The following is a 72,089-nucleotide window of genomic DNA, read 5'->3' as shown; positions in this document are numbered from 1 at the left end:
TTTTCAAAAAATTAAGAAAAACCCTTGAATGAGTAGGTGTTCTAAAACTTTTGACCGGTAGTGTATACTATACCATAGAGAGAGTCTACTATACTGTATATATACTATACTATAGAGAGATGTTACTATACTGTATATATACTATACTATAGAGAGTGAGTCTACTATATTGTATATATACTATACTATAGAGAGAGAGAGAGTATACTATACTGTATATATACTATACTATAGAGATAGTCTACTATACTGTATATATACTATACTATAGAGAGAGAGTCTACTATACTGTATATATACTATAGAGAGAGAGTCTACTATACTGTATATATACTATACTATAGAGAGAGATACTATACTGTATATATACTATACTATAGAGAGATAGTCTACTATACTGTACATATACTATACTATATAGAGAGAGTCTACTATACTGTATATGTACTAAACTATAGAGAGAGAGATACTATACTGTATATATACTATACTATAGAGAGAGAGTCTACTATACTGTATATGTACTAAACTATATAGAGAGAGTATACTATACTGTATATATACTATACTATAGAGAGAGAGTCTATTATACTGTATATATACTACACTATAGAGAGAGTCTACTATACTGTATATATACTATACTATAGAGAGAGAGTCTACTATACTGTATATATACTATACTATAGAGAGAGTCTACTATACTGTATATATACTATACTATAGAGAGAGTATACTATATTGTATATATACTATAATATAGTGAGAGTATACTATACTGTATATATACTATACCATAGAGAGAGTATACTATATTGTATATATACTATACTATAGTGAGAGTCTACTATACTGTATATATACTATACTATAGAGAGATATTCTACTATACTGTATATATACTATACTATATAGAGAGTCTACTATACTGTATATATACTATACTATAGAGAGAGTATACTATATTGTATATATACTATACTATAGTGAGAGTCTACTATACTGTATATATACTATACTATAGAGAGAGTCTATTATACTGTATATATACTATACTATAGAGAGATAGTCTACTATACTGTATATATACTATACTATAGAGAGAGAGTCTACTATACTGTATATATACTATACTATAGAGAGAGTATACTATACTGTATATATACTATACTATAGAGAGAGAGTCTATTATACTGTATATATACTACACTATAGAGAGAGTCTACTATACTGTATATATACTATACTATAGAGAGAGAGTCTACTATACTGTATATATACTATACTATAGAGAGAGTCTACTATACTGTATATATACTATACTATAGAGAGAGTATACTATATTGTATATATACTATAATATAGTGAGAGTATACTATACTGTATATATACTATACCATAGAGAGAGTATACTATATTGTATACATACTATACTATAGTGAGAGTCTACTATACTGTATATATACTATACTATAGAGAGATATTCTACTATACTGTATATATACTATACTATATAGAGAGTATACTATACTGTATATATACTATACTATAGAGAGAGTATACTATATTGTATATATACTATACTATAGTGAGAGTCTACTATACTGTATATATACTATACTATAGAGAGAGTCTATTATACTGTATATATACTATACTATAGAGAGAGAGTCTACTATACTGTATATATACTATACTATAGAGAGATATTCTACTATACTGTATATATACTATACTATAGAGATAGTCTACTATACTGTATATATACTATACTATAGAGAGAGAGTCTACTATACTGTATATATACTACACTATAGAGAGAGTCTACTATACTGTATACAGTGGGGGAAAAAAGTATTTGGTCAGCCACCAATTGTGCAAGTTCTCCCACTTAAAAAGATGAGAGATGCCTGTAATTTTCATCATAGGTACACGTCAACTATGACAGACAAATTGAGGGGAAAAAATCCAGAAAATCACATCGTAGGATTTTTAATGAATTTATTTGCTAATTATGGTGGAAAATAAGTATTTGGTCACCTACAAACAAGCAAGATTTCTGGCTCTCACAGACCTGTAACTTCTTCTTTAAGAGGCTCCTCTGTCCTCCACTCGTTACCTGTATTAATGGCACCTGTTTGAACTTGTTATCAGTATAAAAGACACCTGTCCACAACCTCAAACAGTCACACTCCAAACTCCACTATGGCCAAGACCAAAGAGCTGTCAAAGAACACCAGAAACAAAATTGTAGACCAGCACCAGGCTGGGAAGACTGAATCTGCAATAGGTAAGCAGCTTGGTTTGAAGAAATCAACTGTAGGAGCAATTATTAGGAAATGGAAGACATACAAGACCACTGATAATCTCCCTCGATCTGGGGTTCCACGCAAGATCTCACCCCGTGGGGTCAAAATGATCACAAGAACGGTGAGCAAAAATCCCAGAACCACACGGGGGGACCTAGTGAATGACCTGCAGAGAGCTGGGACCAAAGTAACAAAGCCTACCATCAGTAACACACTACGCCGCCAGGGACTCAAATCCTGCAGTGCGAGACGTGTCCCCCTGCTTAAGCCAGTACATGTCCAGGTCCGTCTGAAGTTTGCTAGAGTGCATTTGGATGATCCAGAAGAGGATTGGGAGAATTTCATATGGCCAGATGAAACCAAAATGGAACTTTTTGGTAAAAACTCAACTCGTCATGTTTGGAGGACAAAGAATGCTGAGTTGCATCCAAAGAACACCATACCTACTGTGAAGCATGGGGGTGAAAACATCATGCTTTGGGGCTGTTTTTCTGCAAAGGGACCAGGACGACTGATCCGTGTAAAGGAAATAATGAATGGGGCCATGTATCGTGAGATTTTGAGTGAAAACCTCCTTCCATCAGCAAGGGCATTGAAGATGAAACGTGGCTGGGTCTTTCAGCATGACAATGATCCCAAACACACCGCCCGGGCAACGAAGGAGTGGCTTCGTAAGAAGCATTTCAAGGTGCTGGAGTGGAGTAGCCAGTCTCCAGATCTCAACCCCATAGAAAATCTTTGGAGGGAGTTGAAAGTCCATGTTGCCCAGCGACAGCCCCAAAACATCACTGCTTTAGAGGAGATCTGCATGGAGGAATGGGCCAAAATACCAGCAACAGTGTGTGAAAACCTTGTGAAGACTTACAGAAAACATTTGACCTGTGTCATTGCCAACAAAGGGTATATAACAAAGTATTGAGAAACTTTTGTTATTGACCAAATACTTATTTTCCACCAAAATTTGCAAATAAATTCATTAAAAATCCTACAATGTGATTTTCTGGATTTTCTTTTCTTATTTTGTCTGTCATAGTTGACGTGTACCTATGATGAAAATTACAGGCTTCTCTCATCTTTTTAAGTGGGAGAACTTGCACAATTGGTGGCTGACTAAATACTATTTTCCCCACTGTATATACTATACTATAGAGAGAGTATACTATATTGTATATATACTATACTATAGTGAGAGTCTACTATACTGTATATATACTATACTATAGAGAGAGTCTACTATACTGTATATATACTATACTATAGAGAGAGAGAGTCTACTATACTGTATATATACTATACTATAGAGATAGAGTCTACAATACTGTATATATACTATACTATAGAGAGAGAGAGAGAGTCTACTATACTGTATATATACTATACTATAGAGATAGAGTCTACTATACTGTATATATACTATACTATAGAGAGATAGAATCTACTATACTGTATATATACTACACTATAGAGATATAGTCTACTATACTGTATATATATACTATACTATAGAGAGAGTATACTGTATATATACTATACTATAGAGAGAGTATACTATACTATAATGTATATATACTATACTATAGAGAGAGAGAGTCTACTATACTGTATATATACTATACTATAGAGAGAGAGTCTACTATACTGTATATATACTATACTATAGAGAGAGTCTACTATACTGTATATATACTATACTATAGAGAGTGAGTCTACTATACTGTATATATACTATACTATATAGAGAGAGTCTACTATACTGTATATATACTATACTATAGATAGAGTGTACTATACTGTATATATACTATACTATATAGAGAGAGAGTATACTATACTGTATATATACTATACTATAGATAGAGTCTACTTTACTGTATATATATTATACTAGAGAGAGAGAGTCTACTATACTGTATATGTACTAAACTATAGAGAGAGTCTACTATACTATATATATACTATACTATAGAGAGAGAGTCTACTATACCGTATATATACTATACTATAGAGAGAGTCTACTATACTGTATATATACTATACTATAGAGAGAGTCTACTATACTGTATATGTACTATACTATAGAGAGATAGTATACTATACTGTATATATACTATACTATAGAGAGAGTCTACTATACTGTATATATACTATACTAGAGATATAGTCTACTATACTGTATATATACTATACTATATATAGAGAGAGTCTACTATACTGTATATATACTATACTATAGAAAGAGAGAGTCTACTATACTGTATATATACTATACTATAGAGAGAGAGTATACTATACTGTATATATACTATACTATAGATAGAGTCTACTATACTGTATATATACTATACTATATAGAGAGAGAGTATACTATACTGTATATATACTATACTATAGATAGAGTCTACTATACTGTATATATACTATACTATAGAGAGAGAGTCTACTATACTGTATATATACTATACTATAGAGAGAGAGTATACTATACTGTATATATACTCTACTATATATAGAGTCTACTATACTTTATATATACTATACTATAGAGAGAGTTGACTATACTGTATATATACTATACTATATAGAGAGCGTCTACTGTACTGTATATATACTATACTATAGAGAGAGATTATACTATACTGTATATATACTATACTATAGAGAGAGAGTATGCTATACTGTATATATACTATACTATAGAGTGAGTCTACTATACTGTATATATATATATTATACTATAGAGAGAGAGTCTACTATACAGTATATATATACTATAGAGAGAGAGTCTACTATACTGTATATATACTATACTATAGAGAGAGAGTATACTATACTGTATATATACTAAAATATAGAGTGAGTCTACTATACTGTGTATATATATTATACTATAGAGAGAGAGTCTACTATACTGTATACATACTATATAGAGAGAGTCTACTATACTGTATATACTATACTATAGAGAGTGAGTCTACTATACTGTATATATACTATACTATAGAGAGAGAGTATACTATACTGTATATATACTATACTATAGAGTGAGTCTACTATACTGTATATATATATATTATACTATATAGAGAGAGTCTACTATACTGTATATATACTATAGAGAGAGAGTCTACTATACTGTATATATACTATAGAGATAGTCTACTATACTGTATATATACTATACTATAGAGAGAGAGTATACTATACTGTATATATACTATACTATAGAGTGAGTCTACTATACTGTATATATATATTATACTATAGAGAGATAGTCTACTATACTGTATATATACTATACTATAGAGAGAGTCTACAATACTATATATATACTATACTATAGATAGAGAGTCTACTATACTGTATATATACTATAGAGAGAGTGTCTACTATACTGTATATATACTATACTATAGAGAGAGTATACTATACTATATATATACTATACTGTAGAGAGAGAGTCTACTATACTGTATATATACTATACTATAGAGAGAGTATACTATACTGTATATATACTATACTATAGAGAGAGAGTCTACTATACTGTATATATACTATACTATAGAGAGAGTATACTATACTGTATATATACTATACTATAGAGAGAGAGTATAATATACTGTAGGATATAACCCCACCCCCTTTGCCAGAGCCCAGCCCCCACACCACTAGAGGGAAATCAACAGACCACCAACTTCCTACCCTGAGACAAGGCTGAGTATAGCCTGTACTCTAACTACTGTTATTAATAATCCCTGTAAACAGACCACCAACTTCCTACCCTGAGACAAGGCTGAGTATAGCCTGTACTCTAACTACTGTTATTAATAATCCCTGTAAACAGACCACCAACTTCCTACCCTGAGACAAGGCTGAGTATAGCCTGTACTCTAACTACTGTTATTAATAATCCCTGTAAACAGACCACCAACTTCCTACCCTGAGACAAGGCTGAGTATAGCCTGTACTCTAACTACTGTTATTAATAATCCCTGTAAACAGACCACCAACTTACTACCCTGAGACAAGGCTGAGTATAGCCTGTACTCTAACTACTGTTATTAATAATCCCTGTAAACAGACCACCAACTTCCTACCCTGAGACAAGGCTGAGTATAGCCTGTACTCTAACTACTGTTATTAATAATCCCTGTAAACAGACCACCAACTTACTACCCTGAGACAAGGCTGAGTATAGCCTGTACTCTAACTACTGTTATTAATAATCCCTGTAAACAGACCACCAACTTACTACCCTGAGACAAGGCTGAGTATAGCCTGTACTCTAACTACTGTTATTAATAATCCCTGTAAACAGACCACCAACTTCCTACCCTGAGACAAGGCTGAGTATAGACTGTACTCTAACTACTGTTATTAATAATCCCTGTAAACAGACCACCAATTTACTACCCTGAGACAAGGCTGAGTATAGCCTGTACTCTAACTACTGTTATTAATAATCCCTGTAAACAGACCACCAACTTACTACCCTGAGACAAGGCTGAGTATAGCCTGTACTCTAACTACTGTTATTAATAATCCCTGTAAACAGACCACCAACTTCCTACCCTGAGACAAGGCTGAGTATAGACTGTACTCTAACTACTGTTATTAATAATCCCTGTAAACAGACCACCAATTTACTACCCTGAGACAAGGCTGAGTATAGCCTGTACTCTAACTACTGTTATTAATAATCCCTGTAAACAGACCACCAACTTACTACCCTGAGACAAGACTGAGTATAGCCTGTACTCTAACTACTGTTATTAATAATCCCTGTAAACAGACCACCAATTTACTACCCTGAGACAAGGCTGAGTATAGCCTCTACTCTAACTACTGTTATTAATAATCCCTGTAAACAGACCACCAACTTACTACCCTGAGACAAGGCTGAGTATAGCCTGTACTCTAACTACTGTTATTAATAATCCCTGTAAACAGACCACCAACTTACTACCCTGAGACAAGGCTGAGTATAGCCTGTACTCTAACTACTGTTATTTGACAAGACTGGACAACACCTCATCATCTAGTGTTCTGTTTGTCCCATTAATCACCCTGTGAACGCATCTCTAAGGGTCCAGGTCAAAAGTAACACACTATAAAGGGTATAGGGTGTCATTTGGAACACAACCACAGTAATAATAACAAAACTGTTTCTGATCGAACTTTAAAAAGAATCCCTGTAAACAGACCACCAACTTACTACCCTGAGACAAGGCTGAGAATAGCCCACAAAGATCTCCTCCACCACACAAGCCAGAGGGGGCGCCAAACAGGACCAGATAAAACAAATTATCTTTCAATGTTAAAAAATCCAACTTTATTGTATTCACTAGAAGAATAAGAAATATAGTTTAAAAATGTAAGAATTAAAAAAAGAGCCAGAATCTCAATTGGTGGGAATGAAATGGAACACGTCACATCCACTAGATTCATCTGAGTTCTAATTGATGAAAAGTTATCCTGGAAATATCGTATTCAATTTATCTGTAGCAAAGTGATGAAATCGGAAAGACTAGTGGTTTGGTTCTTCAGGCTTGCTTCCTAACTCTATACTATAGCTTAATTTACCCATATCTCATGTACTGTAATATTGTCTGGGCCAGTACATATGCCTCCTACCTACACTAATTACTCATCATACAAAAGAAATGTGCACCACTGGCCACCTCCTCTAATTACCAGGCTCCATCTGCACCTTTGTTTAAGAAACTCAATATCTTGTCTATTTACGACATTAATGTACAGAAATTACGCACTTTCATCTACAAATACTCTCACCTACCAGACAGTTTACCTAAACCCTTCAATGGATTCTTCCAGGTTCATTCTGAAATCCATCTATATAACTGTGATAACCTTCACCCTCCCCACTGCCACATCTCACATAGTCAATTCTCTATCAGATACAGAGGTACCATACTCTGGAATTCTTATCTTCACATCGTCAAAACATCATCAACCCTCAATAACTTCAAGAGAAGACTAGGGGTCGGCCTGATGAACCAAACTACCCAGTAATCCCCTCCATGAAGACTGGGGGTCAGCCTGATGACCCAAACTACCCAATAATCCCCTCCATGAAGACTGGGGTCAGCCTGATGAACCAAACTACCCAATAATCCCCTCCATGAAGACTGGGGGTCAGCCTGATGAACCAAACTACCCAATAATCCCCTCCATGAAGACTGGGGGTCGGCCTGATGAACCAAACTACCCAGTAATCCCCTCCATGAAGACTGGGGGTCAGCCTGATGAACCAAACTACCCAATAATCCCCTCCATGAAGGCTGGGGGTCAGCCTGATGAACCAAACTACCCAATAATCCCCTCCATGAAGACTGGGGGTCAGCCTGATGAACCAAATTACCCAATAATCCCCTCCATGAAGACTGGGGGTCAGCCTGATGAACCAAACTACCCAATAATCCCCTCCATGAAGACTGGGGGTCAGCCTGATGAACCAAACTACCCAATAATCCCCTCCATGAAGACTGGGGGTCAGCCTGATGAACCAAACTACCCAATAATCCCCTCCATGAAGACTGGGGGTCAGCCTGATGAACCAAACTACCCAATAATCCCCTCCATGAAGACTGGGGGTCAGCCTGATGAACCAAACTACCCAATAATCCCCTCCATGAAGACTGGGGGTCAGCCTGATGAACCAAACTACCCAATAATCCCCTCCATGAAGACTGGGGGTCAGCATGATGAACCAAACTACCCAATAATCCTCCATGTAGCCTGATTCTCTCTCACACACATACATAATCAAACATGTTTTTTCTTCCAGCCTCACCTGAACACCGTTTTTACCTGTTTATTTTCATATAAGCCCTTTTGAGCTTCCATCCTCACCTGAACACCGTTTTTACCTGTTTATTTTCATATCAGCCCTTTTGAGCTTCCAGCCTCACCTGAACACCGTTTTTACCTGTTTATTTATCTGCAGTGTTTTGTCTTTCACTTCTTTTCTTTGGTGTGAATAAATAAAACCTAAAACCTAATTGAGAAATGTTTTCACTTACATTTACATTTTAGTCATTTAGCAGACGCTCTTATCCAAAGCGACTTACAGGAGCAATTAGGGTTAAGTGCCTTGCTCAAGGGCACATTAACGTCATTTAGCAGACGCTCTTAGCCAGAGCGACTCACAAATTGGTGCGTTCACCCTATAGCCAGTGGGATAACCACTTTACAATTGGGGGGGGGGGGGGGGGGGGGGGGGGGTAGAAGGATTCCTTTATCCTATCCCAGGTATTCCTTAAAGAGGTGGGGTTTCAAATGTCTCCGGAAGGTGGTGAGTGACTCCGCTGTCCTGGCGTCGTGAGGGAGCTTGTTCCACCATTGGGGTGCCAGAGCAGCGAACAGTTTTGACTGGGCTGAGCGGGAACTATGCTTCCGCAGAGGAAGGGGAGCCAGCAGGCCAGAGGTGGATGAACACAATGCCCTCGTTTGGGTGTAGGGACTGATCAGAGCCTGAAGGTACAGAGGTGCCGTTCCCCTCACTGCTCCATAGGCAAGCACCATGGTCTTGTAGCGGATGCGAGCTTCAACTGGAAGCCAGTGGAGTGTGCGGAGGAGGGGGGTGACGTGAGAGAACTTGGGAAGGTTGAACACCAGACGGGCTGCGGCATTCTGGATGAGTTGTAGGGGTTTAATGGCACAGGCAGGGAGGCCAGCCAACAGCGAGTTGCAGTAGTCCAGACGGGAGATGACAAGTGCCTGGATTAGGACCTGTGCCGCTTCCTGTGTAAGGCAGGGTCGTACTCTCCGAATGTTGTAGAGCATGAACCTGCAGGAGCGGGTCACCGCCTTGATGTTGGCGGAGAACGACAGGGTGTTGTCCAGGGTCACGCCTAGGCTCTTCGCACTCTGGGAGGAGGACACAGCGGAGTTGTCAACCGTGATGGCGAGATCATGGAACGGGCAGTCCTTCCCCGGGAGGAAGAGCAGCTCCGTCTTGCCAGGGTTCAGCTTGAGGTGGTGATCCGTCATCCATACTGATATGTCTGCCAGACATGCAGAGATGCGATTCGCCACCTGGTTATCAGAAGGGGGAAAGGAGAAGATTAGTTGTGTATCGTCAGCGTAGCAATGATAGGAGAGACCATGTGAGGATATGACAGAGCCAAGTGACTTGGTGTATAGGGAGAAAAGGAGAGGGCCTAGAACTGAGCCTTGGGGGACACCAGTGGTGAGAGCACGTGGTGCGGAGACAACTTCTCGCAACGCCACTTGGTAGGAGCGACCGGTCAGGTAGGACGCAATCCAGGAGTGAGCCGCGCCGGAGATGCCCAGCTCGGAGAGGGTGGAGAGGAGGATCTGATGGTTCACAGTATCAAAGGCAGCAGACAGGTCTAGAAGGACAAGAGCAGAGGAGAGAGAGTTAGCTTTAGCAGTGCGGAGAGTCTCCGTGACACAGAGAAGAGCAGTCTCAGTTGAATGACCAGTCCTGAAACCTGATTGGTTTGGATCAAGAAGGTCATTCTGAGAGAGATAGCAAGAGAGTTGGCTAAAGACGGCACGCTCAATAGTTTTGGAAAGAAAAGAAAGAAGGGATACTGGTCTGTAGTTGTTGACATCAGTGGGGTCGAGTGTTGGTTTTTTGAGAAGGGGAGCAACTCTCGCTCTCTTGAAGACGGAAGGGACATGGCCAGCGGTCAAGGATGAGTTGATCAGCGAGGTGAGGTAGGGGAGAAGGTCACCGGAGATGGTCTGGAGAAGGGAGGAGGGGATGGGGTCAAGCGGGCAGGTTGTTGGGCGGCCTGCAGTCACAAGTCGCAGGATTTTATCTGGAGAGAGAGGGGAGAAAGAAGTCAAAGCATAGGGTAGGGCAGTGTGAGCAGGACCAGCAGTGTCATTAGACTTAACAAACGAGGATCGGATGTCGTCAACCTTCTTTTCAAAGTGGTTGATGAAGTCATCCACAGAGAGAGAGGAGGGGGGGGGGGGGGGGGGGGGAGGATTCAGGAGGGAGGAAAATGTGGCAAAGAGCTTCCTAGGGTTAGAGGCAGATGCTTGGAATTTAGAGTGGTAGAAGGTGGCCTTAGCAGCAGAAACAGATGAAGAAAATGTAGAGAGGAGGGAGTGAAAAGATGCCAGGTCGGCAGGGAGTTTAGTTTTCTTCCATTTCCGCTCCGCTGCCCGGAGCTCTGTTCTGTGAGCTCGCAGTGAGTCATCAAGCCACGGAGCTGGAGGGGAGGACCGAGCCGGCCGGGAGGATAGGGGACACAGAGAGTCAAAGGATGCAGAAAGGGAGGAGAGGAGGGTTGAGGAGGCAGAATCAGGAGATTGGAGGGAGAAGGATTGAGCAGAGGGAAGAGATGATAGGATGGAAGAGGAGAGAGTAGTGGGAGAGAGAGAGCGAAGGTTGCGGCGGCGCATTACCATCTGTGTAGGGGCAGAGTGAGTAGTGTGGGAGGAGAGCGAGAGAGAAAAGGAAACAAAGTAGTGGTCGGAGACATGGAGGGGAGTTGCAGTGAGATTAGTAGAGGAGCAGCATCTAGTGAAGATGAGGTCAAGCGTATTGCCTGCCTTGTGAGTAGGGGGGGACGGTGAGAGGGTGAGGTCAAAAGAGGAGAGGAGTGGAAAGAAGGAGGCAGAGAGAAATGAGTCAAATGTGGACAAAGGGAGGTTGAAATCCCCCAAAACTGTGAGGGGTGAGCCATCCTCAGGAAAGGAGCTTATCAAGGCGTCAATGACTTGTTATGTTTAAACCGTGATTTAAACTGAGACTCAGTGATATGACATGTAAGGCTGTGTGTCTGCCTGTATTCATATATGTACCTGATTTCCATTCAGTCTGCTTTGTCCAGCCAAGTGGGACTTTGTGGGATACATTGACTGTAATGGAGTTGAAGTTGTGTTCCCAGCAGTCCACAGGATGGCGCCAGAGCAGCATAACTGGACAGGTGTGAACTGAGTAATATCCCAGGGCAATACACTATATATCAAATCAAATCAAATCAAATGTTTATTGGCCACATGCGCCGAATACAACAGGTGCAGACATTACAGTGAAATGCTTAATTACAGCCCTTAACCAACAGTGCATTTATTTTTTTATAAAAAAAGTAAAATAAAACGTCAACAAAAAAGTGTTGAGAAAAAAAGAGCAGAAGTAAAATAAAATAACAGTAGGGAGGCTATATATACAGGGGGGTACCGGTGCAGAGTCAATGTGCGGGGGCACCGGCTAGTTGAGGTAGTTGAAGTAATATGTACATGTGGGTAGAATTAAAGTGACTATGCATAAATAATTAACATAATATACACAAGTATGTGGACACTCTTCAAATGAGTGGATTCTGCTATTTCAGCCACACCCGTTACTGACAGGTGTATACAATCGAGCACACATAGTTACACAGTGCTTTCGGAAAGTATTCAGACCCCTTGACATTTTCCACATTTTCAGCCTTATTCTAAAATTGATTAAACTGTTTTTTTCCCTCATCAATCTACACACAACATCCCATAATGACAAAGTTATGGGTTTTTAGAACTCCTGTGTTGTCTTGGTTGTGTGCTTAGGCTCATTGTCCTGTTGGAAGGTGAACCTTCACCCCAGTCTGAGGTCCAGAGCGCTCTGGAGCAGGTTTTCATCAAGGATCTCTCTGTACTTTGCTCTGTTCATCTTTCCCTCGATTCTGACTAGTCTCCCAGTCCCTGCCACTGAAAAACATCCCCACAGCATGCTGCCACCACCATGCTTCACCGTTGGGATGGTGCCAGGTTACCTCCAGACGTGACGCTTGGCATTCAGGCCAAAGAGATCAATCTTGGTTTCATCAGACCAGAGAATCTTGTTTCTCATGGTCTGAGAGTCTTTAGGTGCCTTTTGGCAAACTCCAAGCGGGCTGTCATGTGCCTTTTACTGAGGAGTGGCTTCCGTCTGGCCACTCTACCATAAAGACCTGATTGGTGGAGTGCTGCAGAGATGTCCTTCTGGAAGGTTCTCCCATATCCACAGAGGAACTCTGTAGCTCTGTCAGAGTGACCATCGGGTTCTTGGTCACCTCCCTGACCAAGGCCCTTCTCCCCCGATTGCTCAGTTTGGCCGGGCGGCCAGCTCTAGGAAGAATCTTGGTGGTTCCAAACTTATTCCATTTAAGAATGATGGAGGCCACTGTGTTCTTGGGGACCTTCAATGCTGCAGACATTTTTTGGTACCCTTCCCCTCGGCACAATCCTTTCTCTGAGCTCTACGGACAATTCCTTCGACCTCATGGCTTGTTTTTTTCTCTGACATGCACTGTCAACTGTGGGACCTTATATAGACAGGTGTGTGCCTTTCCAAATATTGTCCAATCAATTGAATTTACCACAGGTGGACTCCAATCAAGTTGTAGAAACATCTCAGGGATGATCAACGGAAACATGATGCACATGAGCTCAATTTCGAATCTCATAGCAAAGGGTCTGAAAACTTCTGTATATAAGGTATTTCTATATATTTGCAAACATGTCTAAAAACCTGTTTTCACTTTGTCATTATGGGGTATTGTATGTAAATTGATGAGGAAAAATAACTACTTTAATCTATTTTAGAATAAGGCTGTAACTTAACAAAATGTGGAAAAAGTCAAGGGGTCTGAATACTTTTTGAATGCACTGTAGATATGGTGTGGACTGTATACTCCATACAATCTAAATCTGATACCTCACTGTCTGTATTTGGACTGATACTGCTTTTTAAACTGCTCTGGTCAGTCTACTCAAATATTCGGACTATACATTTTTCTCTCTACAAGCAATACTTTGATAATTTGTCATTTCTAATAATGAAACATCCATTTATGAATAGATAGAGCAGGCTTCAGGACACTGATTTAACTGAAAATGTTGAAAAATATACTGCCACTATCTTCACCACCAAAGAATAGCTGTGTGGATTTAATATGATTTGACTCTTTGCAGGCTGTCAGGCTGTCTAGTCACAGAGGAAGGCTGTGCTTCTCTGGTCTCAGCTCTGAGGTCAAACCCCTCACACCTGAGAGAGCTGGACCTGAGCTACAATCACCCAGGAGACTCAGGAGTCAGACTGCTCTCTGCTGGACTGGAGGATCCACACTGCAGACTGGAGAAACTCAAGTATGTAGAGGGTTTATGTCAATGTTCATATCAGACATGTTGGAGTTATCAGGCTAGTTAAGACAAACATTCTTACCACCACTTGGACTAAGTTATGCGATGTCCGTCTCCAGTCCTTTTCTGCCGTCCATGACGATGTTAACTCCAGTGGTGGAAAAAGTACCCAATTGTCATACTTGAGTAAAAGTAAAGATACCTTAATAGAAAATGACTCAACTAAAAGTGAAAGTCACCCAGTAAAATAATACTTGAGTAAAAGTCTAAAAGTATTTGGTTTTAAATATACTTAAGTATTAAAAGTAAAAGTACAAGTATAAATCATTTCAAATTCCTTACATAAAGCAAACCAGACAATTGTCTTGTTTTTAAAATGTACGTTCAGCCAGAGGCACACTCCAACACTCAGACAATTCACAAACAAAGCATTTGTGTTTAGTGAGTCCCCCAGATCAGAGGCAGTAGGGATGTTCTCTTGATAAGGGTGTGAATTGGACCATTTTCTGTCCTGCTAAGCATTCAAAATGTAACAAGTACTTTTGGGTGTCAGGGAAAATGTATTGAGTAAAAAGTACATTATTTTCTTTAGGAATGTAGTGAAGTAAAAGTAAAAGTAGTCAAAAATATAAATAGTAAAGTACAGATACCCCAAAAAATGACTTAAGTAGTACTTTAAAGTATTTTTACTTAAGTACTTTACACCACTGGTTAACTCTCTTTCTTAGCTAGCTCGACTATGCACTTGCCTCTGCTAGCAATACAATGTGCTAACATTAGCCTAGACTGGACCACAGAAAATAACAGTTTTAAACAGTTGTAAAAACCAACTTCTTCCAGACAGAATAGTTCCTGTAGATTCAGACTTACTCATCGCCAATCTTTTGTTATGTCTCGTGGGTTTCATAACCACGTCTGTATAAAAATTCAATAATGATGAGACAGGAGACAGGAATCAGTTCAACCATTTATCTGGAACGTGATCATCTCAACACATACAAACCCCCATGATGCTCTGCGGCACAACCCCAATATACAACAAATACAAAAGTAAATGGACACAAAACAAAACTCATAGAGGAATTTAAATGTTCAGTTGTAGAAAGGAGGGCCATGGGATAGGGTCAGAAAGGTCAGTATGTTTGATAACTGGTTACAGAGGTGACATAACAAGCATAAGGTCCATTATAACACAGTGAAGTAGAGGTGGGAGCTAAAAGCAGACATGGACAGTGAGACGGTGTGAGGAGGTCAGGGGTGAAACACTAGATCAGGACAGGTAGAAATGGCAGGGCTGGAAATAGACACAGAGACACATTCTGATCATGGCTCAGACCTGACCTGAGACACCCAAACAGAAGATGCCATAGCAAAGTCCTGTCCAGTAGGCTATATGGGATTTCCTTTCATCAACATCCTACACATAGAAATGTGTCCAGTGTGTGTGTGTGCGTGTGTGTGTCCACTGTTTGTGTGTGTGTCCATTGTGTGTGTGTGTGTGTTTGTGTGTGTGTGTGTGTATCCAGTGTGTGTTCAGTGTGTGTGTCCAGTGTGTGTGTGTGTGTGTGTTCAGCATGTGTGTGTGTGTCCAGTGTGTGTGTGTCTAGTGTGTGTGTGTGTGTGTGTTCAGTGTGTTTGTGTGTGTGTCCAGTGTGTGTGTTCAGTGTGTGTGTGTGTGTGTGTGTTCAGTGTGTGTGTGTGTGTGTGTCTCGTGTGTGTGTGTGTGTGTGTGTGTGTCCAGTGTGTTTGTGTGTGTCCAGTGTGTGTGTGTTCAGTGTGTGTGTGTGTGTTGAGTGTGTGTGTGTATCCAGTGTGTGTTTGTGTGTGTGTGTTTGTGTGTGTTTGTCCTGCGTGTGTGTGTGTGTGTGTGTGTGTGTCCAGTGTGTGTGTGTGTGTCCAGTGTGAGTGTGTCCAGTGTTTGTGTGTCCAGTGTGTGTGTTTGTGTGTGTGTGTGTGTGTGTGTGTGTTTGTGTGTGTCCAGTGTGTGTGTGTGTGTGTGTGTGTGTGTTTGTGTGTGTTTGTGTGTGTCCAGTGTGTGTGTGTCCAGTGTGAGTGTGTCCAGTGTGTGTGTTCAGTGTGTGTGTGTGTACAGTGTGTGTGTGTGTCTAGTGTGTGTGTGTGTGTGTGTCCAGTGTGTGTGTTTGTCCAGTGTGTGTGTTAGTGTGTGTGTGTGTGTGTGTTTGTGTGTGTCCAGTGTGTGTGTGTGTGTGTGTGGTTGTGTGTGTCCAGTGTGTGTGTCCAGTGTGTGTGTGTGTCCAGTGTGTGTGTTCAGTGTGTTTGTGTGTGTGTACAGTGTGTGTGTGTGTGTCTAGTGTGTGTGTGTGTGTGTTTAGTTTGCGTGTGTGTGTGTTCCCAGTGTGATTGTGTGTGTGTTATGTTTGACACAGGGACACGGAGGACAAACCAAAAAAGTCATGAACCCTAAACCCTAGATAGAGGGGCTCAGTGAATGTGGAGTGGAATGTGTTCAGGTGGGTCAGTGTGTCAGAGGAGACTCTGTAGAAGGACAGAGTGCCGGCTGGCCAGTCCAGATACACTCCTACTCTGTGGGAGCTGGAGGAGGGGACGTCTATGGTAGTGTGATAATTATTGTGACAGGCTCTGTAACTGTTGTCAGAGCAGCGCAGACTCCAGGACTTGTCATTGTATCCAAGACAACAGTCATTACCCCTTCCTCTCCTGCTGATTCCTTTATATGCCACTCCTATAACAGCCTCTCTCCCACTCCACTCTACCTCCCAGTAACAGCGCCCAGTCAGACCCTCTCTACACAGCACCTGTCCCCAGACCTCAAATCTCTCTGGGTGATCAGGATACGGCTGCTCCTCTCTCATACCTGTCACCTTTCTGTTCTCCTCAGACAGAGAGAGGAGTCTGTTTACTGTGTTTAGGTCCAGTGTGAGATCACAGACATCTGATGGATGAAACCAGACACAATATTACAAATCATCATCATCCTGAACACACACACACAAACACACACACATCCTGAACATACACGCACACACACACACATCCTGAACACACACACACTGGACACACACACAAACACCCTGAACACACACACACACATCCTGAACATACACACACACACACACATCTGTATGCATGCAAGCATGAAAACATACACATTTCTAACGTAACAGGAACACACCACACACATACACATCCTGAACAAGCATGAAAACACACACACACACACACACACACACACACACACACACAGACACACACATGGTCAAAGCAACTCTTTGTAAACTTTGGTGTCCCTGATTTGTGCTTCTGTAGAACTACAGCTGATATTTAATATGACCAAGTAAGTAATGATGGTGGTCTTTGACTTTGACTTCACTTGAATTAAGACTTATTCTTAGTCATATTCTTCACAGCAGTCAACACTCACATTTTCTAAGTCCAGGTTTCATTGTGTTCTCTCCACCATGTTCCACACTGTAGCGGTAAGCAGAAGAACAGACAGTCATTGAGGGATACACCTGAACTCACTCTCACACACACAGACACACACACACACACACACACACACACACACACACACACACACACACACACACACAAACACACACACACACACACACACACACACACACACACACACACACACACACACACAAACAGTCAGCACATAACTTTGTCCAACTGTGTGTGTGTCCAGTGTGTGTCCACTGTGTGTGTGTGTGTGTGTGTGTGTCCAGCGTGAGTGTGTCTGTGTGTCATTGAGTGATACACATGCACACACACACACACACACACACACACTGGACACAAACAATGGACACACACACACACACACACTGGACACACACACAGTTGGACAAAGTTATGTGCTGACTGTTTGTGTGTGTGTGTGTGTGTGTGTGTGTGTGTGTGTTTGTGTGTTTGTGTGTGTGTGGGTGTGTGTGTGTGTGTGTGTGTCTAGTGTATGTGTCCAATGTGTGTTTGTGTGTGTGTGTGTGTGTGTGTGTGTGTGTGTGTGTGTGTCCAGCCTGTGTGTGTGTGTGTCCAGTGTGTTTGTGTGTGTGTGTCCGGTGTGTGTGTGTGTGTCCAGTGTGAGTGTGTGTGTGTCCAGTGTGTGTGTGTGTGTCCAGTGTGTGTATGTGTGTCCAGTGTATGCGTGTGTGGGTTCAGTGTGTGTGTGTGTCCAGTGTATGTGTGTTTTGTGTGTGTCCAGTGTGTGTGTGTGTCTCCAGTGTGTGTGTGTGTGTGTATGTGGGTCCAGTTTGTATGTGTGTGTGGGTCCAGTGTGTGTGTGTGTGTGTGTGTGTGTGTGTGTGTGTTTGTGTGTGTGTGTGTGTGTGTGTGTGAGTTCAGTACACACACAGAACACACACACACAAATACACACACACACACACACACACACTGGACACACACACACACTGGACCCACACACACACATGCCAAAACACACCAACACACACACACACACTCACACACACACACACACACTGGACCCACACACACACACACACACAGGACACACACACACACAGGACACACACACACACACACACACACACACACACACACACACAAACACACACACGGTCAGCATATAACTTAGTCCAAGTGGTGGTCAGAATGTTTGTCTTAACTAGCCTGATAACTCCAACATGTCTGAGATGTACATTGACATAAACCCTCTACATACTTGAGTTTCTCCAGTCTGCAGTGTGGATCCTCCAGTCCAGCAGAGAGCAGTCTGACTCCTGAGTCTCCTGGGTGATTGTAGCTCAGGTCCAGCTCTCTCAGGTGTGAGGGGTTTGACTTCAGAGCTGAGACCAGAGAAGCACAGCCTTCCTCTGTGACTAGACAGCCTGACAGCCTGCAAAGAGTCAAATCATATTCAAATCACACTGCTATTCTTTGGTGGTGAAAATAGCGGCAGTATATTTTTTCAAAATGTTCAGATATATCAGTGTCCTGAAACCTGCCGTATCTATTCATATATTAATGTATCATTATTAGAAATGACAAATTATCAAAGTACTGCTTGTAGATAGAAAAATGCATATTACAAATATTTGAGTAGACTGACCAGAGCAGTTTAAAAAGCAGTATCAGTCAAAAGACAGACAGTGAGGTATCAGATTTAGATTGTATTGAGTATACAGTCCACACCATATCTATTTTGACAGAGAAGCTATCATTTTCAATGTGGCTCTGTACTCCAGCATTTTGGATTTGAGATCAAATGTTTCATATGAGATTACGGTATTTAATTTCATCATTTATTTGAGGATATTTTAATACATATCTGTTTCAACATTTAGAAATGAAAGCACTTTATGTATCTAGTCCCCCACTTTTGAAGAAGTCATAAGTATTTTGATAAATTCACTCATAGTGTATTAAAGTAGTCAAAAGTTGAGTATTTCGTCTGATATTCCTTGAACACAATGACTACATCAAGCTTGTGACTCAAACTCGTTAGTTGTATTTGCAGTTTGTTTTGGTTGTGTTTTGGGTTGTTTTTCCCGATAGTAACTGAATGGTGGATGATGACTGGAGTCATTTTTTGTCTAAGTGAGTAGATAACATGCTATCATTGTCACGGTTTCGGCCGAGGCTGCTCCTCTTCCTTGTTCGGGCAGGCTTCGGCGGTCGTCGTCTCCGGAGTACTAGCTGCCACCGTTCTATGTTTCATGTTCTTTTGGTTTTGTCTGTTTCATAACACCTGTCCCTTATTTGTGTCTTAATTGTTTCCCTTATTTAGTTCGTGTGTTTGGGTCAGGTGTTATGCGTGATTGTCTTGTTGTCAGCTGTTGCTCGATATTTTGAGTCGCTCGTATGTGTTACGAGAGTTCGCACTGCGTGCGCTTTTTCTTGTTTTCTCCGCACAGTGTTTCGTGCGTAATCTGTTTGCGCCACCCGGTTGGGTTGACGTTTATTCTTGTTGTCAGACTTGACTAAAGTTCTGTGAAAGTCCTCCTGGTTTCCTGCGCTTGATTCCTTCCTCATCTACACACACCACTCTGACAGAATCACGCATCTCCACCATGGAATCAGCAGGAGCGACCGCGCCGACGGCCGAGATGGCTGAACGTCTTCGTGGTCAGGAGGACCGCATCAACCAGGTCTGTCATGCCCTGGAGGGGGTGATGAATACTCTGCACCGATGGGAGACCAGCGGGGTTCCCACACCTCCAGGAACCGAACCAGCCCCATCGGCCAGCCCCCCTGTCTCATCTCCGGAACCTAGTGGGATTCGGCTCTCGCTCCCGAGGGCGTACGACGGCTCCACTGCCGGGTGTCAAGGATTCCTGCTGCAGGTGGAGCTCTACCTCGCCACCGTACACCCGGCGCCCTCGGGACACGAGAGCGTCTCAGCCCTCATCTCCTGTCTCACCGGCAAGGCGTTGGAGTGGGCCAACGCCGAGTGGAGGAGAATGGACGCCGCTACTACGAACTATGCGGAGTTCTCCCGCCGCTTCCGTGCTGTGTTCGACCATCCACCGGAAGGGAAGGCGGCGGGGGAACGTCTGTTCTACCTCCGACAGGGGATGAGGAGCGCCCAGGACTTTGCCTTAGAGTTCCGGACCCTAGCGGCTGATGCAGGGTGGAATGAGCGGGCCCTTATCGACCATTTCCGCTGCAGCCTCCGGGAGGACGTCCAGCGAGAGTTGGCGTGCAGGGACACGTCGTTGACGTTCGACCAGCTGGTCGACATGGCCATCCGGCTGGATACCCTGCTCGCCACCCGTGGGCGTCCCGGAGGGGGGGGTTCGCCCATTCCACTCTCCAGCACCTCCGAGCCGAGCCCTATGGAGCTCGGAGGTGCTGGCGCTAGGGAACGGAGGAGGAGGAGCCCGAGGGGACCCGGCCCTTGCACCAACTGTGGTCGTGGAGGACACACCGCGGCTAGGTGTTGGGGCGGGTCCTCCAGTGAGGGAGATGGCAGGTCACGCATTGGGGGGTCCCCCCAGGTGAGTAGGCGCCCTGCTTACCCAGAGCTTTCTGTCGTGCACCTAACCTTGCCTGTTTGTTTCCCACAGGTTGCACCTCGTTCCCAGCATAAGGCGCTGGTAGATTCAGGCGCAGCTGGGAATTTTGTAGATCGCCAGTTCTGTATAGAGTTAGGGATTCCCCTCCTTCCAGTGGATAAACCTTTCCCCGTCCATGCCCTAGATAGCCGTCCGTTAGGGTCTGGGTTGATTAGGGAAGTCACAGCACCCATTCAGATGACGGCGCAGGAGGGTCATGAGGAGAGAATTCAGCTCTATCTGATTGACTCTCCTGCGTATCCGGTAGTGCTGGGTCTTCCCTGGTTGATGACTCATGACCCTATTATTAGGTGGCGAGAGAAAGCTCTTAAAGGGTGGTCTGCTCAATGTGAGGGGCGGTGTCTGGGTGTTTCCATAGGGGCGACCTCGGTGGAGAGTCCGAATCTAATGCCAGCACTGCAGATTCCCCCCGAGTATGAGGATTTGGCACTGGCGTTCAGTAAGACTAGGGCGGCGCAGCTGCCGCCTCATAGACGGGGGGATTGTGCGATAGATCTCCAGTCAGGAGCAGCTCTCCCGCGGAGCCATGTGTATCCCTTGTCTCAAGAGGAGAGAAAGGCTATGGAGACATACATCTCTGAGTCTCTGAGACAGGGATACATACGGCCCTCCGTTTCACCCGCTTCCTCAAGTTTCTTTTTTGTAAAGAAAAAGGATGGAGGTCTGCGCCCGTGTATTGATTACCGCGGTCTCAATCAGATCACAGTGAAGTACAGCTATCCACTTCCTCTGATTGCGACTATGACGGAGTCACTGCACGGTGCGCAGTTCTTTACAAAATTGGATCTTAGGAGCGCATATAACTTGGTACGCATTCGAGAGGGCGATGAATGGAAGACAGCGTTTAGCACGACTTCCGGACACTACGAGTATCTAGTCATGCCATATGGGTTGATGAATGCTCCCTCAGTCTTCCAATCCTTCGTCGATGAGATTTTCCGGGACATGCAGGGACAGGGAGTAGTTGTGTACATCGACGACATTCTGGTGTATAGTCCTACCCGTGCTGAGCATGTAGCCCTGGTGCGCCGAGTATTGAGGAGGCTGTTGGAGCATGACCTATATGTCAAGGCAGAGAAATGTCTGTTTTTCCAGAAGTCGGTCTCCTTTCTGGGTTACCAGTTGTCTGCGTCAGGGGTGAAGATGGAGGTAGACCGGGCGTCAGCTGTGCGTAATTGGCAGACCCCAACCACTGTGAAGGAGGTGCAACGGTTCTTGGGTTTTGCGAATTATTACCGGAGGTTTATCCGGGGTTTTGGACAGGTGGCAGCTCCCATAACGTCTCTGTTAAAGGGGGGTCCGGTGCGCTTGCGGTGGTCAGCTGAGGCGGACAGGGCATTTGGGAGACTAAAGGACCTGTTTACCTCGGCGCCGGTGTTGGCGCATCCGGATCCTTCTTTACCGTTCCAAGTAGAGGTGGACGCGTCAGAGGCCGGGATAGGGGCCGTTCTTTCCCAGCGTTCTGGCACTCCACCTAAACTCCGTCCCTGTGCGTTCTACTCTAAGAAGCTCAGTCCGGCGGAGCGGAATTATGACGTAGGAGACAGGGAGCTGTTAGCCGTGGTACAGGCCCTAAAGGTGTGGCGGCATTGGCTCGAGGGGGCTCAACACCCTTTCCTCATTCTAACTGACCATCGTAACCTGGAGTACATCCGGGCAGCTAGGAGACTGAATCCTCGCCAGGCTCGTTGGACTATGTTCCTAGCCCGGTTTGTGTTTAAGATCACATACATCCCTGGGTCCCAGAACGGGAAGGCAGATGCTCTGTCTCGGCGGTATGACGCAGAGGAGAGGTCAGTTGAGTCCACGCCCATACTACCGGAGTCTTGTCTGGTTGCTCCGGTGGTGTGGGAGGTTGATGGTGAGATCGAGCGGGCGTTACGCACCGACCCGAGTCCTCCACAGTGTCCTGTGGGTCGGACGTACGTTCCGCTCGAGGTACGCGATCGCCTCATTTGTTGGGCTCATACGTCCCCCTCCTCTGGCCATCCGGGTATCGGCCGGACAGTGCACTGCCTTAGCACGAAGTACTGGTGGCCAACGTTAGCTAGGGATGTGAGGATTTATGTCTCCTCCTGTTCGGTGTGTGCCCAGTGTAAGGCGCCCAGACATTTGCCCAGGGGTAAGTTACAACCCCTGCCTATTCCACAACGACCCTGGTCCCACCTCTCGGTGGATTTTGTTACCGACCTCCCCCCCTCACAGGGGAATACTACCATCCTGGTCGTTGTGGATCGGTTCTCTAAGGCCTGTCGTCTCCTTCCCATGCCGGGTCTACCCACTGCCCTACAGACCGCTGAGGCTCTGTTCATCCATGTCTTCCGGCATTACGGGGTACCCGAGGATATAGTGTCTGACCGAGGCCCCCAGTTCACCTCTAGGGTGTGGAGAGCATTTATGGAACGGTTGGGGGTTTCGGTAAGCCTTACCTCGGGGTACCACCCGGAGAGTAATGGGCAGGTTGAACGTGTCAACCAGGATGTGGGTAGGTTTCTGAGGTCATACTGTCAGGGCCGGCCGGAGGAGTGGGCGAGATATGTGCCCTGGGCCGAGATGGCACAGAACTCTCTTCGCCACTCCTCCACCCAACTAACCCCTTTTCAGTGTGTATTAGGGTACCAGCCGGTTCTGGCACCATGGCATGAGAGCCAGATCGAGGCCCCCGCTGTGGATGAGTGGGTGCGGCGCTCGGAGGAGACGTGGGACGCTGCACACGTCCATCTGCAGCGTGCCATACGTCGACAGAAGACGAGCGCCGACCTACACCGCAGTGAGGGGCCAGTGTACGCACCTGGAGATCGAGTCTGGCTCTCAACCAGAAACCTGCCCCTCCGCCTGCCCTGCCGGAAGCTGGGTCGGCGGTTTGTGGGGCCATTTAAAGTCCTGAGGAGATTGAACGAGGTGAGTTATAGGTTAGAACTACCTGTTGATTACAAAAATATTAACCCCTCGTTCCATGTGTCTCTCCTCAGGCCGGTGGTAGCTGGTCCACTCCAGGACTTTGAGATTGAGGAGACTCCTCCGCCCCCGTTGGACATCGAGGGGGCTCCGGCGTACACCGTGAGGTCCATCCTGGATTCTAGACGCCGGATGGGGGGTCTTCAATATCTCGTGGAGTGGGAGGGGTACGGCCCGGAGGAGCGGTGCTGGGTGCCAAGGAGGGACGTCTTAGACCAGTCCCTACTGACCGATTTCCATCGGGGTCATCCTGCGCGCCCTGCTCCGCGTCGTCCGGGTCGTCCCCGAGCTCCGGGTCGGCGCACGGCTGGAGCCGCGCGTCAAGGGGGGGGTACTGTCACGGTTTCGGCCGAGGCTGCTCCTCTTCCTTGTTCGGGCAGGCTTCGGCGGTCGTCGTCTCCGGAGTACTAGCTGCCACCGTTCTATGTTTCATGTTCTTTTGGTTTTGTCTGTTTCATAACACCTGTCCCTTATTTGTGTCTTAATTGTTTCCCTTATTTAGTTCGTGTGTTTGGGTCAGGTGTTATGCGTGATTGTCTTGTTGTCAGCTGTTGCTCGATATTTTGAGTCGCTCGTATGTGTTACGAGAGTTCGCACTGCGTGCGCTTTTTCTTGTTTTCTCCGCACAGTGTTTCGTGCGTAATCTGTTTGCGCCACCCGGTTGGGTTGACGTTTATTCTTGTTGTCAGACTTGACTAAAGTTCTGTGAAAGTCCTCCTGGTTTCCTGCGCTTGATTCCTTCCTCATCTACACACACCACTCTGACAATCATTTTCTCTGATCTTTGTGCCTCTATAACTTAGTTATTCGTCATTATTCACGATTCATTCATAATCATAGTAGCATCCACATGAATGTAGAAGTGTTCAGAAACATCTTCTATTCTTACTGACAATACAAGTGAAGTGACTCCAAAATGGCAGGACATTATTCACCATTCAGTTTCTATTGGGGAATACATCATCCAAAACACAACTAACACAAACTGCAAATGCATTTAACAAGTTTGTGGAATCACAAGCTTGATGTAATCACTGCAGGCAAAGAATATTGGACCATACACTTTTTATGTATTTTTATTTAACTAGGCAAGTCAGTTAAGAACAAATTCTTATTTACAATGACAGCCTACACCGGCCAAACCCGGACGACGCTGGGCCAATTGTGCGCTGCCCTATGGGACTCCCAATCACGGCCGGTTGTGATACAGCCTGGAATCTAACCAGGGGGTCTGTAGTGACGCCTCAAGCACTGAGATGCAGTGCCTTAGACCGCTGCGCCACTCGGGAGCCCACTAAACTTTCGACTAATTGAATTTGTCCAAATAATTACGACTTAAAATGGGAGAACTAGATACGTAAAGTGCTTTCAATTCTAAACTGTAAAAAATATATATTTATGAATACCTTTAAATAAAAGGTGACATTCTGTACTGTCGCCTAATATGAAACATTCTACCTCAAATCCAAGATGCTGGAGCATAGCGCCAAATTTAAAACTGTAAGCTTCACTGTCCAAACACATATGGTGTGGACTATGTGTGCCTGGTAAACACATGTGGATCTGGTGAACAGTTATCACTTGTTGACCAACTACAAGAATACTGACCTCAGAGTCTCCAGTTTACAGTGGGGATTCCCCAGTCCAGCAGAGAGCAGCTTCACTCCTGAATCCTTCAGGTCATTGTTACTCAGGTCCAGCTCTCTCAGGTGTGAGGGGTTTGACTTCAGAGCTGAGACCAGAGAAGCACAGCCTTCCTCTGTGACTCCACAGCCTGACAGCCTGACAGAGAGATCATCATGATTTCACAATATGTTAATTTAACACCAGTAGTGTAGAAGGACAATGGCAGATGCATTTGGTTTATTCTCTCAAACAACATATATATTCATCGTCCGTCTCCTAGAATTGTATGGTCATAATGTTATACTAATGTGAAAATCGATTCATTGATTAAATGTGTCCTGAAACCTTCCATATCTATTCATAAATGGATGTTTCATTATTAGAAATGACAAATTATCAAAGTATTGCCTGCAGAGAGAAACATGTATAGTACAAATATTTGAGTAGACTGACCAGAGCAGTTTAAAAAGCAGTATCAGTCAAAAGACAGACAGTGAGGTATCAGATTTAGATTGTATTGAGTATACAGTCCACACCATATCTATTTTGACAGTGAAGCTAACATTTTAAATGTGGCTCTTTACTCCAGCATTTTGGATTTGAGATCAAATGTTTCATATGAGGTGACAGTATATAATGTCACCTTTTAGTTGAGGGTATTTTAATACATATCTGTTTCACGTTTTGAAATGAAAGCACTTTATGTATCTAGTTTGAAGAAGTCATAAGTATTTTGACAAATTCACTCATAGTGTACTAATGTAGTGAAAAGTTTAGTATTTGGTCCCAAACTCGTTGGTTGCATTTGCAGTTTGTTTTGGTTGTGTTTTGGGTTATGTTTTGCCCGATAGTAACTGAATGGTGGATGATGACTGGAGTAATTTTCTGTCTAAGTGAGTAGATAACATGTTTCTAAACACTACTAAATTAATCCTGATGATGCCTTGATTAAGAAAAATCATGAATGAATCATGAATAATAATGAGTGAGAAAGTTACAGAGGCTACAACAAAACATGCTAACCTCTCACCATTACCAATAACAGAGGGGGTATGATCCTTGTTCCTCTGTAACTTTCTCATTCATCATCAATGACCATTTATTAATGATTATTCATAATCATGGTAGCATCCACATGAATGTAGAAGTGTTCAGAAACATATTATGTTCTTACTGACAATACAAGTGAAGTGACTCCAAAATGACAGGACATTATTCACCATTCAGTTTCTATTGGGAAAAACATAATCCAAAACAAAACCAAGACAAACTGCAAATGCATTTAACAAGTTTGTAGAATCACAAGCTTGATGTAATCACTGCAGGTAAGGAATATGGGACCAAACACTTTTTTATGTATTTTTATTTTACTAGGCAAGTCAGTTAAGAACAAATTCTTATTTACAATGACAGCCTACACCGGCCAAAGCTGGGCCAATTGTGCACCGCCCTATGGGACTCACAATCACGGCCGGTTGTGATAAAGCCTGGAATCGAACCAGGGGGTCTGTAGTGACGCCTCAAGCACTGAGATGCAGTGCCTTAGACCACTGCGCCACTCGGGAGCCCAATACACTTTAGACTAATTGAATTTGTCCAAATAATTACGACTTAAAATGGGAGAACTAGATACGTAAAGTGCTTTCATTTCTAAACGGTAAAAAATATATATTTATGAATAACTTTAAATAAAAGGTGACATTCTGTACTGTCACCTAATATGAAGCATTCTATCTCAAATCCAAAATGCTGGAGCATAGCACCAAATGTAAAACTGAAAGCGTCACTGTCCAAACACATATGGTGTGGACTATGTGTGCCTGGTAAACACATGTGGATCTGGTGAACAGTTATCACTTGTTGACCAACTACAGGAATACTGACCTCAGAGTCTCCAGTTTACAGGGGGGATTCCCCAGTCCAGCAGAGAGCAGCTTCACTCCTGAATCCTTCAGGTCATTGTTACTCAGATCCAGCTCTCTGAGGTGTGAGGGGTTTGACTTCATAGCTGAGACCAGAGAAGCACAGCCTTCCTCTGTGACTCCACAGCCTGACAGCCTGACAAAGAGATCATCATGACTTCACAAACACACTGTTAATTTAACCAGTAGTGTAGAAGGACAATTGCAGATGCATTTCGTTTATTCTCTCAAACAACATATATATTCATCTTCCGTCTCCTAGAATTGTATGGTCATAATGTTATACTAATGTGAACATCAATTCATTGATTAAATGTGTCCTGAAACCTGCCATATATATTCATAAATGGATGTTTCATTATTGGAAATGACAAATTATGAAAGTATTGCCTGCAGATAGAAAAATGTATATTACAAATATTTGAGTAGACTGACCAGAGCAGTTTAAAAAGCAGTATCAGTCAAAAGACAGACAGTGAGGTATCAGATTTAGATTGTATTGAGTATACAGTCCACACCATATCTATTTTGACAGTGAAGATAACATTTTAAATGTGGCTCTATACTCCAGCATTTTGGATTTGAGATCAAATGTTTAATATGAGGTGACAGTATATAATGTCACATTTTATTTGAGGGTATTTTAATACATATCTGTTTCACCATTTAGAAATGAAGCACTTTATGTATCTAGTCCCCCCATTTAAAGAAGTCATAAGTATTCCAACAAATTTACTTATAATTTGTAAAAGTAGTCAAAAGTTGAGTATTTGATCCCAAACTCGTTGGTTGCATTTGCAGTTTGTTTTGGTTGTGTTTTGGGTTATGTTTTGCCCGATAGTAACTGAATGGTGGATGATGACTGGATTAATCTTCTGTCTAAGTGAGTAGATAACATGTTTCTAAACACTACTAAATGAATCCTGATGATGCCATGATAAAGAAAAATCATGAATGAATCATGAATAATAATGAGTGAGAAAGTTACAGAGGCTACAACAAAACATGCTAACCTCTCACCATTACCAATAACAGAGGGGGTATGATCCTTGTTCCTCTGTAACTTTCTCATTCATCATTATTCATGATTCTTTCATGATTATTCATAATCAAGGTAGCATCCACATGAATGTAAAAGTGTTCAGAAACAGATTCTATTCTTACTGACAATACAAGTGAAGTGACTCCAAAATGACAGGACATTATTCACCATTCAGTTTCTATTGGGAAAAACATCATCCAAAACACAACCAAGACAAACTGCAAATGCATTCAACAAGTTTGTAGAATCACAAGCTTGATGTAATCACTGCAGGCAAAGAATATTGGACAAAATACTAAACTTTAGACTAAATTAATTAGTCCAAATAATTACGACTTTTTCAAATGAGAGAACTACATACATTAAGTGCTTTCGAATCTAATTAGTAAAACAGATATGTATGAAGACTAGGGGTGTAACGATTCGTTTTAACAACGATTCGATTCGTATCACGATTCGTGGTTGTCGATACGATTCAAGGACGATATTGGTTCATTTAGAACGATACGATCCGAAACGATTCAGTGACTTGAAATCGATTCAGTAACCTTTTAGCCAAAAATTCAACCAGTGTGACTGAAATAAATACCTGGTAACCAGTTGCATTTTAATGGCTGGCAATAGTCTTGCTATTTTTAACAGTGTTTCATGCCTCCATGCAGACCATCTGGTATTATGAAACTTACCCATACCTACGTTGACAGCAGCCCCGTCTGTGCAACTTTGTTGTCCAGTCATCCAAGCCTGTGTCCTGGAAAAGTCTCACAAGTCCGTCTGTTATGGCCTGTGCGGTTCGGTCAGCACCCAATTCAATCAGTCCAATAAAGTCCGAAGTAAACTCTCCGTTGCTGGACACAATGTAAACTATTTCCTGCTCAGTTTTTGTGATGTCCTCAGATCCATCAAAAAGCATTCAGTAAAGGAACATCCTCAGAATAGGAAGACATGGGACGTGCGTGTTTAGCTTTATGGAAAGAGAAAAATATTAAACAGAGCTTGCCTCTGTTCTTCATTCAGCTTGTCTCGCTATCTGGCAAGTGGGCGACTGGACATTTATTCTCGGCTAGCTTTTAGCAATGGCTTGCGCCACATTCGTGTGCTCCTTGCTCTTTTCATGTTTGTCAAATAAAGGATGGTTGAAATTCTTTGAGCCTTTATAAAATGCACCTGTTTTGTCTGCTAGATGTGGATTTGAGCGGCAAATCTTGCACCACATTTCTTCGGCTCTGGCTCCAGTTGGCGTTTCTTTGTAGGTGGCGAAACGCCAAAAAGGCTGCTTAATGTCTGTTGCTTTTTGGACATCCCTGACAGTAGTTGACAAGCAACATGTCATGTGTAAGGTTAGATGAGAAGATCGGTCAAGTACGCAAAGGCGCGTAGTAATTTGTCGCGCTTGCGTATCTGCGTACCAGTTATGTGCACCCCTGCATATAAAGTCTGACGTGCTTAAATCCAATGGGTTATTTCCTAGTATCGATACAATCGATTTATTACATTTTAAAACGATATTAGATCGATATATGTTGTCCAAAAGGCCAACTCGCCGCGCACAGATCGATGTAGTTGAATCATATGAATATAAATCGATACATCGATGTAGTCGATGAATCGTTACACCCCTAATGAAGACCCTCAAATAAAAGGTGACATTCTGTTCTGTCACCTAATATGAAACATTCTATCTCAAATCCAAAATGCTGGAGCATAGCACCAAATTTAAAACTGTAAGCTTCACTGTCCAAACACATATGGTGTGGACTATGTGTGCCTGGTAAACACATGTGGATCTGGTGAACAGTTATCACTTGTTGACCAACTACAGGAATACTGACCTCAGAGTCTCAAGTTTACAGTGGGGATTCCCCAGTCCAGCAGAGAGCAGCTTCACTCCTGAATCCTTCAGGTCATTGTTACTCAGATCCAGCTCTCTCAGGTGTGAGGGGTTTGACTTCTGAGCTGAGGCCAGAGAAGCACAGCCTTTCTCTGTGACTCCACAACCTGACAGCCTGACAGAGAGATCATCATGATTTCACAAACACACTGTTAATTTAACCATTAGTGTAGAAGGACAATGGCAGATGCATTTGGTTTATTCTCTCAAACAACATACAGATTCATCTTCCGTCTCCTAGAATTGTATGGTTATAATGTTATACTAATGTGAAAATCAATGCATTTATTCAATATGTTTTTCAATAGAATATTATATACATATTATAATACATATTTTACTCTAAACTTAATATTTCTTCCTTTTGATTAGTTCTTAAATGTCATTGTATGTACTCACAGAGCAGCTCTGGAGGCTTTGACCACTGGCAGCAGCCTCAGAAGACCTTCCTCTGATCTGGAGTATTTTTTCAGGTCAAACACATCCAGCTCCTTTTCTGAAGTCAGCAACACAAAGACCAGAGCTGACCACTGTGCAGGTGACAGTTCTTCTTCTGAGAGACTTCCTGATCTCAGGTAGCTTTGGATCTCCTCCACAAGAGAATGGTCATTCAGTTCATTCAGACAGTGGAACAGATTGATGCACCTCTCTGGAGAGGGATTCTCCCTGATCTTCTTCTTGATGTACTTGACTGTTTCTTCATGGCTCTGTGAGCTGCTTCTTGTCTTTGTCAGTAGACCTCGTAAGTGCTTCTGATTGGACTCCAGTGAGAGGCCCAGAAGGAAGCGGAGGAACAGGTCCAGGTTTCCTGTCTCACTTCGTAAGGCTTTATCCACAGCACTCTTGTAGACAGTAACTTCAGTAACTTGCGGTTCGGCCATTAGATTCTCATTGTTGTTGATGAATGAGAGGAACACATATACAGCAGCCAGAAACTCCTGAATGCTCAGATGCACGAAGCAGTACACCTTGTCCTGGTACAGCACACATTCCTCTTTAAAGATCTGTGTGCACAATCCTGAGTACACAGAGGCTTCATTGACATCAATCCCAGCCTCTTTCAGCTCTTCTTCATAGAAAATCAGATTGCCCTTCATAAGCTGTTGAAAAGCCAGTTTTCCCAGTGACAGAATGCTCTCGTTATTCCAGTGTGGACCTGTCTCTTCTTTCCCAAGATACTTTTCATTCTTCTGTTTGGTATGAAACTCCACAAGGTGTGAGTACATCTCAGTCAGAGTCTTGGGCATCTCTTCTGTCTTATGTTTCAACATGTGCTCAAGGACTGTTGCAGAAATCCAACAGAAGACTGGAATGTGGCACATGATGTGGAGGCTCCTTGATGTCTTTATGTGTGAGATGATTCTGCTGGCTAGGTCCTGATCACTGAATCTCTTCCTGAAATATTCATCCTTCTGTGGGTCATTGAACCCTCGTACCTCTGTCACCTGGTCAACACACACTGAAGGGATCTGATTGGCTGCTGCAGGTCGGGTAGTTATCCAGAGGAGAGCAGAGGGAAGCAGATTTCCCTTGATGAGATTTGTCAGCAGAACATCCACTGAGGTTGACTCTGTGACGTCACAACAGATCTTGTTCTTCTGGAAGTCTAGGGGCAGTCGGCACTCATCCAGACCATCAAAGATGAACAGAACTTTGTACTTTTCGTAGTTGAAGATTCTTGATTCTTTGGTTTCGATTGAGAATTGATTGAGAAGTTCAATCAAATTGTGTTTTTCCCCTTTCATCAAATTCAGCTCCCGAAAAGGGAATGAAAATACAAATTGGACATCCTGATTTGCTTTTCCTTCAGCCCAGTCCAGAATGAACTTCTGCACAGAGACTGTTTTTCCAATGCCAGCGACTCCCTTTGTCAGCACAGTTCTGATAAGTTTGTCTTGTCCAGTTAAGGGTTTGAAGATTTCGTTACATTTGATTGCAGTCTCTGGTCTTGCTTGTTTCCTGGTTGTTGTCTCAATCTGTCTCAGCTCATGTTCATTATTGACCTCTCCTGTTCCACCCTCTGTGATGTAGAGCTCTGTGTAGATCTTATTGAGAAGTGTTGGGTTTCCTTGTTTAGCGATCCCCTCAAATACACATTGAAACTTCTTCTTTAGATTAGATTTGAGTTCACGTTGGCAAATCACAGCAAGCTCATCTGAATCTAGAAATAACACAGAGGATATTAATATTACGTATGTTTTAATGGCTACAGTATTGTAGGACTGTGTTATAAAGTTTAAATTATAATAATTTATTCTCTTAACTTACTGTATAAATGTTTTCATAATGCATTACAGACTGGATTCTCTCTCTCTCTCTCTCTCTCTCTCTCTCTCTCTCTCTCTCTCTCTACAACACATCCCTGCTGCTCCTTGATGAAGTCAGTAGGTGTTGCGTTAAGGCTGCTACAATATCATTTAGTTACACAGCTACTTTAGCTGTACTTTAGCTACAGCATTTAAATGTTCTAAAACAGCATTCAACATGAGGCAGACAGCTCTTACTTTTCTCCAGTGTGTCAGCAAGCTCCTTCTGGTTCATTTTCCTCAGGACGTGCAGTGTGATCTTCAGAGCCCCCTCTCTGGCACTGCTCTCCTGCTTCTCATCTTCAGAATCCACCACTTCCTTATCCTGCTTCTGGCTCTCAAAGCCTTCTGGGAGTTCTGGACTAAGAATCCTCTTGAACATCTTCAGCTCGTTCTTCACAAATGTCATAATATTCTCTTCAAGCAACTGAAATAAATCAAGTAAATCAGTTAAGCAAGAGACTAAATGCTTTCTCATTAACACATTAATGAATGATTGACAGATCAACTTTACTTGAGGTAAACAAAAACAAATGTACATAACAGGACCACATACACTGAATATGGAGGCCAGGTCTGTTTGATGACTCTGGGAAGACTGACCACGGAGAATCTCTGACTCTGATCTCTCCTGTTGGTTTCTGGGGAAAAAACATGAGATTACATTTCCTCATCCAGGGAGTGCACACACACACACACACACACACACACACACACGCACACACACACACACACAGACACACACAGGGAGGGAATGTTTTGTTTGTTTAATATTGTTTCAGGACTATGAAAATGGAAACAATGATTAGCCTATGGATTATGAAAACAACAAAAATAAATGGGAAAATGGGAGAGGAGAAATGACTAGAGACTGTGTTGTTTAACTTCTTCTTACCTTTGTTCAGTAGAAAAGTCTCCCTCTCTGAAGTATATAGGAAGACCCTTAGACCGGTCACTCTTCATGGACACACAGCTGGGTACAGGGGAGGCTGGTCTCTCCTGCTTGATTGGGCTTCAACACAACAGAGACAAACATTACGTCTCTCATCTACTCTGAGCTCAGATGGGGAAACATGAGAAGAGTTTCATTCCAAAACGCTATATATCCATTTTCAGAAATGTTCGTCAATTAGCTTCTATTGTTTAAAGAAATTATGAAAGATATTGGTGTCTTTTTTCACTAGCTAATCATGGCATGAGGTTGTTAAATGACAGACATGTATTTGTTTAAAATCTATCACTTGATGGTTTCATTTCAGAGTGTCACGATCGTCGAACAGAGATGAGGACCAAGGCGCAGCGTTGCAGGCAAACATACTCTTTATTAGAGACACGATCAAAAACGACAAAACGAAAACGTGACAGTTCACGGTCTAACACAACACACTAGAAACAAGATCCCACAAACTCTGTGGGGAAACAGGCTGCTAAAGTATGGTTCTCAATCAGAGACAACAAGCAACAGCTGAATCACGTTGCCTCTGATTGAGAACCACACTGGCCAACATAGAACAACAATACTAGAAAGTGAAACCTAGAACAAAACACATAGACTTTACACACCCTGGCTCAACATATTAGAGTCCCCAGAGCCAGGGCGTGACAGTACCCCCCCCCCTAAAGGCGCGGACTCCGACCGCGCCCACCAAATACCACAGGGGAGGGACCGGGTGGGCACTCCGCTTAGGCGGCGGATCCGGCTCCGGGCCTGATCCCCGCTCCCTCTCCAACCCCCCAAAGTACCCCTGGTCCGGTCTGGCCCCGCTGGCCGGAGCTGGACTGCACACTGGTGGAGCGGATTGCTCTAGCTCCGGCGTGAAGCATCTGACCGGTGCCGGACCAGCCACCGGTGGAACAGGCATGGGCCGTGCCGGACTGACGACGCACACCACTGGCTTGGTGTGGGGAGCAGGAGCGGGCCGAGCCGGGCTGACGAAACGCACCACTGACTTGGTGCGGGGAGCAGGAATGGGCCGGACCGGGCTGACGACGCGCACCAGTGACTTGGTGCGGGGAGCAGGAACGGGCCGGACAGGGCTGACGAATCGCACCACTGACTTGGTGCGGGGAGCAGGAATGGGCCGGACTGGGCTGGCGACGCCCACCACAGACTTGGTGCGGGGAGCAGGAACAGGCCGGGCCGAGCTGGCGACGCGCACCGTAGACTTGGTGCGAGTGGCAGGAACAGGCCGGACCGTACTGGGAACACACACCACTGGCCCTACGTGGGGATCAGGAACAGGCCGGACCGGACTGGCAACACACCCCAGTACCTCTCGCCGTGCCTCTACATCCTCCTTCCCCCTGGTGACCAGTGACTCCCGTAACCTGGCGGCCTCCTGCTGCCCCGTCGTCCACGGCGTTAGCCCCCCCCTAAAAATTTTATGGGCTTCACTCCTACCCGTGGACCAGGTCCCCATACTTTTTGCCAGCCTTTCGCCCTTCTGCTTCCACGTCAAGCCCCTCTCTTCCTCACATGGCTTGACCCAGTCGAGGAGGCGAAGGAGATCCGCTAGAGATCTCTCAGGCGCTGGCTCCTGGACTTGCTGCTTGGTCCAGTCTTGGTGGGATCTTCTGTCACGATCGTCGAACAGAGATGAGGACCAAGGCGCAGCGTTGCAGGCAAACATACTCTTTATTAGAGACACGATCAAAATTGACAAAACGAAAACGTGACAGTTCACGGTCTAACACAACACACTAGAAACAAGATCCCACAAACTCTGTGGGGAAACAGGCTGCTAAAGTATGGTTCTCAATCAGAGACAACAAGCAACAGCTGAATCACGTTGCCTCTGATTGAGAACCACACTGGCCAACATAGAACAACAATACTAGAAAGTGAAACCTAGAACAAAACACATAGACTTTACACACCCTGGCTCAACATATTAGAGTCCCCAGAGCCAGGGCGTGACAGTACCCCCCCCCCTAAAGGCGCGGACTCCGACCGCGCCCACCAAATACCACAGGGGAGGGACCGGGTGGGCACTCCGCTTAGGCGGCGGATCCGGCTCCGGGCCTGATCCCCGCTCCCTCTCCAACCCCCCAAAGTACCCCTGGTCCGGTCTGGCCCCGCTGGCCGGAGCTGGACTGCACACTGGTGGAGCGGATTGCTCTAGCTCCGGCGTGAAGCATCTGACCGGTGCCGGACCAGCCACCGGTGGAACAGGCATGGGCCGTGCCGGACTGACGACGCACACCACTGGCTTGGTGTGGGGAGCAGGAGCGGGCCGAGCCGGGCTGACGAAACGCACCACTGACTTGGTGCGGGGAGCAGGAATGGGCCGGACCGGGCTGACGACGCGCACCAGTGACTTGGTGCGGGGAGCAGGAACGGGCCGGACAGGGCTGACGAATCGCACCACTGACTTGGTGCGGGGAGCAGGAATGGGCCGGACTGGGCTGGCGACGCCCACCACAGACTTGGTGCGGGGAGCAGGAACAGGCCGGGCCGAGCTGGCGACGCGCACCGTAGACTTGGTGCGAGTGGCAGGAACAGGCCGGACCGTACTGGGAACACACACCACTGGCCCTACGTGGGGATCAGGAACAGGCCGGACCGGACTGGCAACACACCCCAGTACCTCTCGCCGTGCCTCTACATCCTCCTTCCCCCTGGTGACCAGTGACTCCCGTAACCTGGCGGCCTCCTGCTGCCCCGTCGTCCACGGCGTTAGCCCCCCCCTAAAAATTTTATGGGCTTCACTCCTACCCGTGGACCAGGTCCCCATACTTTTTGCCAGCCTTTCGCCCTTCTGCTTCCACGTCAAGCCCCTCTCTTCCTCACATGGCTTGACCCAGTCGAGGAGGCGAAGGAGATCCGCTAGAGATCTCTCAGGCGCTGGCTCCTGGACTTGCTGCTTGGTCCAGTCTTGGTGGGATCTTCTGTCACGATCGTCGAACAGAGATGAGGACCAAGGCGCAGCGTTGCAGGCAAACATACTCTTTATTAGAGACACGATCAAAATTGACAAAACGAAAACGTGACAGTTCACGGTCTAACACAACAGACTAGAAACAAGATCCCACAAACTCTGTGGGGAAACAGGCTGCTAAAGTATGGTTCTCAATCAGAGACAACAAGCAACAGCTGAATCACGTTGCCTCTGATTGAGAACCACACTGGCCAACATAGACAAACAATACTAGAAAGTGAAACCTAGAACAAAACACATAGACTTTACACACCCTGGCTCAACATATTAGAGTCCCCAGAGCCAGGGCGTGACACAGAGAGACAAATAATCATGTTTTTTTGCAAAATGCTACATATCTGCCTCACTCTCAGAGAAATAAGTAGTACTGCTAGGTTTTACACAGTCAAATGTAGCAAAATTTGAAATGGTGTTTTTTTTACTTTGGATAAAAGTAGAGACTCAGCTAGAAAAAGGTGTATCATACACTACAGTTGAGGAACAATGGGAAAGTAATTCTGCTTTGAAAGATGATAAACTTGTAACCTCAATTTTGAGAAAATGGCCTTTGAATGTTTTGGTTCACCTACTGGAGATCTCTTCTTTATCTACAGTGGTGTTACTTTGGCAGATAATGTCACCCATGTAAATAAATAGTTAAAAAATATATATATATATATATATAGTTAACTAAATGTATGGTGTTTTTGTTTTTTGTCAGTTTCATTGTTTGTTATGCTATACATTGTTATGTTATGGTTGTAAGTGGTAAAATGAACTAGAAAATGTCATATTTTGAAATTCTGAGTAATTACTACTTTAGTAAGGATACACTTTATTCAATACTACTGCAGTTAATAAATAATTCCTATAGATGGCAGCATTAGACCACGAATGACATTTCAGAAGGTTAGTTTAGTTTTCTCCCTGGATACACCACCACTCCCCCTCACAGGAAAACTCCTGCACACGCTTTTTACTGTCCCTTTCCACACTGCTAACGCAAGAGGAACGACTGAAAAAGCATTTAACAGATTACTGTGAAATAATATAATGATGATTCATGTTTATTATTACCTGTCTTTATGCTCATGTTTTGAAATTATACTTCATTACTATAACAATTATCAATAAGCCTGAACATTAATTTAGTCACCTCTGGTCAAGAAAACTTATTTTCCTAGTACATTCATTGTCTGATTCATCAACCAGCAGCGAGCACTCTGACTTCTAGCTCAAGCGAGGGGCATGTTGAGGTACATTTGCTAACCGGGAGGGTTGCATGATGTAATTTATTGGCGGGCTGGAAGACGCACTCTTGTCTTATCTATTCCGAGGTTGTTTAATCACAATATTAGATATTTAAAAAATGCATGTATACTAGGGTTGAGGTTGGAGCATCTGACTAGTGATTATTTACCAGGGGTTCAACACCTGCTATAGTCACTATTTAATTGCTCTTCCAAAAGCATCACAGGCCTAAAACGAGATATATAGCTAAATAAAGTAATGAGTGACCATTTTAGAAAATCATGGGACATATAGTATTTGGTTGCATGCTATTTTATGTCAATCATATTTCTGCTTGTAGCCTATAACTGATGCTTCGTGGTCTTATGCTGCCATCTATTGGAAATATTTATCAATTAAAAGTTATTAATTCACATACAGACGTTGGTGAGGCAGCTGAGAAATAAAGTGTATTAGATCAGTCTCAAACCTGCCCCACGCCAATTGCTGGACTTTCACACAGAGGTTACTAGGTCACCCAATTCAAACTACATTGAAAAATAAAACAAATGTGTCTTATTTATCAAGTGTTCTGTTTTGCAATTATACATATAATAAAATAACAACAAAATAATCAAAACGCTATTTAATACTATAATTGTATTTACTAAGATGATATTATTATTAAAATAGTTTCTAAAAGTGTTCTAGGCTACCCTACCCTAGAATTAGGGGTTAGGGTTACGGCTAAAATAGGTTATAAGTAGGGTAAGAGTTTCTGTATAGCACTTTGTGACATCTGCTGGTGTAAAAAGGGCTTTATAAATACATTTGATTGATTGTTAGGTTTAGGGTTTTTATGGCAAAAAACTGTATGGGTTTATGGCACTCTTCCTCCTCCTTGTGGCCGTATGTGGGTACTACATAACTCATTCATTACATTAAAAAACATTTTTTTGTCACGGTTCTCCCGGTCGCGGCCGGCTACGACAGTCTGGATTCGAACCAGGATCTCTAGTGGCCTTAGACCACTGCAGGAGACCTGACACTTCATGACACTTGCTAGGCTTAGGCTCATAATCTGAGGTAGCAACTGCGTCTGATCTACAAATCCATTAGCTAGACCACCCGATTAGACAACAATCACCCCATTATATCCATTTGGTTTGCAACTCAGTGAACCTGCGCAGCATTCGCTCAATTTGATGCCTATGAACGAAGATTTCGATGCATATCAAATTACCCAGCAGCCATTTAGAAACCACAAGTTGTCAAAAAAATGTTTTTTTCTTAATTAAAAAATGTCTTCTGGCTGTGTAAAATCGGCCACATCTTGAAAAAGAGGACAGGGACATGCGTTTTGTTTAGATTGTACACTTTAAAAACAACAACAAATATGGCTATCCATGACCAGAAAATGTTTAATGTTTGATGGCTATCGGCCAGCCATTGCCTCTCAAACTATGTCTCACCTCACTATTGGTGACCACAACATGTACTCAGGTGAACAGTGAGTGCGCTCACCAAGTAACCATAACCTTATTAATAATAAGTTACCTGAGGTAAACCTACAGGGTTGATGCTCACCAAGTAGCTGTAACCTTGTTAATAATCAGTTACCTGAGGTAAACCTAAAGGGTTAACGCTCACCAAGTAACCGTAACCTTGTTAATAATAAGTTACCTGAGGTAAGCCTTTAGTGAGAGGTTCAATGCTTTAACATTTAGGACACTTGCAAAATCTTGTTACTTATGATTTATTTTTGACTGTCCTTTTTGTCATCCAAAAAAAGGGGTTAAATACTGTATGTTTAAAAATATATATATATTTCCTGATTTTTTTATATCTCCTAGATTTAGGACAGACACTTCAAAACCTTGTTTCTTGTGATTTATTGTCCTTTTTGCCATTTATGAATGTGTTATTCAATGCATTTCAATGCTTCGTCGGGAGAGGTTGTGTTTTTCTCTAGCAGGAGGTAAGCTTGGCTTCTCATATGGTGTTGAGTAAAGCTTAAACCATGTATTTAGATCGTAGGTAGGTAGTTTATTTACGTAGTTATTTAGGTTGTTATTGTAGGTTTCCGTAGGCAATTATTGTAGGTAAGTATTGTATTGTTTACGGCGGAGCCCGGCGAAGCACGAGGCTAGCTAGCTAGCTAGCTAGCGGGTAGCTACTGGTAACGTTTATTGGTAATTATCTGTTTAGTGCAACGTTGGAGAGTTGTTTCCAGTGTTAATATGCTAGCTAGCCAACGTTTAATCTTTGCTGCGTTATGAAAGGAACTAGACACGGACATGAATTATCTGTTTAGTGTGTTATCACACTCTTGGTATGCTAGCTAGCTAGCGGGTAGCTACTGGTAACGTTTATTGGTAATTATCTGTTTAGTGCAACGGTGGAGAGTTGTTTCCAGTGTTAATGTGCTAGCTAGCCAACGTTTAATTTTTGCTGCGTTATGAAAGGAACTAGACACGGACATGAATTATCTGTTTAGTGTGTTAACACACTCTTGGTAGTTTGTTGTAACCAAGTATTGGTGCTAAACTGTGTGTTATTGGATGCTAGCATGCTAGTTAGCTATGGCGTCATAGCTAGGCATTGTGGGCTGTTGTGGGTAGTTACTGTAGGTTGGCATTGTTTTTCGGTGGTGCCGGGGGTTGCACGAAGCTAGTTAGCTAGCTAGCCGTTCTTCAAACAAGGTCAACACAGTGGCCATTGCTAGCTAGCCAACATGACCAGCTAACTGTACTGTAGTAGCTAAATACAATATAGTTGTGCTACATAGCCGAATTATCTGCTTAGTGTGTTAACACACTATTGGTGGTTTGTTGTGACCAAGTGTTGGTGCTAAACTGTGTGTTATTTGGATGCTAGCATGCTAGTTAGCTATGGTGTCATAGTTAGCTAGCTGAATAAAGTGGGTTGAGTCTATTCCTTTAAACATTGAACCGCTGTGGTTCACAACAATTCTGATTTCTAAAGGTGGAAGTTGGTAGAGTTTTTGTTCGGGTGGTTCAGTGAAACAATTATAGTTTCTGAGGTAGAAGTTTTTGGTGAGGGAGGCCCTGCTCTCTACTCTCCCAGATGTTTAGTTCATTTCATTCCGATCTCCTCTGCATTATTGTAGCCATTTGCTACAGCCTGTCAACTATGCCTCTGCCTATCCCTGTTCTCTCCTCTCTGCACAGGCTACACAAACGCCCCACACCGCGTGGCTGCTGCCTCTCTAACCTGGTGGTCCCTGCACGCACCCCACACCTGGAGTTCCAGGTCTCAGGCAGCCTCTGGAACTGCCGTTCTGCTGCCAACAAAGCTGACTTCATCCCAGCCTATGCTAATCTCCAGTCCCTCGACTTCCTGGCGCTGACGGAAACATGGATTACCACTGAAAACACTGCTACTCCTACTGCTCTCTCCTCGTCTGACCATGTGTTCTCGCATACCCCGAGAGCATCTGGTCAGAGGGGTGGTGGCACAGGAATCCTCATCTCTCCCAAGTGGACATTCTCAATTTTTCCCCTAACCCATCTGTCTATCTCCTCATTTGAATTCCATGCTGTCACAGTCACTAGCCCATTTAAGCTTAATATCCTTGTCATCTATCGCCCTCCAGGTTCCCTTGGAGAGTTCATCAATGAGCTTGACGCCTTGATAAGTTCCTTTCCTGAGGATGGCTCACCCCTCACAGTTTTGGGGGATTTCAACCTCCCTATGTCCACATTTGACTCATTTCTCTCTGCCTCCTTCTTTCCACTCCTCTCCTCTTTTGACCTCACCCTCTCACCGTCCCCCCCTACTCACAAGGCAGGCAATACGCTTGACCTCATCTTTACTAGATGCTGCTCTTCTACTAATCTCACTGCAACTCCCCTCCATGTCTCCGACCACTACTTTGTTTCCTTTTCTCTCTCGCTCTCCTCCCACACTACTCACTCTGCCCCTACACAGATGGTAATGCGCCGCTGCAACCTTCGCTCTCTCTCTCCCACTACTCTCTCCTCTTCCATCCTATCATCTCTTCCCTCTGCTCAATCCTTCTCCCTCCAATCTCCTGATTCTGCCTCCTCAACCCTCCTCTCCTCCCTTTCTGCATCCTTTGACTCTCTGTGTCCCCTATCCTCCCGGCCGGCTCGGTCCTCCCCTCCAGCTCCGTGGCTTGATGACTCATTGCAAGCTCACAGAACAGAGCTCCGGGCAGCGGAGCGGAAATGGAAGAAAACTAAACTCCCTGCCGACCTGGCATCTTTTCACTCCCTCCTCTCTACATTTTCTTCATCTGTTTCTGCTGCTAAGGCCACTTTCTACCACTCTAAATTCCAAGCATCTGCCTCTAACCCTAGGAAGCTATTTGCCACATTTTCCTCACTGCTGAATCCCCCCCCCCCCCCCCCTCCTCTCTCTCTGTGGATGACTTCGTCAACCACTTTGAAAAGAAGGTTGACGACATCCGATCCTCGTTTGTTAAGTCTAATGACACTGCTGGTCCTACTCACACTGCCCTACCCTATGCTTTGACTTCTTTCTCCCCTCTCTCTCCAGATAAAATCCTGCGACTTGTGACTGCAGGCCGCCCAACAACCTGCCCGCTTGACCCCATCCCCTCCTCTCTTCTCCAGACCATCTCCGGTGACCTTCTCCCCTACCTCACCTCGCTGATCAACTCATCCTTGACCGCTGGCCATGTCCCTTCCGTCTTCAAGAGAGCGAGAGTTGCTCCCCTTCTCAAAAAACCAACACTCGATCCCACTGATGTCAACAACTACAGACCAGTATCCCTTCTTTCCTTTCCAAAACTATTGAGCGTGCCGTCTTTAGCCAACTCTCTTGCTATCTCTCTCAGAATGACCTTCTTGATCCAAACCAGTCAGGTTTCAGGACTGGTCATTCAACTGAGACTGCTCTTCTCTGTGTCACGGAGGCTCTCCGCACTGCTAAAGCTAACTCTCTCTCCTCTGCTCTTGTCCTTCTAGACCTGTCTGCTGCCTTTGATACTGTGAACCATCAGATCCTCCTCTCCACCCTCTCCGAGCTGGGCATCTCCGGCGCGGCTCACTCCTGGATTGCGTCCTACCTGACCGGTCGCTCCTACCAAGTGGCGTGGCGAGAAGCTGTCTCCGCACCACGTGCTCTCACCACTGGTGTCCCCCAGGGCTCAGTTCTAGGCCCTCTCCTTTTCTCCCTATACACCAAGTCACTTGGCTCTGTCATATCCTCACATGGCCTCTCCTATCATTGCTACGCTGACGATACACAACTAATCTTCTCCTTTCCCCCTTCTGATAACCAGGTGGCGAATCGCATCTCTGCATGTCTGGCAGACATATCAGTATGGATGACGGATCACCACCTAAAGCTGAACCCTGGCAAGACGGAGCTGCTCTTCCTCCCGGGGAAGGACTGCCCGTTCCATGATCTCGCCATCACGGTTGACAACTCCGTTGTGTCCTCCTCCCAGAGTGCGAAGAGCCTTGGCGTGACCCTGGACAACACCCTGTCGTTCTCCGCTAACATCAAGGTGGTGACCCGCTCCTGCAGGTTCATGCTCTACAACATTCGGAGAGTACGACCCTGCCTTACACAGGAAGCGGCACAGGTCCTAATCCAGGCACTTGTCATCTCCCGTCTGGACTACTGCAACTCGCTGTTGGCTGGCCTCCCTGCCTGTGCCATTAAACCCCTACAACTCATCCAGAATGCCGCAGCCCGTCTGGTGTTCAACCTTCCCAAGTTTTCTCACGTCACCCCCCTCCGCCCCACACTCCACTGGCTTCCAGTTGAAGCTCGCATCCGCTACAAGACCATGGTGCTTGCCTATGGAGCAGTGAGGGGAACGGCACCTCTGTACCTTCGGGCTTTGATCAGTCCCTACACCCAAACGAGGGCATTGTGTTCATCCACCTCTGGCCTGCTGGCTCCCCTTCCTCTGCGGAAGCATAGTTCCCGCTCAGCCCAGTCAAAACTGTTCGCTGCTCTGGCACCCCAATGGTGGAACAAGCTCCCTCACGACGCCAGGACAGCGGAGTCACTCACCACCTTCCGGAGACATTTGAAACCCCACCTCTTTAAGGAATACCTGGGATAGGATAAAGTAATCCTTCTACCCCCCCCCCCCCAAAAAAAAATTGTAAAGTGGTTATCCCACTGCCTATAGGGTGAATGCACCAATTTGTGAGTCGCTCTGTTTAAGAGCGTCTGCTAAATGACGTAAATGTGCCCTTGAGCAAAAACTTAACCCTAATTGCTCCTGTAAGTCGCTCTGGATAAGAGCGTCTGCTAAATGACTAAAATGTAAATGTAAATGTAAAAATGTAAACTTACAGGGTTGATGCTCACCAAGTAGCTGTAACCTTGTTAATAATCAGTTACCTGAGATGAAACTTTAAAGAAAGTATCACTGCCTCCTTCTCACAAATGATCCAAAAAATATAAAAATTAAATCAAGTTGGTTCAACACAGTGGCGGGTCATTTTGACCCTAGGACAACGGGAGGGTTAAGATAGCTAGGTGAGACAACCAGATAATACAGTCAAATATACAGGATACGAACATTCAATTTCAGCTAAACAATGGATATATAGCGTTTTGCAATAAAAATAATAATAATGATATACATCTAAAATCTATTAATTAAACATCTGAGAACAGTAATATTGAAGGTAGCCATAAGCAACCATTTCTGATTAAAAAACACATGTGAAAAATTGTGGAAATAGCATTTAGGAAATAAACTCTTAATAATTCTTAAACAAAATTGTCATCTCACCTCTTAGCTTTGGTGTCATGTTCCCCAGAGAGACTCATTTTAGAGGCAGGGCCCCCCTCCTCTCTCTCCCCAGAGAGACTCATTTTAGACCACTGACCCCTAAACAGAGATCCAACATGTTGGTTGTAGTTAACACAGTAATTCTTGAATGTGAATTGTTATCATTTATTAATTATCTCTTACAAAACATTTACTAACAGACATATCGAAACAGTCAGGTGATTTAATGCAATCACATGAATATGTAGTTGTGACATCTCTTCACCATGGCCATGTCACACACTTATTTCTATTCATTAAAAGTTGCCATTTATTATTTTTGAATCTGTTCTTTTCTAAACGTATCAGAGAATGTAGACAGAAGGGCTAAAACAGGCTTGATTGATCTGGGGGGGATCAGTGATCTATACAGAAAGGTTTTTTGCAACAATTAAGACATGTTTTATTATTTAAAGTAGGCTAGGTTATAATGTATAACATTTTTTTTTTGTGTAAAGCAGATCAAGGTCTATACCTCAGCCAGTGGTGACCCGTCATTCAGGGCATGTGGCCTTTCCTGTTTTGCATGTTATTGTGGCATTAATACATGTCACATATCAGTTTGCTAACAATGTAAAAAATATATACACTACCGGTCAACATTTTTTGAACACATTCAAGGGTTTGTCTTTATTTTTACTATTTTCTACATTGTAGAATAATAGTGAAGACATCAAAACTATGAAATAACACATATAGAATCATGTAGTAACCAAAAAAGTGTTAAACAAATCAAAATCTATTTTATATTTGAGATTCTTCAAATAGCCACCCTTTGCCTTGATGACAGCTTTGCACACTCTTGGCATTCTCTCAACCAGCGACCCGTCATTAAGGGCAGGTGGCCTTTCCTGTTTTGCATGTTATTTTGGCATTAATACGTGTCACATATCAGTTTGCAAAAAATACAAAAAAATATATATATCATTGAGTTAATATAGCCGCATACAAATATGGTCTCTTTTTTGTTTTCTTGAGTAAGGCAGCTCCAAAATGCAGGTGTTTCAGCCTAGCTCAGTGCTTTCTGTGGTGGTGGGGCAAGCCAGAAGAAAATACAGAGCGCTGCGCCGTGATTGGCTCAGTGTTCTGTCACTCATGGGGACACTACGTCACTGCCAAGTCTAAGGGTAGAGCTAGAAAATTCAAGCCCCCTGGGTGCTGCCACAGAGTTACATTAGAAGTGCCCATCCAAGAAGGTCATTGGCCACAGATCAAATGACGTCAAATCACATTATATCTACAGTAGCTTTGATTGGACTGATCATGTCAACATCATACTTTCAAAATCTTAGCCAGCAGTCATCATCACGAATCAGGTCGACAATCTACAGGCAAATCCTTTTTAATCCTTGTCATATGAAGAGAAATAATGAAGAGAAATGATAGGACAGCTGTTGGGACTCTGCTGTTGGGACTCTGCTGTTGGGACTCTGCTGTTGGGACTCTGCTGTTGGGACTCTGCTGTTGGGACTCTGCTGTTGGGTCTCTGCTGTTGGGACTCTGCTTTATGTAGGCCCTAACAGTTTGTGGGCACCGTTTGTCACCGTTATAGTGCAATGAATGTATTGTTTAGTGTTGTGTTGTGGAGTGGCTTTGCTGGCATGCATCCCCCTTTATTTATGTTTTGCCCCACCAAGATTGACATGCTAAAATCACCACTGACCTCAGCTATAGCCTAGATGACCAGCCTAAACCTGTTCAGATCAGTTCCCATAACGTTATAACAGTAACAGTAGCAGGAGCCTAGTCCTGATACAGATGGAGGTCTATACCTCAGCTATAGCCTACATATCCTAGATGACCAGCTTAAACCTGTTCAGATCAGTTCCCATAACGTTATAACAGTAACAGTAGCAGGAGCCTAGTCCTGATACAGATGGAGGTCTATACCTCAGCTATAGCCTACATATCCTAGATGACCAGCCTAAACCTGTTCAGATCAGTTCCCATAACGTTACAGACCTAACAGTAGCAGGACAGAGCTTGTAGCCTAGGCATGGTATTTTACACACCATTTCAAACGGAGACCATCAGGTTTGTCAACATGATAAGTGATCATAGCTCAAACCTACTCTGACTATTGAATGTCTGACGTCGACCTAACCTTATAATAGTTTGTAGTTTAGCCTAGACCTACGAGAGTCTGCCCGTCTTTCCTACATATCAACACATTTATCCGACTTCTAATGTTACAGAGAAATACGTGCCACAGTTTCAACAGCCATTGTGTAACTGCGTAGGCTACACACTTACTTTCACGTTCATATGAGGAAATCACATAACTTCTTACAGTCGCTGGTGCAGCCGCCTGTTCTCTTGCAGATGAAGTAGCTTTTATAGGCGACTCATTCAACCAGTGTCGTATCGGGTGAATGGTGGCAATTATTGCTGTCAATCAACGAGTCCGCTTAGGCTGCACCGTGTTAGAGGCTTTTATTAAAATCACGAGGTTACAGCATAAGTTACAGACCCGCGAAGTCCGGAGAGCGACGCCTCAGAATGGCCGCTCTAACTTCTTATTCGTTTAGCCCCTACTTATAAACAATGCAAAAAGATGGGTGGCTCCCTCTTCTGGCCAATCACCAGTCTCCCCTGTCTACAACACACTTCCTGTCTGTTGTATGTGGCATTACACTAAAACATTCCCTCTTGATACTAAAATCAACATTCTTTCAGTTCCACTTAAAACATTAACAACGTCATAATCTCAATACACGACACCAGCCTAAACAACAGTAAATAAAAGATGTCAAATGGTCAAAAGTCAATCCTGATATAGCCATGTACATCAAAGAGAGGTGTATTGCTACAGATGTAGGATCTTAATTTTAGCCAGTTTGCTACAGCAGGAAAATAATCCTGCAGCAACAGGACATTTGAATTATTATGTGGATTATAATTAATGAACAATTTTTTAATAGAAAAGTGGAATTGATCATCTTCAGAAACCTTTTTTAAAGCTTAAAAACACTCAAATAAATTACAAGTTTTAATTATCCTGCAACAGGGTGATCAAATTAAGATCCTACATCTGTACAGAAATTATGTTTTTATCTAAATAAGGCAGTTTGAATTATTAGCAATAACGTTGCAACTGTCAGCTGCTGTAAACCTATGTGATTGGATGTTATAGACCCCTATCTGAACAGTTTCTTTCCCCATGCTGTGGCCCTCACCAACCAACCATCTGGCCCAGTGAGACTAAAGGACTATACACTCTTTGCTGCACACCACATCAAGTCATCTCTGAACTGTACACTACCATCTGGCCCATAGAGACTAAAGGACTATACACTCTTTGCTGCACACCACATCAAGCCATCTCTGAACTGTACACTACCATCTGGCCCATAGAGACTAAAGGACTATGTCCTCTACGCTGCTCACCACATCAAGCCATCTCTGAACTGTACACTACCATCTGGTCCATAGAGACTAAAGGACTATACACTCTATGCTGCTCACCACATCAAGCCATCTCTGAACTGTACACTAAATAACTGAACTATACTGCATTAGCACTCTGTTCATCTCTCTTAGATATATTTATACTGGTACTGTATATGTGGACATCCACCGTATATCAACTGTATTCCCACTGTACTGTATATCTGTATACCAACTGTATTCCCACTGTACTGTATATCTGTATATCAACTGTATTCCCACTGTACTGTATATCTGTATACCAACTTTATTCCCACTGTACTGTATATCTGTATACCAACTGTATACCCTCTGTACTGTATATCTGTATACCAACTGTATTCCCACTGTACTGTATATCTGTATACCAACTGTATTCCCACTGTACTGTATATCTGTATACCAACTGTATTCCCACTGTACTGTATATCTGTATATCAACTGTATTCCCACTGTACTGTATATCTGTATATCAACTCTATTCCCACTGTACTGTATATCTGTATACCAACTGTATTCCCACTGTACTGTATATCTGTATATCAACTGTATTCCCACTGTACTGTATATCTGTATATCAACTGTATTCCCACTGTACTGTATATCTGTATACCAACTGTATTCCCACTGTACTGTATATCTGTATACCAACTGTATTCCCACTGTACTGTATATCTGTATACCAACTGTATTCCCACTGTACTGCATATCTGTATATCCACTGTTCATTATCTTATAGCTCTATGCTCACTCTTCCTAGTTGTGTATAATGTTGTACAGACATTTGTGTAAACTCTTCTGTCTGTATTCTGTCTCTAAATGTTGTCTGTCACTATCACCATGTAGAATTATGTGTACAGATGTAGGATCTTAATTTGATCACCCTCCACTGCAGAATAACTTTCCCGCAATGCAGGAAATGTAAAACCTGTAGTGTATTTGAGGTTTTAAAAGGCTTCTGAAGTTTGTAATTTCCACTTAGAAATGCCAGACTTGAGTTTCGCTTAATAAAAATGTATCAACCGCTACAAAAATGTCCATTATTTATAATTCACATAATAATTCACATTTCCTGTTGCTGCAGGAATATTTTCCTGCTGTAGCAAACTGGCTCAAATTAAGATCCTACATATGTATGTGCAAATGTACTTGGCGAATAAAGGTGATTCTGATTCTGCAAAGGTTGAGTCTTGAATATTGATATATTGAATTTGATTTGCCCGTGTTCAGTTATCACCATTTTGTATGATTAGACTGACACAAACCTGTCTCAGTAGAAGTAGACTGTTAGGTCTGAGTGTTTTACTTCCATTCACTGTACTAAAATTACACCATACATTTAATTTCTCTACACACTTTACAATCATTCCTGGCAGGATTCTCACCTTGTAGCCTGAATTCACAACCAGAACATGTCAAGTCATTGAGATATCTACTGTTCTGCTGAGAGAGCACCTTCCTGATGACTAGCACTCTGTGTATTCTTATGGGTGAGGCCTGAGCTGGAATGTGAAGCTAACTGAAGCTAGCTTTAGAAAACCAGTATATCTAGCTTGCATCATAGTACACCCCTCAGGCTAAGTTCAGGTTTCAGCATGAGGCAGGCATCAACAGCCGAGTTGTAGGCTACAACCTGGGTCGTGTTCATTAGTTTACACAGCAGCCAACAGTTTTGAAAATGTTGCATAAACAGTTTACACCAAACGCTGTCCAACATGACCTAAATGGTTTCTGTTGCCAAACGTTTTGCTACGGTGGGCACTAATGAACACACACAACCTGCTTTGAGGAAGTGTAAGTTGTTGTTAGTCTTTCCACAGTATTTATTTGTCTCTCTTTCACACAACATACCTTCCTGAGTGAAAATAGTTAACAGTAGATAAGAAAGAGAAAATGTTGTTGCTTGTTGTGTTTTAAGCCTGTTTTGAGAAGACAAGTCTATAGACCTATGATACAGTAGGAGATCACCCTAGGGAACACAGTCTATAGACCTATGATACAGTACACTCTTAGAAAAAAGAGTTCCAAAAGGGTCCTCTGGCTGTCCCCATAGGAGAACGCTTTTGGGTTCCAGGTAAAACCCTTCTGGCTTCCATGTAGAACCCTCTGTGGAAAGGATTCTTCATGGAACCCAAAAGGGTTCTACCTAGGACCAAAAAGGGTTCTACAAAGGGTTCTCCTATGGGGACAGCCAAAGAACCCTTTTAGATTCAAGATAGTGTAGGAGCGATCACCCTGGGGCACACAGATGGAAACAGAACGAATTCATCCCACGCATCAAATTTATATCCAAAACATTTTAAGGAGAGTAGGCCTATTATAACACTGTCCACAAAACATATCATCAACTATATTAATACACATAACAATATCATCAACTATATGAATACATATAACAATATCATCAACTATATTAATACACATAACAATATCATCAACTATATTAATACACATAACAATATCATCAACTATATTAATATGCATAACAATATCATCAACTATATTAATACACATAACAATCGTTGTCTTACCTTTTATATGTCTCTCAATAGAAGTAGAGTCTGGAATGATCATTCGGTGGTGGAAAGTTCCTTTAGTTTGTTCTGCTCATTTCCATATCAGGTTCTACCTGTTCTCTCTCCCACTCCCTGTCTCTTTATAGCTCTTACAATGTGCCTTGGCATACATTCTACAAGTGTCTGGAACTCCAAATGTAGTTCTGATTTAGTGTTCCAAATGAAAACAATTTGATTAAACTGGTTAATATGGTTAAAATACATTAAGACTGAGTAATGCTGTGATTGTTTTTATTATTTTGTATTGAAATGTTTGACTTTATTTTCCCTATGTCCTTTCAATATAGGAACAAATTGTGAAATGACAGCCTTCTGTAAATATGCACAAAAGTCTATGGATTCATTTTATGGTATGTGTCTTGCAACATTATGTAAAATGACAGGTTGAGAAACACTGCATCTTCCTAGGTGCATATGTGAGAAGGAACGCAAACTGTCTCCCTATGTGTGTCATCCCTAAACATCAAGTGTTTGTGGTTCATTAAAATGTTTATTGTCAAGGTTTAAAAAATAAAAAAATAAAAAAAAGTATCTTGAACTCTATTGGAGGGATGTGACATCATTCTTCCACAAGAAATTCCATCATTTAGTGTTTTGTTGATGGTTGTCTTCAATTGGGTTGAGACCTGGTGACTGAGACGGCCATGGCATATTGCGAAACATCAGCAAGTTTCTCTCTCCCTAGGGTTAACAGATCCTCTCTTCCCAGGGGTAGCAGCTCCACTCTCCCCAGGGGTAGCAGCTTCTCTCTCCCCAGGGGTAACAGCTCCTCTCTCCCCAAGGGTAGCATCTCTCTCCCCAGGGGTAGCATCTCTCTCCACAGGGGTAACAGCTCCTCTCCCCAGGGGTAGCAGTTCCTCTCTCCCCAGGGGTAGCAGCTCCTCTCTCCCCAGGGGTATCAGCTCCTGTCTCCCCAGGGGTAACAGCTCCTCTCTCCCCAGGGGTAGCAGCTCCTCTCTCCCCAGGGGTAGCAGCTCCTCTCTCCACAGGGGTAACAGCTCCTCTCCCCAGGGGTAGCAGTTCCTCTCTCCCCAGGGGTAGCAACTCCTCTCTCCCCAGGGGTAACAGCTCCTCTCTCCCCAGGGGTAACAGCTCCTCTCTCCCCAGGGGTAGCAGCTCCTCTCTCCCCAGAGGTAGCAGCTCCTCGCTCCCCAGGGGTAACAGCTCCTCTCCCCAGGGGTAGCAGTTCCTCTCTCCCCAGGGGTAGCAGCTCCTCTCTCCCCAGGGGTATCAGCTCCTGTCTCCCCAGGGGTAACAGCTCCTCTCTCCCCAGGGGTAGCAGCTCCTCTCTCCCCAGGGGTAGCAGCTCCTCTCTCCACAGGGGTAACAGCTCCTCTCCCCAGGGGTAGCAGTTCCTCTCTCCCCAGGGGTAGCAACTCCTCTCTCCCCAGGGGTATCAGCTCCTGTCTCCCCAGGGGTAACAGCTCCTCTCTCCCCAGGGGAAGCTGCTCCTCTCTCCCCAGGGGTAGCAGCTCCTCTCTCCACAGGGGTAACAGCTCCTCTCCCCAGGGGTAGCAGTTCCTCTCTCCCCAGGGGTAGCAACTCCTCTCTCCCCAGGGGTAACAGCTCCTATCTCCCCAGGGGTAACAGCTCCTCTCTCCCGAGGGGTAGCAGCTCCTCTCTCCCCAGAGGTAGCAGCTCCTCGCTCCCCAGGGGTAACAGCTCCTCTCTCCCCAGGGGTAACAGCTCCTCTCTCCCCAGGGGTAACAGCTCCTCTCTCCCCAGGGGTAACAGCTCCTCTCTCCCCAGGGTTACCAGCTCCTCTCTCCCCAGGGGTAGCAGCTCCCCTCTCCCCAGGGGTATCAGCTCCTCTCTCCCCAGGGGTAACAGCTCCTCTCTCCCCAGGGGTAGCAGCTCCTCTCTCCCCTAGGATGTGAAGACATCAGTGGCTTAGCCCACAGCCAGTGGGAGGGTCCGGGAAGGAATTTCAACAGCTAAATCCATGAATACATCACCAGTGTATTGCCAAAAACCACTCAAGAACTTCAAATATAGACTCTGACCTGTCCAATGAGCCAAACTGATTAAAGAATCCCACAGTACCTAAACACCCTCTCACTCTCTCTCTCTCTCTCTCTCTCTCTCTCTCTCTCTCTCTCTCTCTCTCTCTCTCTCTCTCTCTCTCTCTCTCTCTCTCTCTCACACACACACACAGTGCAGTAATTAGAATCCCTATATCAGCTTTTGGTGATAGTCTACTGTGTGTTCTCCCCTCCTCTGTCTCTCTCCATCACTTTCTCTGTGTCGTCTATTGATGTCTTTCATCTTGTCTGGTGTCTCTCTCCATAATATCCTATTCTTCTGTTGCTGTCCCTATGTCTTGTCTGGTGTCTCTCTCCATCATATCCTGTTCTTCTGTTGCTGTCTCTGTATCTTGTCTGGTGTCTCTCTCCATCATATCCTGTTCTTCTGTTGCTGTCTCTGTGTCTTGTCTGGTGTCTCTCTCCATCATATCATATTCTTCTGTTGCTGTCTCTGTGTCTTGTCTGGTGTCTCTCTCCATCATATCATATTCTTCTGTTGCTGTCTCTATGTCTTGTCTGGTGTCTCTCTCCATCATATCATATTCTTCTGTTGCTGTCTCTGTGTCTTGTCTGGTGTCTCTCTCCATCATATCCTATTCTTCTGTTGCTGTCTCTGTATCTTGTCTGGTGTCTCTCTCCATCATATCATATTATTCTGTTGCTGTCTCTGTGTCTTGTCTGATGTTTCTCTTTAGTTTTGCAATCCAAATTTGGAGCTATTGGAATTGTAACATGTTGTCCCATGTACATGGTGTAATTTACTGATGGTCCCTAACTAGCCCCATAGGGATATCCAAATTCAACCCAAATTTACCCCAGGCATTACGATTGGGTCGGGTGCAGTTGCATTCTGAATTGATTATTACTTGGTGTGGGCATGTGGGCAACCTTCATTTACGTTGTGATGCAGTCACAACCACAAGTCTCACTAAACTCAGTTTTGGACAAGACTGACTTTATGACCAACATTATCCAACATTTTTCCGCGGAATTGTGCCATGTTTATTCTGGTGATAACTGTATCACTGGCTGTCTCATGGAGTGTGTGAGGGTGAGTGTCATGGTCGGGATGGCCTGAACTCAGAGCCTGATAGAATACCAAGGAAAACCGTAGTAACTGCAGTAGAACATGGTGGAACAAAGCCAGATGGCAGTAACTTCACTTACTGCTGTTTCCTTGGTTTTTACTGGGATTTTGTAGTTGCATCAAATTTGACCCTCCATTTTCTCTGAAACTGAAGTTAATTGAACCAGGACACTTTGTCACAAGATATAACAGATACTATGAAGCCTGATTTAGGTCTGAACTCATCTTTGACCAAATGTGTAGCAGCAGTTTGCAATTGTACGGCAGAATAGCTGTGCACATAATCCTAATACCTCTTCATGGACTACATTTGAACACTTAAACATTGTCTTCTTTTAGGGCGGGACCTGGTATGGTATGGTCACATTGCCTAGTGGTTAGAACGTTGGCCCAGTAACTGAAAGGTCGCAGGTTCGAATACCCGAGCCGTCAATGTGAAAATCTGTTGATATGCCCTTAAGCAAGGCACTTACCACTAACTTGCTTCATGGGAGCAGTACTACTATGGCTGACCCTGTAACACAACACATTTCACTGCACCTATCCGGTGTATCTGACAATAAAAACATATATATTTTTCTGCAATTACAACAGTTAATTTAACAAAGCTGGTTATAACTCTTGTTGACGTTGATCCAAGGACACCTTCACTTGCATTACCCTCTTACTGCAGAGAAATATTCTCATGAAATCATGTGACTTATAGTTAGAGAAAAGGTTTCCTGTAAACGCACACTGCTACAAGCAGGAAACAAGGTATGGACAAACCAGAAATGTGACATTTCTGTTTGATAGTAACCCTGAATGATGAATGTGTGATCTATCTTGTCATCTTTTTGGCCAACCACATTGGAACATTCTAATCTTTAAGGACATGAAGTATGGAGTCATTGTTTTCAGGAAGGTGTCTCCATGGCGATAGGAGGGACAGGAGGCAGACTAAGGGCAAGGGCAGCCGCCTGAACTACTGCCTTACAAAGGCAAAGAGCAGTCCACGCAAATGTCCGTGCATATCAACCATAACCACTGATCTGACCTATGACCCCTAAAATGCTGATACTGAACTCTGCCTTTGTATGACCTTAAACAAGTATATGGGTAATGCAACGGCAAAGTGCAGCATCAGGAAATCTAAATATGTTGATCCAACTTTCTTGTTGTTTATCTGTTTGATGGAAACTGTTTGATAGTTGTTTCTACCTTCCAACTGTATTTAATGGTGTTATGTAGTCGTGTTTTCATGTTTTCAATGTTATATTATAGTAGGCCTAAGGTTATTTCATCATAGAGAATGTTTATACTTAAGAAATATTTGACATTGTATGACTATCATTATAATGCTGTTTTACCATTATTTACTCTCTCTCTCTCTCACACACACACCCCCCCCCCCCCCCACACACACACACACACTCACTGTGCAGTAATTAGAATCTATAGAGCAGCTTTTAGTGATACAGTCTACTGTCTGATCTCCCCTCCTCTGCCTCTCTCCATTACTTTCTCTGTCTTCTGTTGCTGTCTCTCTTGTCTCCCCTCTTCTGTTGCTGTCTCTCTTGTCTCCCCTCTTCTGTTGCTGTCTCTCTTGTCTGACCTCTTCTGTTGCTGTCTCTCTTGTCTCCCCTCTTCTGTTGCTGTCTCTCTTGTCTCCCCCCTTCTGTTGCTGTCTCTCTTGTCTCCCCCCTTCTGTTGCTGTCTCTCTTGTCTGCCCTCTTCTGTTGCTGTCTCTCTTGTCTCCCCTCTTCTGTTGCTGTCTCTCTTGTATGCCCTCTTCTGTTGCTGTCTCTTGTCTCCCCTCTTCTGTTGCTGTCTCTCTTGTCTGCCCTCTTCTGTTGCTGTCTCTCTTGTCTGCCCTCTTCTGTTGCTGTCTCTCTTGTCTCCCCTCTTCTGTTGCTGTCTCTCTTGTCTCCCCTCTTCTGTTGCTGTCTCTTGTCTCCCCTCCTCTGCCTCTCTCCATTACTTTCTATGTCTTCTGTTGCTGTCTCTCTTGTCTGCCCTCTTCTGTTGCTGTCTCTTGTCTGCCCTCTTCTGTTGCTGTCTCTCTTGTCTACGCTCTTCTGTAAATTGTATTTTGCTGTCTGTGTCTTGTCTGTTGTCTGTGTCTTGTCTGTTGTTGTCTGTGTCTTGACTGTTGCTGTCTGTGTCTTGTCTGTTGCTGTCTGTGTCTTGTCTGTTTCAATCTGTGTCTTGTCTGTTGCTGTCTCAGGTTCTAGTTTGTTACTGTCTCCTGTGTCTATTTTCTTCTGTTATGGCCTGTTCTGTCTCTCTCCATCATATCCTGTTCTTCTGTTGCTGTCTCTGTGTCTTGTCTGGTGTCTCTCTCCATCATATCCTATTCTTCTGTTGCTGTCTCTGTGTCTTGTCTGGTGTCTCTCTCCATCATATCCTATTCTTCTGTTGCTGTCTCTGTGTCTTGTCTGGTGTCTCTCTCCATCATATCATATTCTTCTGTTGCTGTCTCTGTGTCTTGTCTGGTGTCTCTCTCCATCATATCCTATTCTTCTGTTGCTGTCTCTGTGTCTTGTCTGGTGTCTCTCTCCATCATATCCTATTCTTCTGTTGCTGTCTCTGTGTCTTGTCTGGTGTCTCTCTCCATCATATCCTATTCTTCTGTTGCTGTCTCTGTGTCTTGTCTGGTGTCTCTCTCCATCAACAGAAATATTGGTGAGGGTTAGGCCTACTCCAATACAACATTGAAAACATGAAAACACGACTACATAACAGCATTAAATACAGTTGGAATATAGTTACAACTCTCAAACTGTTTCCATCAAACAGAAAAACAACAAGAAAGCTGGATAAACACATTTAGATTTCTACATACTGCACTTTGCTTGTGCATTACCCATATAGCTGTTTAAGGTCATACAAAGGCTGAGTGCAGTATCAGCATTTAAGGGGTCATAGGTCAGATCAGTGGTCATGGCTGATATGATTGGAAAAAAACAACAACTTTAAAGTCATTTTTCTCAGAGTCACTGTTTGCGTGGACTGCTCTTTGCCTTTGTAGGGCAGTAGTTCAGGTGGCTTCCCTTGCCCTTAGTCTGCCTCCTGTCCCTCCTATCGCCATGGAGACACCTTCCTGAAAACAATGACTCCATACTTTGCTGAAACCTGTTCTGCCAGTTCATGTCCTTAAAGATGAATGTTGGAATGTTCCAATGTGGTTACCCCAAAAAGATGCCAAGATAGATCACACATCCATAACTGGTTTCCTGCTTGTAGCAGGCCACGTTCACAGGAATCCTTTTCTCTAGCAATGAGTTATATGATTTCATGAGAATATTTTTCTGGAGTGAGAGTGTAATGCAAGTCAAGGTGTCCTTGGATGAATGTCAACAAGATTTATAACCAGCATTGTTAAATTAACTGTTGTAATAAATAAATAAAATATTTTTAAATGTATTGTCACAGACACCGGATAGATGCAGTGAAATGTGTTGTTTTACAGGGTCAGCCACAGTAGTACAGCGCCCCTGGAGCAAATCAGGTGTAAGTGCCTTGCTTAAGGGCACAGACAGATATTTACCTTGACTGCTCAGGATTTTGTTCCAGCAACCTTTCAGTTACTGGCCCCACTAGGTAATCTTACCATACCAGTTCACACCCTAACAGACGACACTGTTCAAGTGTTCAAATGTAGTCCGTGAAGAGGTATTAGGATTATGTACACAGCTATTCTGCCGTACAATTGCAAACTGCTGCTACACATTTGGTCAAAGATGAGTTCAGACCTAAATCAGGCTTCATAGTATCTGTTATATCTTGTGACAAAGTGTCCTGGTTCAATTATCTTCTGTTTCAGAGAAAATGGAGGGTCTAATTTGATGTAACTACAAAATCCCAGTAAAAACCAAGGAAACAGCAGTAAGTGAGGTTACTGCCATCTGGCTTTGTTCCACCATGTTCTACTGCAGTTACTACGGTTTTCCTTGGTATTCTATCAGGCTCTGAGTTCAGGCCATCCCGACCATCACACTCACCCTCACACACTCCATGAGACAGCCAGTGATCCAGTTATCACCAGAATAAACACGGCCCAATCACGGGGAAACATTATGGTTTAAGTCACATTGAAATGCAAATACCCAGATAATGGTAAGAAAGACAGCAAACAAAATATTGAAACGCTCGCTAACATAAAGAAAAGGACAGCATTGATAGTAATACAAAGTCACATAAGTATAAACATTCTCCGTGATGAAATAGTTCTTACCTTATGGATAAAAAAAGCTTGAGGGTTGCTACAATACAACATTCAAAACATGAAAACACAACTACATAACACCATTAAAAACAACAAGTAAACTGGATAAACACATTTAGATTTTTTAGATACTGCACTTTGCTTTTGCATGACCCATACAGCTGTTTAAGGTCATACAAAGGCAGAGTGCAGTATCAGCATTTAAGGGGTCATAGGTCAGATCAGTGGTCATAATAAGATGATACATCAGTGCATTTACACTTATCTACCTACGACATATTTGGCTGGACAGCAAAAACAACTTTAAAGCCTTTTTTGTCTTCAGTTGGACTGTTTTCTAGTTGATGCTCTTTGCCTTTGTAGGGCCGTTTATTCAAGCAGTCAACGGACAACAACTCTTAATGCCATCATGGGGAAAACACTTTTGAAAGCAGTTTTGGCCTTTGTTAAGGAATGGAATTAAGAATACAGTTGAAGTCTGAGGTTTACATACACCTTAACCAAATACATTTAAACTCTGTTTTTCACAATTCCTGACATTTAATCGTAGTCAATATTCCCTGTCTTAGGTCAGTTAGGATCACCACTTTATTTTAAGAATGTGAAATGTCAGAATAATAGTAGAGAGAATGATTTATTTCAGCTTTTATTTCTTTCATCACATTCCCAGTGGGTCAGAGGTTTACATACACTCAATTAGTATTTGGTAGCATTGCCTTTAAATTGTTTAACTTGGGTCAAACGTTTCGGGTAGCCTTCCACAAGCTTCCTACAATAAGTTGGGTGAATTTTGGCCCATTCCTCCTGACAGAGCTGGTGTAACTGAGTCAGGTATGTAGGCCTCCTTGCTCGCACACGCTTTTTCAGTTCTGCCCACAAATTTGCTATAGGATTGAGGTCAGGGCTTTGTGATGGCCACTCCAATACCTTGACATTGTTGTTTTAAGCCATTTTGCCACAACTTTGGAAGTATGCTTGGGGTCATTGTCCATTTGGAAGACCCATTTGCGACCAAGCTTTAACTTCCTGACTTATGTCTTGAGATGTTGCTTCAATATATCCACATCATGTTCCTTCCTCATGATGCCATCTATTTTGTGAAGTGCACCAGTCCCTCCTGCAGCAAAGCACCCCCACAGCATGATGCTGCCACCCCCGTGCGTCACGGTTGGGATGGTGTTCTTTGGCTTGCAAGCAATCCCCTTTTTCCTCCAAACATAATGATGGTCATTATGGCCAAACAGTTCTATTTTTGTTTAATCAGACCAGAGGACGTTTCTCCAAAAAGTACGATCTTTGTCCCCATGTGCAGTTGCAAACCGTAGTCTGGCTTTTTTATGGAGGTTTTGGAGCAGTGGCTTCTTCCTTGCTGAGCGGCCTTTCAGGTTATGTCAATATAGGACTCGTTTTGCTGTGGATATAGATACTTTTGTACCTGTTTCCTCCAACATCTTCACAAGGTCCTTTGCTGTTGTTCTGGGATTGATTTGCACTTTTCGGAACAAAGTACGTTCATCTCTAGGAGACAGAACGCGTCTCCTTCCTGAGCGGTATGACGGCTGCGTGGTCCCATGGTGTTTATACTTGCGTACTATTGTTTGTACAGATGAACGTGGTACCTAAATGCTATTTCCACAATTTTTCACATGAGTTTTTTAATCAGAAATGGTTGCTTATGGGTACCTTCAATATTACTGTTCTCAGATGTTTAATTCATAGATTTTAGATGTGTATTATTTTTAATTGCAAAACGCTATATATCCATTGTTTAGCTGAAATGGAATGTTCGTATCCTGTATATTTGACTGTATTATCTGGTTGTCTCACCTAGCTATCTTAAGATAAATGCACTTACTGTAAATCGCTCTGGGTAAGAGCATCTGCTAAACAGGTGGGGCTCTGCCCTGAATGACAGGTCACCACTGCTCCAAAGCAATTACATGTTGCACAGGAACCACTGACTCGCTGCATGTCTCTATTATCAAGACACCTGCTGGTACCTCTTAACTGGTTAGGACAGCTCATGAGGTGTCCTAAATATCTGCCAACTAGGGGGGACACTTGTGAATAAAGAGGCTTCATGCATAGCTTTAATTTATACCCATAAGAGTAGGACTAAAATGGCTTTATTCTCAGCACTTATACGACACATTTTCTACTCTGAGACGCTTTTTGGATATGGGCCCAGATCTCAAAATATTGTTTTAGAAAACGAAAAATTTTTGTTTGACATAATGAAACATGAATATTACTAATGTACCCGACTTTAAAGACTTGGTTTAGTTTATTGTGTTGCTCTGCTCATGTCCGCGTTCTGGAACTGTCCGCGTCCACGTACGGTTTGGCGTCAAGCATATTGTCCAGTTACGCGCAGAGTGGACTGAGGTGATCTTGGGGAACAACGACGGAGTTCGTTACAGTGTTGAGACACCGAAGTTTATTGTTCAATTTGCTTTTTTCATAATGGTCAGGGCAGCGGTGGTGTGTTCATTAGGGCGATATGGGCGACGCACTGCCAAACGGGAAAAGGAAGGGATTTTTTTTCTAATCAATTATATTACGGCAACAGTAGTTATCAGTGTTCTAATCTAGACGTCTGATCTGCCACTAAATGTCCAATCAGGCTAAAGTCGTGCTTCAAATGGCCCCGCCCCTTTTGGGGCGATTTCAGTCAGGTTGAAAATCGCCCCAGAAGTCTCTCATAGACTCTCATGTAAAATCTTTTTTTTTCAAATATCAGAGCTTTCAATACAATCTCTATGGGTTCCGGGAGGGCTTGCACTTACGCGCTTTCGTCATACGTAACATAACCATGAACGTAACTAAGAAAAGAGCGGGTAGCAGCGTCAATCAATTCACGTACTACTGTCAAGATGGCTAGCGTTCAGTGCAACTCGATTGTCTCTTTGAAAGAAGTTCCTTTTTGTCGGCGAACAAATCAAGATAAATTGGCAACGAAACAATTAGGACCTCCCAGACCAAATTTAATAATTCAACAGGTTTCTACTAAAGGGGGAAAGTCCTACACCTGAGGATTTTCCAAAAATTGGTACGAACGAAAAACCTGGCTAGCAGGCTGCGATGTAGCTAATGCAGTCTTCTGCTACCCCTGCTTACTCTTTCACCCTGAAGGCGGCACGGCAGACAGCACCGCTTGGACAGCGACTGGTGTAACGGACATGCACCATCTTTCAGAAAAGATTAAGAAACATGAGCTGTCAAAGACCCACATGGATAGCTGTTTGAGATTGTCTGCTTTGGGGAGAGTGAACATTGCCACTCAACTGGATGAGGGATACAGGCTAGCTGTCCGCCGCCACAACGATGAGGTTAGCAAGAACCGCCACATCCTCAGCCGGCTAATCCAGTGTGTGAAGTTTTGCGGAGTGTTTGAGTTAGCTTTGCGAGGCAAAGATGAAACTGAGGGCTCCACCAACCCTGGTATTTTTCTTGGACTTGTCAACTTTGTGGCACAATTAGATGAGGTGTTTTATGGAAATGCATATTGTTTATGTAGTGTTGAAGAATGTGAAAGAACACCCTTGATTATTTTTACTGTGATAACTTATTTTGCTTTTGTAAGCCAACACTTTTGAGATCAGTCAATAAATGCTTCTGGTATTGACTTATATGCTGCCCCTGTCTTCATGTTGTTGCTGGACATATCTTTTTTTAAATGTGTGTAGGTCACCTAAATCATCAGAAAAATTGCCCCCCCTGAGAATTTTTTCAGGAACCGCCACTGGGTCAGGGACAGTATGAGTGTAGCCAGATCCTTTTCACTCTCTATCCTTGTTTAATTGTGTGGTTCACCGGATTTGTCATCATCCTCGAGGGACAGACAAACCTCTACAATCTATGTGTTGTGATAATTGCATTGTTTGCTCTATAAACTGTTAGTTCATATGCACTAAACAACTATTGATTTAGAACCACGGAGAGTTAACGCAAGTCACTAAGAAAACAGGAGCTGCCTCCACTATTCCAGCACCATTTCAACTTCAACATTTCAACATTATTAAATCACCTCTGCTTAGTCTAATACAGTGACAACTGAAAGATACCAAAAACAATTCAGTCCAATCAACGTTAGCTAAATATGATGTGGCTGTCCATGGGTCTGATTTCTCTGTGTGTGTGTTGGTGCCAGTAGAGAAAACATGTTGACTCACTCTACTAGGAGAGAAACACCAATGACATCCTCCTCTTTCATGTTGACTCACTCTACTAGGAGAGAAACACCAATGACATCCTCCCCTTTCATGTTGACTCACTCTACTAGTAGAGAAACACCAATGACATCCTCCTTTCTTTCATGTTGATGATGTCGTGGAAATTCAACACAGGGACACACGAAGTCAAACTTAAATGAATTTAAGTTTAATTTAATATTGTTTATTAACAGTTAACTGGAGAGGTTCCAACCAACTCAATGCACCATAGTACACAGGTCGGTCAGAACATGGATTGGTTCCTGCTTGTGACTGGCTGTTATCCCGCAGGCTTAGTTTCCCAAGAAATTGAGCAATGTCTCCTATCTTAACTTCCAGAACATATTCTGGGCGTTCTGCCAGAGGGTCACAGTCACCTGCATGAACCAAAACAGAGTGAGAGAAGAGATAGCAATTTCTTCAGCAACAACATTCCAGCACAACAAAATGGTATATCACTCTGTCATACAGTACACACTTTTATTTGTTGTTGTCCTAGGCTACCTGGCTAAAAAGCTTGCTCGCTAGCCTAACTTCCATTCATTTGTATTTAAATTTTTATTTCACCTTTATTTAACCAGGTAAGCCAGTTGAGAACAAGTTCTCATTTACAACTGCGACCTGGCCAAGATAAAGCAAAGCAGTAAGATAAAACAACAACACTGTCACGATGTACTTGTGGATGTGGTGGTGAAGTCAGGTGCAGGACACAGCGAATAAGTCAAACAGCTTTACTTGACTGAATACACAATACAGAAAATAAATGGCCTCAAAACACAGGAGGCGAAAACCTACGCGCAACGCGTAAAACACTAAAGCACAACATAAACCAACAGACAAACGACATGCGGACAACAACACACAACTCCAAAACATAACACAGGGAAACTTATAGGTGACATAATCAGGACAGAATACGAAACAGGTGCACTAAACTAGACATGACCAAACGAACATCGAAACATCAAACGGTGGCAGCTAGTACTCCGGGGACGACGAACGCCGAAGCCTGCCCGAGCAAGGAGGAGGAGCAGCCTCGGCGGTATTCGTGACAAACACAGAGTTACATATGGGGTAAACAAAACGTAAAGTCAAAAATACAACAGAAAATATATATACAGTGTGTGCAAATGTAGCAAGTTATGGAGGTAAGGCAATAAATAGGCCATAGTGCAAAATAATTACAATTAGTATTAACACTGGATTGATAGATGTGCAAGAGATGATGTGCAAATAGAGATACTGGTGTGCAAATTAGCAAAATAAATAACAATATAGGGATGAGGTAGTTGGGTGGGCTAATTACAGATGGGCTGTGTACAGGTGCAGTGATCGGTAAGGTGCTCTGACAACTGATGCTTAAAGTTAGTGAGGGAGATAAGAGTCTCCAGCTTCAGAGATTTTTGCAGTTCGTTCCAGTCATTTGCAGCAGAAAACTGGAAGGAATGGCGGCCAAAGGAGGTGTTGGCTTTGGTGATGACTAGTGAGATATACCTGCTGGAGCGCATACTACGGGTGGGTGTTGCTATGGTGACCAATGAGCTAAGATAAGACAGAGATTTGCCTAGCAGTGATTTATAGATGACCTGGAGCCAGTGGGTTTGGCAACGAATATGTAGTGAGGACCAGCCAACAAGAGCGTACAGGTCACAGTGGTGGGTAGTATATGGGGCTTTGGTGACAAAACGGATGGCACTGTGATAGACTACATCCAATTTGCTGAGTAGAGTGTTGGAGGCTATTTTGTTAATGACATCGCCAAAGTCAAGGATCGGTAGGATAGTCAGTTTTATGAGGGCATGTTTGGCAGCATGAGTGAAGGAGGCTTTGATGCGAAATAGGAAGCCGATTCTAGATTTCACTTTAGATTGGAGATTCTTAATGTGAGTCTGGAAGGAGAGTTTACAGTCTAACCAGACACCTAGGTATTTGTAGTTGTCCACATACTCTAGGTCAGACCCGCCGAGAGTAGTGATTCTAGTCGGGTGGGCGGGTGCAAGCAGCGTTCGATTGAAGAGCATGCATTTAGTTTTACTAGTGTTTAAGAGCAGTTGGAGGCTACGGAAGGAGTGTTGTATGGCGTTGAAGCTCGCTTGGAGGTTTGTTAACACAGTGTCCAATGAAGGGCCAGATGTATACAAAATGGTGTCTTCTGCTTAGAGGTGGATCTGAGAGTCACCAGCAGTAAGAGCGACATCATTGATATACACAGAGAAAAGAGTCGGTCCAAGAATTGAACCCTGTGGCACCCCCATAGAGACTGCCATAGGTCCAGATAACAGGCCCTCCGATTTGACACATTGAACTCTATCTGAGAAGTAGTTGGTGAACCAGGTGAGGCAGTCATTTGAGAAACCAAGGCTATTTAGTCTGCCAATAAGAATGCGGTGGTTGACAGAGTCGAAAGCCTTGGCCTGGTCAATGAAGACGGCTGCACAGTACTGTCTATTATCGATCGCGGTTATAATATCGTTTAGGACCTTGAGCGTGGCTGAGGTGCACCCATGACCAGCTCGGAAACCGTATTGCATAGCGGAGAAGGTACGGTGGGATTAGAAATGGTCGGTGATCTGTTTGTTAACTTGGCTTTCAAAAACGTTCGAAAGGCAGGACAGGATGTATATATGTCTGTAGCAGTTTGGATCTAGAGTGTCACCCCCTTTGAAGAGGGGGATGACCGCTGCAGCTTTCCAATCTCTGGGGATCTCAGACGTTACGAAAGAGAGGTTGAACAGGCTAGTAATAGGGGTTGCGACAATTTCAGAGGCTATTTTTAGAAATAAAGTGTCCAGATTGTCTAGCCCAGATGATTTGTAGGGGTCCAGATTTTGCAGCTCTTACAGAATATCAGCTGTCTGAATTTATGTGAAGGAGAAGCGGGGGGGGGGGGGGGGGGGGCATGGGCAAGTTGCAGCGGAGGGTGCAGAGCTGGTGGCCGGGGTAGTGGTAGCCAGGTGGAAAGCATGGCCAGCCATAGCAAAATGCTTGTTGAAATTCTCGATTATTGTAGATTTATCGGTGGTGATAGTGTTTCCTAGCCTCAGTGCAGTGGGCAGCTGGGAGGAGGTGCTCTTATTCTCCATGGACTTTACAGTGTCCAAAAACGTTTTGGAGTTAGTGCTACAGGATGCACATTTCTGTTTGAAAAAGCTAGCCTTTGCTTTCCTAACTGCTCGTGTATATTGGTTCCTAACTTCCCTGAAAAGTTGCATATCACAGGGGCTAATCGATGCTAATGCAGTACACCACATGATGTTTTTGTGCTGGTCAAGGGCAGTCAAGTCTGAGGAGAACCAGGGGCTATATCTGTTCTTGTTCTGAATTTTTTTAATGGGGCATGCTTATTTAAGATTGAGAGGATAGCACTTTTAAAGAACGTTCATGGGCAACGTTAGCTAGTTAACATTAGCCATCTACATCTAGCTACATATTGAACTTCCATCCTCTCAGGCCAGGGGCACAACAATGTATTAATGAATGGTTGGATCAGAATCAGCGTTATAATCATTAGCCAGTATAGAGAATTAAGTAAATCCACAAGTTCAAATCCCTATCTCCATCCATGGCTAATTTAGGAAAAGGTCAATTTTAGATTACACCGGAGGACAACAACACAACGAGATGCAACCATTTAAGTTTTTTTTTTCTCAATGACGTATGCTCTCAATGCTATTTGATAGGAGTGAAGCCAAAATCCAAATTGGCTTCCCTTGATACTTTTTTGGGGACCATTCACAGTCGAGCTCACTCAGTTTAGCTCAATGCTGATTGGCTATAATTGTATATATTTCTTAATCAAGGGAGGCCAAATGCTCGCTGGCTTCACTTGCATTCAATGCTACAGGCGGCAACAATGTCATACTATTTTGGACCAGACAGCATCAGATAGATGGCCTACACATAGAGAGACAGAGGGGCGCTGTTTCACTCGCTCGGATGCTTTCTCCGGTGAGATACATCCAGCCTCTTGCGAACTGAAGGAAAATGATGAAACACAGAGAGACGGAAAATAAATAATTTTAGATTAAGGCTGTAACACAACAACATGTGGAATAAGTCAAGGGGTATGAATACTTTCTGAAGGCACTGGTACCTGTTTCCAACTAGCTTCAGCTTTCTAGGGTTCTAGGTTGGGAAAGTATTGTTAGCTACAGTAGGTTTTCCCCCGGTTTCACCTGTCTACAGGGTTTGCTCCATATCTGATATATGATTGTACAATTGGAATACTGTGGATTTGTTATATACAGTGCATTCGGAAAGTATTTAGATCCCGTGAATTTTCCACATTTTGTTACGTTACAGCCTTATTCTAAAATGGATGAAAAAATAAATAATCCTCATCAATCTACACACAGTACCCCGTAATGACAAAACAAAAATTACTTTTACAAAAGTATTCAGAACCTTTACTCAGTACTTTGTTGAAGCACCTTTGGCAGCGATTACAGCCTCAAGTCTTCTTGGGTATGACGCTACAATCTTGGCATACCTGTATTTGGGTAGTTTCTCCCATTCTTCTCTGCAGATCCTCTCAAGCTCTGTCAGGTTTGATGAGGAGCGTCGCTGCACAGCTATTTTCAGGTCTCTCCAGAGATGTTCCATCGGGTTCAAGTCCGGACTCTGGCTGGGCCACTCAAGGTCATTCAGAGACTTATACCGAAGCCACTTCTGCGTTGTCTTGGCTGTGTGCTTACCATCGTTGTCCTATTGGAAGGTGAACGTTCACCCCAGTCTGAGGTCCTGAGTGCTCTGGAGCAGGTTTTCATCAAGGATCTCTATGTACTTTGCTTTGCTCTGTTCATCTTTCCCTCGATCCTGACTAGTCTCCCAGTCCCTGCCGCTGAAAAACATCCCCACAGCATGATGCTGCCACCACCATGCTTCACCATAGGGATGGTGCCAGGTTACCTCCAGACAAGACGCTTGGCATTCAGGCCAAAGAGTTCAATCTTGGTTTCATCAGATCAGAGAATCTTGTCTGAGAGTCTTTAGGTGCCTTTTGGCAAACTCCAAGCGGGCTGTCATGTGCCTTTTACTGAGGAGTGGCTTCTGTCTGGCCACTCTACCATAAAGGCCTGATTGGTGGAGTGCTGCAGAGATGGTTGTCCTTCCGGAAGGTTCTACCATCTCCACAGAGGAACTCTGGAGCTCTGTCAGAATGACCATCGGATTCTTGGTCACCTCCCTGACCAAGGCCCTTCTCCCCTGATTGCTCATATATATATATATATATATATATAGACCACCTGATAGAACCCAGGTCTTATCTCTCTATCACTACTAACCACTACTACTGACACTATATATATAGACCACCTGATAGAACCCAGGTCTTATCTCTCTATCACTACTCACCACTACTACTGCCACTATATATATAGACCACCTGATAGAACCCAGGTCTTATCTCTATATCAGTACTAACCACTACTACTGCCACTATATTTATAGACCACCTGATAGAACCCAGGTCTGATCGCTCTATCACTACTAACCACTACTACTGCCACTATATATATAGACCACCTGATAGAACCCAGGTCTGATCGCTCTATCACTACTAACCACTACTACTGCCACTATATATATAGACCACCTGATAGAACCCAGGTCTTATCTCTCTATCAGTACTAGCCACTACTACTGCCACTATATATATAGACCACCTGATAGAACCCAGGTCTTATCTCTCTATCACTACTAGCCACTACTACTGCCACTAAATATATAGACCACCTGATAGAACCCAGGTCTTATCTCTCTATCAGTACTAACCACTACTACTGCCACTATATATATAGACCACCTGATATAACCCAGGTCTGATCTCTCTATCAGTACTAACCACTACTACTGCCACTATATACTGTTGAAGTCGGAAGTTTACATTTGAACTCAGTTTTTCACAATTCCTGACATTTAATCCTAGTAAAAATTCCCTGTTTTAGGTCAGTTAGGATCACCACTTTATTTTAAGAATGTGAAATGTCAGAATACTAGCAGAGAGAATTATTTATTTCAGCTTTTATTTCTTTCATCACATTCCCAGAGGGTCAGAAGTTTACATACACTCAATTAGTATTTGGTAGCATTGCCTTTAAATTGTATAACTTGGGTCAAACGTTCCGGGTAGCCTTCCACAAGCTTCCCACAATAAGTTGGGTGAATTTTGGCCCATTCATCTTGACAGAGTTGGTGTAACTGAGTCAGGTTTGTAGGCCTCCTTGCTCACACACACTTTTTCAGTTCTGCCACACATTTTCTATAGGATTGAGGTCAGGGCTTTGTGATGGCCACTCCAATACCTTGAATTGTTGTCCTTAAGCCATTTTGCCACAACTTTGGAAGTATGCTTGGGGTCATTGTCCATTTGGAAGACCCATTTGCGACCAAGCTTTAACTTCCTGACTGATGTCTTGAGATGTTGCTTCAATATATCCACATACATGATGCCATCTATTTTGTGAAGTGCACCAGTCCCACCTGCAGCAAAGCACCCCAACAGCATAATGCTGCCACCCCCCTGATTCACGGTTGGGATGGTGTTCTTCGGCTTGCAAGCAACCCCCTTTTTCCTCCAAACATAACGATGGTCATTGTGGGCAAACAGTTCTATTTTTGTTTCATCAGACCAGAGGACATTTCTTCAAAAAGTAAGATCTTTGTCCCCATGTGCAGTTGTAAACTGCAGTCTGGATTTTTTATGGTGGTTTTGGAGCAGTGGCATCTTCCTTGCTGAGCAGCCTTTCAGGTTATGTCGATATATAGGACTCGTTTTACTGTGGATATAGATACTTTTGTACCTGTTTCCTCCAGCATCTTCACAAGGTCCTTTGCTGTTGTTCTGGGATTGATTTGCACTTTTCGCACCAAAGTACGTTCATCTCTAGGAGACAGAATGCGTCTCCTTCCTGAGCGGTATGACGGCTGCGTGGTCCCATGGTGTTTATACTTGCGTACTACTGTTTGTACAGATGAACATGGTACCTTCAGGCATTTGGAAATTGCTCGCAAGGATGAACCAGACTTGTGGAGGTCTACAACTTTTTTTCTGAGGTCTTGGCTGATTGCTTTTGATTTTCCCATGATGTCAAGCAAAGAGGCACTGAGTTTGAAGGTAGGCCTTGAAATACATCCACAGGTACACCTCCAATTGACTCAAATTATGTCAATTAGCCTATCAGAAGCTTCTAAAGCCATGACATCATTTTCTGGAATTTCCCAAGCTGTTTAAAGGCACAGTCAACTTAGTGTATGTAAACTTCTGACCCACTGGAATTGTGATACAGTGAATTATAAGTTAAATAATCTGTCTGTAAACAATTGTTGGAAAAATTACTTGTGTCATGCACAAAGTAGATGTCTTAACCGACTTGCCAAAACTATAGTTTGTTAACAAGACATTTGTGGAGTGGTTGAAAAACGAGTTTTAATGTCTCCAACCTAAGTGTATGTAAACTTCCGACTTCAACTGTATGTATTAAAAATGTATTACATTTGACACTGTACAACCCAGATTTCTATTTCTATGAGAGTGAGGCAATCTCTGATATTAAACAGTCAATTGATAGATTTTAAACAAATACATGTCTGTCATTTTACAACCAACCCCATGCCATGATTAGATAGTGAAATAACACATCAATCTCTTTCCAAGTTTTTATAAACAATAAAATCTAATTTACCAACATTTCTGAAAATGGATATATAGCGTTTTGGAATGAAACTCTTGTTTCCCCATCTGAGCTCAGAGTAGATGAGAGATGTAATGTTTGTCTCTGTTGTGTTGAAGCCCAATCAAGCAGGAGAGACCAGCCTCCCCTGTACCCAGCTGTGTGTCCATGAAGAGTGACCGGTCTATGGCTCACCCTCTATCCTTCAGAGAGGGAGACTTTTCTACTCAACAAAGGTAAGAAGAACTCATGGGTCATGGTCAGTGAGTTAAACAACACTGTCTCTAGTCATTTCTCCTCTCCCATTTTACCATTTATTTTACCACTGCACATTGACTCAGTACTGGTACTCCTTGTATATAGTGTAGTTATTACCTCAACTACCTGGTACCCTGCACATTGACTCAGTACTGGTACTCCTTATAGCCTCATTATTGTTATTTCATTGTGTTACTATTTCCTTTTTTTATTTAGCTTATATAGCGGTTATAGAGGTTGCAACACGTCAGCATCTCAGAAGTAAATGTCAGTTGGCTTTTCATAGCCGAGCATTCAGAGGTTGAGACAGCAGGTGTGGGAGAGAGAGAGAGAGAGAGAGAGGGAGGGAGAGAGAGAGAGAGAGAGAGAGAGAGAGAGAGAGAGAGAGAGAGAGAGAGAGAACAGCAGGTTTGGGACAAGGTATCACGTCCGATGAACAGGTCAGGTTTCCATAGCCGCAGGCAGACCAGCAGAAACTGGATAAGCAGCACGACAAGTTTGGATGTCCGGTGGAGCATGTATCGATACTGATATGGTCGAAAGAAAGGGGAGCGCTGCTCTCGGATCAGCTTTCTCCATTCAAATCTTTCCTTAACATTATAATTATTGCACAGTGCTGATAACAGATCAGCTCCTAGATAGATATTATCACCTACAGCTGCAAATATTGAGGTAGTTTATTCTAGTGCTTACACAATACAAATGCACTAAATCACAGATTTGGCACATCATTGTTCACATGTTAGGCTACACATCATGAAATATATTGAGACAAATTACAGACAGTAGCCTACAAGTAGCAAAATAGAACTCAATGGATTGAACATGAAACGTATTTCGATTTGATTGAAATAGGACTATAGCCTACTGTTTATATTTTAATGCAGTCATCTCGGTTTTCATTTGAAGCATCATTTCATACGTCGCTTGTTTGCATCAATTGCAAAGACATTTGCAACTTTGTAGTTGTAGATCAACCTTGTTCTGAATTTATCGGCGGTCACAGAGAGACGGATGAACCATGTGATTCTATGTTTAGCGGAGATCTTCTGTGTATAAAGTGACGCGAGAGGGCAAAAAAGCATCTAACGATGCACTTGGCTATTCTACGTTAATAACGATGGTTTTGGGAAACAGCTCAGAGATTTAACAATGCTCCTATGAAGGTTTTAATGATGAACTTGGCTTTAAGATGCCCTGGATAAAAACATCTGCTAAATGACTAAAATGTTGAACGTAAATGTTTTCTTTGACTGGTTCTGTATATGTATTACAAATGTAGTTATTTGTTACATTTGACTGTGTGCATCCCATATTTTTATTTCTATGAGAGCGAGGCAATCTCTGACATTAAACCATCAAGTAAGTCATTTTACAACCAACCCCATGCCATGATTAGATAGTGAAAGAACACACCAATCTCTTTCCAAATTTTTTTAAACAATAAAATCTAATTGACCAACATTTCTGAAAATGGATATTTATCGTTTTGGA

General features: G+C 43.3%; 2 protein-coding genes across 2 annotated transcripts in view; one reads left to right on the top strand and one right to left on the bottom strand.

The window, feature by feature from the left end:
• Positions 1-15,369: 15,369 nt before the first annotated feature.
• LOC311116239 (NLR family CARD domain-containing protein 3-like) lies at positions 15,370-51,127 on the bottom strand. The gene is made up of 10 exons (XM_084191352.1): positions 51,091-51,127; positions 45,095-45,193; positions 34,077-34,193; positions 33,738-33,822; positions 33,380-33,608; positions 31,275-33,036; positions 30,846-30,990; positions 26,003-26,181; positions 19,119-19,257; positions 15,370-17,344 (listed from the first exon to the last, which is right to left on the bottom strand). Exons 2-10 carry the CDS (start codon positions 45,175-45,177, stop codon positions 16,787-16,789), a joined length of 3,297 nt encoding a protein of 1,098 aa, XP_084047478.1. The 5' UTR covers positions 45,178-45,193; positions 51,091-51,127; the 3' UTR covers positions 15,370-16,786.
• Positions 51,128-70,440: 19,313 nt separating this feature from the next.
• The window catches only part of LOC311116238 (uncharacterized protein), a gene marked incomplete at its 3' end in the record, with an annotated part of 13,410 nt that continues 11,761 nt past the window's right edge, over positions 70,441-72,089 (top strand). The window contains exon 1 of the mRNA XM_084191351.1: positions 70,441-70,573. Coding sequence (XP_084047477.1) covers positions 70,506-70,573 — 68 coding nt within the window. The 5' untranslated portion in view covers positions 70,441-70,505. The remainder of the gene's footprint in view (positions 70,574-72,089) is intronic.

Source organism: Coregonus lavaretus, assembly GCF_964263955.1.
Source record: "Coregonus lavaretus genome assembly, contig: HAP1_SCAFFOLD_673, whole genome shotgun sequence".
Taxonomy (NCBI): domain Eukaryota; kingdom Metazoa; phylum Chordata; class Actinopteri; order Salmoniformes; family Salmonidae; genus Coregonus; species Coregonus lavaretus.
Note: the sequence above shows the minus strand (reverse complement) of the source record. Positions and strands in the feature narration are given on the sequence as shown.

What these genes read in the sequence shown, in the direction of transcription:
- LOC311116239 (XM_084191352.1), bottom strand. Translation starts at nt 45,177, where the DNA reads ATGAGTCTCTCTGGGGAGAGAGAGGAGGGGGGCCCTGCCTCTAAAATG. An exon ending in CATGACACCAAAGCTAAGAG is followed by an intron (nt 34,194 to 45,094) that starts GTGAGATGACAA and finishes GTTGTGTTGAAG; the next exon opens with CCCAATCAAGCAGGAGAGAC. An exon ending in TGCTCTCTGCTGGACTGGGG is followed by an intron (nt 26,182 to 30,845) that starts AATCCCCACTGT and finishes GATGATCTCTCT; the next exon opens with GTCAGGCTGTCAGGCTGTGG.